Raw genomic sequence first — 65,404 nt, forward strand, 5'->3', positions numbered from 1 at the left:
CGTGGGACCTGCATGTCCAGTTTATACAGCAATAGTCAAGCAGTCTAGGCAAGAGCAGTTTCTTGCCCAAATGGCCAATCTTGCCATGTTGAAAGCAAACTCCATAACGAATTTCTTCTATGCCCATCTTCCTCTCAGATGCAATTGATGTGCCAGGAGCACTCATTTCTCATTGTCAAGAAAAACCCTAAACCATTTTAAATGCCATTTTCTGAAGGTCTTTGAAAGGTTTGAAGACTATCTATCTATCTCAAATATATCTCTGTATATCTAGAAAACCTAACTAACCTAACTATAAGTTCTGACTATTATAAGTAACTATCTATAGTCTGTATTTAATTATGCATTATATTTTAAAAGATCAGTATAAGCACAATACTTAATCAAGAGGAGAAATATACACATCACATAATTGACCTTGAATTTGTATCAAATGAAAAACCATACCAATACAAACTACTCATTTCCATACCATAATAAGTTACAATAAGACTGTGCACGTATCTAAGCTGGATGAGGCAATCAAGTAGGAGGAAAAAAAGCAGGCAGATCTCAGTGAGTTTGAGGTCATCCTGGTCTACCTACAGGAACAGCCTAAACAGCAACAGTAACAGCAAAATAAACACACAAAAAAACCTATGCTCTGACAGGTAGGCAGAGAGCAGGAATTCCCAACACGGTTACTACTGTCATTGATGGGACCCGCTGTGGGGTGGGGCGGGTGGCACTGAGCTCCCACGCTTCCTTAGGAGGTTCTGGCCTTGGAACTAGTGCTCCCTGGAGCACAACATCTGATTCTGTTTGCTGCTGTCAAGCTCCTGGAGATGTGCAGAAGGCGAGTGGGATTTTACCAGCTCCACCGTGAGAAGGAAACCCTAGTGGAGGACACAGAGCTATCTATCTCCAGGGACAGTTTGCATGATGGTGGGTGTCCCTGACTCTGGAGCTCTGGGAAAGGCAAGCTAGTGGGTGTCGTGTAGGCCAAGGTTTAAAATAGGATGATGAGTGTGGGAACCGTGACAAGTGACTTCAGGTGATGGGAGAGGTTCAGCGGGAAGGATAGAAGAGGACCCTTGTGTGAGTCAAGGGACTTGGAACCAGCCCCCAAGGCCTTGGAAGAAGAAGGAAGTGCCGCTGGGGCCAAGGCAAGGGTAGAAGGAGCAGGAAGCCCAGCCCGGCATCCATCCATTTCAGGAGGGGCTCAGGTTGCAAACTCCTTGAAGGGATGGGCTGTTAGTGAGGGCACAGCACGGGTGAGACAGGAGTTCTAACCATCTTCACACCCTACCCCACCCATCCTGGTACTAAAGTTTGGTCATCAGCCCAGGACTTCCTGAGGCAGGGTGGAGCAGGATGTAGATGGGCTTATGTAGGGCACATACATGAGAGGGTCCTCTCGCCCCGCCAGGTGGTGGCGCACACCTTTAATCCCAGCACTTGGGAGGCAGAGGCAGGCAGATCTCGGTGAGTTCAAGGTCAGCCTGGTCTACAGAGTTAGTTCCAGAACAGCCTCCAAAGCTGCACACAGGGCCCTGTCATCTTCTTCCGGAGCCACTTCAGACTAACGCCCATCCCTCTGGAGTTTCTGTACTGGTGAGGACGGCATGTTTATCTGCTTCTGTTGTCTTAGGGACTCGGCCTCCTCCCAAAGCCCTGTCCCTTACTGTAGGATGCTGGAGATGCATTGCCTTCTATGATGTTAATTTTTAGCTTCCATTCATGTTAAGAGACATTGTGTTTTCTGCTTTCACTGGCAAAACTGCCTTTAAAACAATTTCACTGTGCCAAGCTGTCTGAGGCCCTGTTCACCGATCTCTCCACAGGATGCCTCTGCCCGCCCAATGGCTGTTCTTACCTACAAGTCTAGGCCCAAGCAGTGTGAGGGCCAGGGAATGAAGACACAAAGGGTCGACAGGAAGGAAGATGGGAGAGCTCCTAGACCAGGAGTGGGACTGGGATTAGCAGGACAGCAGAGGCTTGCTGATCCAGGAGCTACAAACCATGGGACGCTGCTGCCCCTCAGTAACCAGGACTTTTTAAAGGCGTTCGGCCCAAGTCTCTGCTAGGACAATTCTTAGAGGACAGACCCAGTCCTGGGACCTGGGCACAGCTGGCCCCTCCAAGAGGTCATGAACTTTATCCTTCACACACCTGGTGAAGGTATGTGCCTGCACTTATGCCTCAGGGAGGGAGAGAGGGAGAGAGAAAGACTGACTTTAGGCTGATACAGATAAAGGGGACTGCCGGCTTGACCATGACCTCTCTGCCTGTAACTGCCTGTTCACCCCGACCTCTGGAGCCTCACCCGCCTGGGCCAGCCAGACCAGGGCACGACAGGAGCCACTGTGCCACCTCAGCGGAAAGTTATTCTCACTTGAGTCAGGTGATAGAGAGCTTGGATTGTAAAAACAGGATTCCTACGGGATTACAGCTGACCTTGCACATCTGTTATTAGTCAGCCTCACAGACGGATGCTTGCAGAGACAGCCTGTCTCTCATATAGTCTGTGTCCACTGAGCAAACAAGCTCAGAACGGGCAGACAACAGGACCACAAACAGCCCCCTGAAGCTGCATCAGCTCCCTCAGTCCCAAGCCCCTTACCACCTCTATAAAAGGTCCCAGCCAGCTTTCCCTTCTGCAGGACCTCCAACTGTGGGAGAGTGCCTGCCCTCACTGTTTGAAATTAGCATTGTCATGGGTTAAAGTCAGATCCTGTCTCTTTCGGCCTTTTTTCTCTCTATTCTGCACTCAGTATCGAACAAAAAGTCCCTGGAGGAGCCAGAACCTATCTCCTTGGGAAAAGACCATTTCTGGTGTTGTCTGGCTAAGAGCCAGGAGTCAGAGTTTCCAATCAGACCCGACTCCACCACCCCCACCACGCGAGCGCACACATACACACACACACACACACACACACACACACACACACACACACACTGCACACACACCACACACACAGACTGCACACACACACACACACACACACAGACACACACATATACACACACACAGACTGCACACTGCGCACACACACACATACACACACATACACACACAGACTGCACACTGCACACACACACCACACACAGACACACACACACACACACTGCACACACACCACACACACAGACTGCACACACACACACACACACTGCACACACACCACACACACAGACACAGACACATACATATACACACACACAGACTGCACACTGCGCACACACACACATACACACACATACACACACACAGACTGCACACTGCACACACACACCACACACAGACACACACACATACACACACAGACTGCACACTGCACACACACACACACACACACAGACACACACACACACACCTCTGAGTTGGAGAAACTGGTCCCTTCAGGGTGTGACAAGCTGCACATTTGCAGTAAGAGGCGAAGCTGTCCCAGGGGAAGGGTCTTTGGAGCTTCAAAAGACAGACAGATCTTTTGTGGTGACACATGTCTGTAATCCCAACACTTGGGAGGCTGAAGCAGGAGAATCAACATGAGTTTGAAGCCAGCCTGGTCTACATAGTGAAACCCTGTCTTCTATTTCAAAACTCACATAAAACCGAGATACATGGCTGTGTTGAGTTCAATTGCTACTAATAAATTCTCAACGCAGTGTACAAAAAACAAGTGACACTTGGTATTTTATTTTTTACTTTTATTTTTAAAACAATCTTATTTTGAGAGTCGGGCGTTGGTGGTGCACACCTTTAATCCCAGCACTCGGGAGGCAGAGGCAGGCAGATCTCTGTGAGTTCGAGGCCAGCCTGGTCTACAGAGTGAGTTCCAGGACAGCCTCCAAAAACAATATAGAGGAACCCTGTCTTGATAAAACAAAACAAAACAAAAAACAATATTATTTTATGTACCAATCCTAATTCCCTCTCCCTCCCATCCTGCCACTCCCCCTACCAGCACCCCCCATCAACTCCTCAGAGAGGATGAGGTCTCCCATGGGGGATCATCAAAGTCTGTGACATGATTTCGGTCAGGATCAAGGCTCCGCCCCCTCCGGTGTATCTAGAGAGTATTCCTCCATAGGGAAATAGGGAATGAGCTCCAAAAGCCCGTTCATGCACTAGGGATAAATACTGGTTCCACTGCCAGCAGCCCCATAAACTGCCCAAGCCCCCACCCCAACTGTCACCCACATCCAGGGGGCCTAGTTTGGCCTTATCCAGGCTCCTCATCTGTCAGTCCCACTTGCTCGGGTCAACTGTTTTTGACAACTTATGCTGGAGAAGATGTGGAGTAAGGGAAACACTCCTCCATTGCTGGTGGGGGTGTAAACTTGTACAGCCACTGTGGAAATCAATATGGCAGTTTCTCAGGAAACTGGGAGACACTTGGTGTTTTAAAAGCACTGTTTATAGCCTCAACCATATGTGACTCTCAGCACACGTGGTGGCAGCATTCAAAAACTGCATTTAATTGCTTAGAACCAAGTATGAAGTTATAAACATTGACACATTTCCTTATATTCTATCCATAACACCAGGGGCTTGACAATCATTACAGGGGTAAGAAAAATGAGGCTCAGTAAATTCAAGTTTCCCAGAATCACAGAGCTTGTAAGAGCAGGCACTCAAACCCTCAACAGAAGGGAGCTCTGGTGCCCAAACCAGTCTCTGATGTTCCCAAATGTCCTCTACAATGTGGGCCCCATGCAGTGTGAAGAAGAATCCCTCCTCCCTTCCTCTTTCCCTGTTGTTGCTGAAACAAGGTCTTTCTGTGTAGCTCTGGCTGTCCTGGACCAGGCTGGCATGGAACTTGCAGACCTCCTCCCAAGTTCTGGGATCAAGGGCGTGTGTCACCATGCCTAGGGGAAGGAGAAATTATAGTCACACCCTAGTTTCTGGCAGGAGCCTGGCAGATCCCCCAGGTATCAGTTCTTCGCACCCTTTTGCCCTGCAGGACCATTCTGGAACGACATCACTCAGAAGCACAGACCCAGATAAGCACATGCCCTGGTTTCAGTCCCAGAGGGATGGAACCCGGGGATCCACAGGCACTCTCCCCACGGAGCCACCTGGGTGAGTTCTGAGGCCTGTGGTTGGTCCGTGCAGACAGGGCAGCTGGGAAGGAGTCATGGGACTGCTGACAGGCACTTCCAGGAGTCCAGTGAACAAGTCCAGTGAACAGAGCAATGATCTTGTCTCATCTAGCCAGGAGTCTTTGGCCCGTAAGTGGGGTGGGCCGGAAGGCATGGCTCCTGTCGGCTGCCTTTGTCTTCCAGGGACAGTCACAAAAAGAAACTCGAGCTCTGGTTTCCTAAGGTGAGATTACTTACCAAGTTTGAGAGCCTTCATTTGTGCCCAACCCTTTCTCCTTGTACTTACTATTTCCTCTCATCTCTGACTTCCCTGATGCTTCCTCTCAGAGCTCAGAGACTGCCATGGCAGGGAGCAATGTTAACTCTGACAGGATTCAGGGATCCTGAACTTTGATAGACACTCCATGACAAAGCCTCTCAGAGCCCTGTCAGTGGGTGACAGCTGGAGGCCGGCTGCTTAAAAATGCAAAGAGATTGGTCTGGCTCAGGGAGGGGTGGTGGGCCTCACTGAGGCACAGTGAAGAACCTCGGGGTGCGGGCGGGGCTGGTGGGTAGGCTCTGGATTTCCATCCAGAGAGAGGCCATTTCTGGCTCTGCTGAGACCATGGACATATGACTTCGGTTCTTCAGGACCTCCTCCACACAGCAAAATGGATACGGCTGCAGTCCCTGGCAGGGTTAAAGACAACATATGAAAAACGCCTGTCTCTTGTTGACTGGTTCTGGGCGGAAGGAAAATTCCTCATTTCCCCACTGGAGGGCGGCGTGCTTCCTCTGCCTCTCAGTCACTGGCAATGGTCTCTTCTGCGAAGATAACGGAAATCAGGAAATGCGACTCCGAGGTGCAGACTGAAAATATAGTAGGCCTACCGTGGTTACGTCTATGCTGAACGCACACACTTTCCTTGTCATTGTCTCCGAAACAACACAGTATGGCAATTATTTACACTGTATTATGTATTATAAGCACCCAGAGATGATTTTCACATAAACGGAGAACATGCAGAACTTATATAGAAATGTTGAGTCATTTCATACAAAGTATTTGAATATCCGTGGACTTTGGGCTCTGCAGGAAATCCTGGCGCGTGCGTGCGTGCGTGCGTGCGTGTGTGTGTGTGTGTGTGTGTGTGTGTGTGTGTGTGTGTTATTCCTCAACCCCAGTTTCCCTTGGATCATTTCTGAAGAATTTGAGCCTTTTGGAGCCCTGATGAAATGCTATCAATTTAGTACCTTCAGTCAGCCATCTTTATAGAAGGGACACCGATGTCAGGCTGGACGAGGGTGGAGCTGGACTGTTTCTCGTCTTCTGACACCCCACTTCTCCGCACAGTCACACCCTCCTCTCAAGGGACCCCAGTAAGATCAGGCCGGTTTACACAGTGGGCTCTCCCACACTCACAGAGGCTCGAGATGTGACATCTGAGTTTAGGCAGCCAGGGGAAGACCCAGCGCAGGGACCGCAGGGAGGAGTTTTCAGTGCAGTTGCTTAGGTAAAATTCTAGGCCATGTTCAGAGAACTGACTGAGGATCCTGTGTGGGAAACAGGCTTCCAGACCACCTCCCATCCCACCCCACCCCACCCCTCACAGATCTGCTTAGGCCTCTCTGGGGGGAGATTTTGGGGTGTGTAATTGTTATTTATTCATTTTGCTTTTGTTGTTGCTGTTGCTTTTAGGGGACTGAATTTTTTTTTTAATTCCTGGCCGATCCTTGGTGGATTTTTAAGGTGTTATATGAAGATACAGTGAGGCAGCCAGATAATAGACTCCGAACAGTATAAACAGGTAGACATATAAAGGGGGTCTGGAGTTATCCTGGAGGAACCTGCTGGATCCTGGTCTAAGATAGGAAAAACACAGCTGGAGAGCCAGCTGGACTCTGCCCAGGTCAGCCTGCTCCTTGGAGGCATTCCCACCCCCACTCTCCTCTCAGAAAACCGGTCCCCAGCCTTGTCACCATGGCAGCTGGTCTCCTCTGCTCCAATTGGTTGCTGGGTCACATCATCAGTCCTGTGACTGACCCTGTGGTGGGAAATGGTTGCCATGGTTCCTTCAAGTATGCAAACAAGCAGCTGCCATTCTCCAGGCTCAAGAGACATGACCAGAGCCCAGCATAGCTAATGGAAAATCCTGCAAGAGTTGGAGAAGCCTGGGTTGTTTGTTTCTGGGCTGATTTGACTGTTACTGACACGTGTTCTATAGTTGATGGGAGGAGAGGGGAGCGACAGCCCTGCCTCTCCTGCACTGGGTGAAAATGCCTTGTTCTTGGCTCAGTGACTTAAAAGCACTTGCTGCTCTTCTAGAGGACCCAGGTTCTGTTCTCAGAATCTACAGAGTAGCTACCAACCATCTATAACTCAAGCTCCAGAAGATCTGATAACCTCTTCTGGCCTCTATACGTGCACAGACTTCCATGTAGGCAAAACACTGGTACACATAAAATAAAAATAAATCTTAAAAAAAGAAGCTTCCTTGTTTTTTCCCATTTTAGGACTTCTCTACTATGGCCCCTCATCCGACGAAGGCTGCAATGGGAGCCTCCTCCTCCCAGCCTCCGCTTTCCTGGTTTGTTAGTGTTGGTGTTGATTGTGTGTCCTCTCTGTTCCTCTGGTTTTGAGACAGAGACTCATATAGCCAAGGCTCGCCTTGAACTCTGTTCCTCCTGCTTCAGCCTCCCAAATGCTGGGGTTACAGGCGTCAGTCACCACGGGCGGCTGCAGCCTCTTTTCAAGCTAGCTCTTCCTCAGCTCACCCAGCAGGACTGGTTCCCACAGGCGCTCAGCAGTGACCCTTGACCGGCATGCCCCTCCCCCATGCCTTTATTTCACCTCCCTTTCCTCTCCCGCACCCAATCCTCCCTTAAAGGCTCCCTCTGGAGGCTGGGGAGGTGGCTCAGTGGATAAAGCTCTGTCATACAAGCATGACAGTGGGAGACCAGGTCCCCAGCACCAGCATAAATGCTGAATGGGATGGCTGTCTCCCTGTGTCAGTGCTCAGGAGATGGAGAGTGGATCCCCAGGGAAAGCTGGCCAGCAGGACTAGCCCAAAAGCACAGAACTCCAGGTTTAGCAAGAGACCCTGCCTCAGTCAATAAAGTGGAGGCTGACACCTAACCAGGAAAGGCCAGCGCAGGAATAGGAACTGCAGAGGGACACCTCCCATGAACACGGAAGTGCAGAAAGATCCTTTCAGGTGAACAACTTTCTGTTTCATCGCTTGGTCTCTATTTTTCCATTTCTGGTTTTATTGACTTGCGTTTTTAGCACTCATTTAAAATGGAGTATCTTTTAGTTACTCTGACAATTTCATATGCATAAGCAATGGACTTTGATCACATATACCCCAGCTCTCCCATCCCCTGGCACCCCACCTCTTCCTCCCTGTAAGCTTTCCTCTAATTGCTTCTTCTGATGACTTTTCCTATGTAATCACTTAATGCCACCAGCTTCACTCTGGGCACTCCCTTACCTGATCCCACAGTTCTGATGTGCTTTCATTGCTGTTCTGTTTAAAGGACTTCCTCTCTGAACCATTGATTGTTTAGAAGTTGTTTTTTTTTTTTTCAAATAGGTGTTTGGAGACTTCACTGCTATTGATTTTTCTTTGCAGTGTTATAGTCACAGAACATTTTGTACAGTTTGTTTTGTAATAGAGTATAAGAACAAAATTTCATTGTGCACTTGAAACGAGTATGCGCTCCCTCTTGTTGGGTGGACTGCTCTACAAATGCCAAATCAGAAACACTTCTTAGTGGCGTGACTCAGTTCCTCTGTGCCTTTTGTGTCTGCTACTTCCTCTTGGTTTCTGAGAGGAAAATGCTGCAGTCTCCAAATAGATGGTGATTGTCTACTTCTCTTCAGTACCGGTGGTTTTGTGTCACACATTTTGAGGCTCTGGTAGGAACAAGCGCACTAAGAGAGGATGTCTTCTTGATGAACTGATACTTTTTATTTTATTTTATGTGCATTGGTGTTTTGCCTGCATGTATGTCTATGTGAAGATGTCAGATCTTTGAGTTACTGACAGTTGTGAGCTGCCATGTGGGTGCAGGTTCTCCAGAAGAGTAGTCAGTGCTCTTAACCATTGAACCATCTCTCCAACCTCCTGATTCTCTTATTATTAAGCAATATTCTGAATATTGCTGAATGGGGATGAATGTCTCAGTTTTTTTGTATTGTATTAGATTATTTTTTCCTATTCACGTGTGGGTTTTTGTTTGTTTTTTTATTTTTCCAGACGGGGTTTCTCTGTAGCTTTGGAGCCTGTCCTAGAACTCACTGTGTAGACCAGGCTGGTCTCAGACTCATAGAGATCCACCGCCTCTGCCTCCTGAGTGCTGGAATTAAAGGCACGCGCCACCACTGCCCAGTTTGTTTTGCTTCTTGGAGATAGGTTTTCAAATGCTGGCATTACAGGCCTGCACCCCCACTCCCAGTTATGAGGTACTGGAAGTCAGAACAGGGCTTTGCTCATGCTAGGCAAGCCCTCTACCAACTGAGCTATACCAGCAGCTCCTCGTTTGTGTATCGATTGCTTCTCTCGTTGTTACAACCAAATAGCGACTTAAGGCAAAGGAGGGCGTATTTGGCTTATGATTTGAGTGTACGTACATTCCATCATGGCAGAGAAGGCATGGCAGCAGCATTCTGTGGCTGCTTGTACACATCTGGTGAGATCAGGAATCAGTGTGTAGACAAGGGGAGGGGCCAGGCTATAAAACCTCAATGTCTGCCCCCAGTGAGCCACTTTCGACAGTGAGGCTTCATTTCCTAATCTTTCTATAACCTTCTCAACAGTGGCACCAAGCCAGGTGTCATGGTGCATGTCTTTTATACCAGAACTTGGAAGTCAAGTGCAGGCAAATATATGTAAATTTGAGGTCGGCCTAGTCTACATTGTGAGCTCTAGACCAGCAAGAATAACATGTATGCCAAAATAGTACCATCACTGGTCACCAATTATTCTAACACATGAGCCTAGGAGCACATTTCATATTCAAATCACAGAAAGATACTTTTCTTATTATTATATGTGTATGAGCATTTGCCTACATGCATGCATGTATGTACATACGCATGTGTGTGAAATGCCTGCAGAAACCAGAAAAGGACACTAGGTCCCCTGGAACTGGAATTACAAGTGATTGTGAGCCACCATGTTGGAGCTGGGAGTCAAACCCTCATCCTCTGCAAGAGCAGCAAGTGCTTTTAACCACTGGGCCATCTCTCCAGCCACCGTTTCTCAGTTCTTAAATGGCCCTTGAGATGAATAGACAGAATAGCTAGTGGAGAGACAGAGTGTGGGAAATAAACCCAAAATGACCCGTAGAGGTCCTTGTAGGGAATAGGGAAGGACCTAGTTCTTATGCAAAGTGGACCTGGTCTCCCACTGTCATGCTTGTATGACAGAGCTTTATCCACTGAGCCACCTCCCCAGCCTCCAGAGGGAGCCTTGAAGGGAGGATTGGGTGCTGGAGAGGAAAGGGAAGTGAAATAAAGGCATGGAGGGGGAGGGGCATGCCAGTCAAGGGCCACTGCTGAGTGCCTGTGGGAACCAGTCCTGCTGGGACCTTAGGGGAAAGAACAGAATGCCATAAACGATTTCCAGATGATCTTAGCATCTTTAGAGAATGCACTGGTAAAGGCAAGAGTGGCAAGGGCAGATCTGTCAGAAGGCATTGTCTTGGCTTGAAGGTGACTACAGTGACTTGCAGTATCAGTGTGGTTGCTGCAGCTAAGCATCCTCAGCTCCAGGGGAGGGGATCCAGATCCTCCCGACTCCAAGGACATTGCTTCTGATTTCTGTTACCATGGCAGATATGCTGCTTCTGCCTGGATTGGTTGCTGGGGAGATATTAACAGCACCGAGTGACTGATTCCCACAATGATAACTGGTTGTCATGGTGCTAGGAAGTACGTTAATAAAAATCTGCCAGGTTCAAGTTTCTCATCTAGCTCTGCACAGAAAGCCAGGAAGGATGAGAGAGAGAGGGTCAGGGCATGAGAATCAAGGAAGACATGCTGAGTCACTGTGCCTCCAGACCTGCTGGGATCAATACTGCTATTAGCATCCTCTGTGGAGTGGGAGAGCAGAGGCCCAGCATGAATGCAGAAAATCCAAGTCTCATTTTTCTCCCACTTTAAAGCTTTTTTGAACTGTTTCCTCCTCTAAGACGTCTCTACCCTTATTACCCTCTACAAGTCAGTCATATGGTAACCTGCTACTAAATTTTTTTTAAAAAGGAGTTTTCATGAAAGCTTTATTTGGGCCTAAGAGGCAGAGAGCAGGCCCTAGCCAGAACCTCTGAAGTGAAATCCGTAAGATCAGTGCAGAAAGCCTGGGGGGCAGGACCGTCTGAGGAGAGGGCAAGGGAACAGTGCAGCTGCTTGGTACAGATGGAGACCAGGGTTCTCAGTGCTTCCTCCTTCTAGACATCGTTCCCACAAGAATCCAGGTCGAGGAAGGACCCATGCACCGTAGCCTGTTCTCACCTGCTGCCTGCAGTCACGTGTTACAACACTTTCTCTTTTCTCCTTGGAGAAGAAAGTTGACCCCTATGAGCTCCAGGTCCAGTAGGCTTCAGATCCTACCGGTCTAGGAACATTATTCTCAGCAGTTAAATACCGAAGCAAACAGAAAAAAGAAGTGCCTATGCTTATACACAGCTCTCTCTATTTATTTAGATAGAGACTTTCTCTAGGTTGCCCTGGCAGGCCCGGAACTTGCTATTGCTGACTAAGTTTGTCTCAGACTCACAGAGATCACCTACCTCTGCTTCCTGAGTTCTGTGATTAAAGGCGTGTGCCACCACACATGTCCTCTCTTTCCTTCTTTCTTTCTTTCTTTCTTTTTCTTTCAGGGGGTTCAAGACAGGGTTTCTCTATGTAGCCTTGGCTGTCCTGGAACTCACTCTGTAGAGTGGCTGGCCTCAAACTCACAGAGATCCACCTGCCTCCATCTCCCAGTGCTGGGATTAAAGGCATGTACCACCACTGCCCAGCTCACACACACCATTTAAAATTTTTTATTTAACTTTTTATTTTGTGTGCATTGGTGTCAGAGGTGTCAGATTCCCTGGAACTGGAGTTATAGACAGCGGCAGACTGCCATGTGGGTGCTGGGAATTGAACCCGGGTTCTCTAGAAGAGCAGTCAGTGCTCTTAATCTCTGAGCCATCTCTCCAGCCCCACACACATGTCATTCTATATTGAATCCTGGGAAAACTGGAGTCTTAAAAGGGAGAAGAGCACACCCACTAGTGTTCAGACTAACAGGCACCATTTTCCTGTGTGTTATGCCTCTCAAAACAGGCTCACAGTCATGTGCTCCTATGCCTAAAGTTGTTTTATCCTTAATTACATTTATTTATTTACTATGTGTGGGCACATGTGTGTATAGGTCAGAGGACAGTTTGCCAGAGGCAATTTTGTCCTTCCACCATGTGGGTAAGAGCATCTCCTCAGTTGTCCCTATTACTTATTTTACCTCAGAGAAGGAGGAAAGCCTTATGCATTTGGTAATTTTCAGGGACTTCCTGGAGTTTCTAAGTTGTTTATTCCTTGAATTTTAAGAAGCCCTTCTTTAAAAGTCTCTGAGTCTTGTGAACATGGTGGTACATGCCTTTAATTCCAGTACTCAGGAGGCAGAAGCAGGCAGAGCTCTGAGTTCTAGGCCAGCCCAGTCTACATAATGAGTTTCAAGACTCAGTCTCAAAAAAAATTTAAAAATTAAACAAACAAATAAAAAACCCAACAATTGAACTCTCTGAGTCTTAACAAGCTTCCTTTACTATTTCCTGAGTCTATAAGGTTTCCATCCAGGGTGGAACATACCAATTCATTGTTTCATAACACCCCTCAAGTTGCTTCTGTAAATCATTTAAAAATAAAATGTCCAGCACATAATCACTGATAGCAAGAAAAACGTTCAGGTCCTGGAATGGTAAAACAGCCTGTGCCAGATCATCCATTCCAGACAAACACAAAGAAAGCTGTGGGAAGGCTGGGATCCAAGCAGAAGGAAGAAGAAGGAATGGGGGCATAGCCTTGCAGAAGAAAAGCCCCACCAGGTGAGTTCCACATTCAACAGGCTTGTCCCCATCAAGACCCTTTACCATTTACTGCAGAGGGAAGCAGACTTGGGCAGGAAGGGATGATGTCACTGGTGGAAATTCTGAGTACTGGGGTGCCAAGGCAACCAGAAATTGAAGGAGAAATCTGGGGAATGTGTGATCGACCGAGAGAGAACCCAAAACCTGCACATAAATCCCCTCAGATTCTTAGCACATGGCCAGGGCGAAGGTTCCGAAAGGGAAAGTCAAATACCGGAACGAAGATTTCCACAGCTGCCGTGGTCCTAGAGGGGCAAAGCCTACAGTTCAGAACCCACAAAATTAGAGGGCCTACCTTTCACTGAATCCCAAAAGAACCTCAGCAGTAATTACTAAAGAAAGATAATGTAACCCAGAGAATCTGCAATGCACCAACCCAAAACATCCAGCCTACAACAAAACTCGTACTGCAGTTCAGAAACGAGGCCCGCTCGCTGTCCTATTAGTTATTGAAATAGATCTGTTTTAAAGAGTACCGTGGTTTGGATTAGGGTAACCGCAGTGGCTGTGGGAAAATGAGGATGGGCGTTTGTGTTTTGCGGGTTGAACCTGTATGGTTGCTAAAAGATTTTAAATGGATGGAGATAAAACGAGTGTCAAAGGCAATACACATTCATCACACTGAGTGCTCGCTCTTCCCTCGCAGTTCAGGCTTAACTATCACAACAAAACCCATCAAGTTGCTTCCGTTCCCACCCCCATTTTATAAGCAATCAGTTTCTCCCTCCTTGGGGACTGAGAATGGAGGCTAATCTCGAAAAGAGTGTAGAGGGTGAGGGCAGAAACTCCAAAAGGTCGAACGGAGAGAGGCCATAAGAAGGGGGGAGGGCCGATTTGGGTAGGCGGCTGCAGGGGCAGGGCCCGCTTGTGATTGGTCGAGTTGCAGAGGAGGGCTCTGCAGATCCTTAGTCACGTGGCTAGCGGGTGGAAAGTGCCATCCTGGCCCAGCCCCCTGGTTGTTGTTGCTACTTCCACTGCGACCTAGCCCGGGGAAGCGAGTGCTCCGATCCAAGGAAGATGCAGAGCTCGTTGAGGCCCGTGGGCTCCGGGGGGCTTCAGCTCCTGGTCTGCTTCCTTCTGCTTTACAGTCGTCCAGGAAGCTGCAGCGACATTCGTGCCCACGGTCAGGAGGAAACCCGGGGGGTGCGGGCAGGACCAGAGAGTAATTCTGAGAGCAGAGGACCTGGCCTTCAAGGCTGAAACAGTTTGGGATGACAGAGGAGAGAAATGCAGAGTCTCAGAGACAGGTGTAGTCCTGGGGCTTGTTGTACAGGGTCTAGACATAGAAGGAGCGGACCCAGGGAAAGGTTGGGGGTCCGGAAAGAGCGGGGAAGACAGATGAGCCAAGGGTGGCCGCGGAATACGCCAGACGCTTCTGAAGGGCCAGAAAAGAGATGGACAGGGCTTTGTATGGGAACGGGAGTGCTTATATTTGGGTACCTGGTCCGGGACCAAGGGAATAGGTGGGTGGGGCTGAGAGACAAATCAAGGTTCAGTCTTTGGCACTCAGGGTCCAGGGGCTGGGATCCGGTTTCAGGACATGGGGGTTGTGGAGTGGGGGGAGCTAGGTTGGGGTGAAGCAGGTTGGAGGGGAAGAAGACCATTCTCCTTCCTCCGACTCTGTTCTGCGTCATCCTGGATGAACCTAGCGCCCACTCACTTCGCTACAGTCAGGGACAGACTGCGCAGTCTCAGAATACCTGCGCAGACCCTGCATATAGTCCTAGTCTGACGTCCAGTCTCCCGGCGGGATTCTTGGGTTTGGAAGCCAATGCAGGGCATTCGCAAAGCACTGTGGGAGGATGCCTGGTGTCAGACGAAGGGAGGACTGAAGCGAGGTGGGGATGGGGTGGAGTGGAGGTGGGGTGTGAAGTACAGAAACCGAGGTGTCTCTTCCTTACCGCCCACGGTGACCGCTCCTGGCCCTCAGCACCACGGATAGCTCCAGCCATTCAATGGATTCTGGAGTAGCTCCACGCACCCAACCCACACCTCCAGCACCGCTGTCTCAGACAACACCGCCTCTCCTCCGAAAGCCCTCTTTTTCACCAGGGCGCTAGAAGTTCCACTTCTTTCTGGGGTCGGGAAATTGTACTGGGCATCCATCTGAGTGGAGTCAGGGGGAGGCTGAGTCAGAACTGAGAATTCAAGACCAGCCTGAGATGCAAAACAAGACTCTGTTTTTCTTTTTTCTCCCTCCCTCCCTCCCTCCCTCCCTCCCTCCCTCCCTCCCTCCCTTCCTCCCTCCCTCCCTCCCTCCCTCCCTCCCTTAGTTCCTTCTTTCCTCCCTTTCTTCTTCCCTTTCTTCCTTTTTAATTAGCTGGAGTGGGGTAGGGAAATTTTTCTGTAGCCCTATTCACTTATCTGGAACAAGAACCATGTATTTCTTCAACCCTGCCCTACTCTTACACAGTTGGGTAAACTGTGGGTTTTAGGAAAAAGAGCCCATCCTTCATATCTTTTTTTTTCCATCCTTCATATCTTACACACAAGAATACAGTCAGCCCTCCCTGCCCACACATTCTTCATCTTGGAATTCTGCATCCTTAATTCTACCAACTGTGGGTAGAAGGCAGGCTTTCCCCCATTGTCATTATTCTCTAAACAATGCATAAAACAACTATTTGCTTTATATATTAGCTTTCACAAATAATTGGAAGATCACTTAAAATATACAAGAAACCGGCAGGAGGACTCAGCAGGTAGACATTTGCCACCAAGACTGACAACCTGAGTTGACTCATTAGGGCCCACATGGAAGAAGGGGAGAGCTGACTTTGGAAGTCGTCCTCCGATCTCCAAACACGTGCTGTGACACATGCTTTTGTGTGTACATGTGTGTGTGTGTGTGTGTGAGTGCACACACACAAAATAAAATTGAAAATGAAGTGTACAGGAGGATATTTGTAAGTAACATACATGTAATAGACCATTTTGAATTAGGGTCTTGAAGATCTACAGATTTTGGTATAGAGGGTAGTCTGAGACCCAACCCCCTGAAGACACTGGTGGAAATGGTACTTTCTCTTTCTAAGAATTTCGGTTCTTTCCCCTAATCTCTCCACCTCGAGAGTTTTCCCTAAGGTGCATCTTACCCAGGCTCCACCTGCCCATCCGACTGCCCACCACAAGTGGGTAGCTCTCCAAGATTCTTTGCACCCGCTCCTTCACAGGGTGTTTCTCGCCTGTGTGCTTGGTTCTTGCCTAGATGTTGATACCAAGAGTGAATGAAAGCCAAGTGTGGCAGTGAAAGCCTTTAATTCCAGGACTCTGGAGGCAGAGGCAGATAGATCTCTATAGTTCCAGGCCAGCGTGGTCTATGTAGTGAGTTCCAGGACAGCCAGAGATATTTAATAAAGCCCTATTCCTTCCTTCCTTCCTTTTTTGTGTTTTTGAGACAGGGTTTCTCTGTGTAGCTTTGGAGCCTGTCTCAGAACTCACTCTGTAGACCACTCAAACTCACAGAGATTTACCTGCCTCTGCCTCCTGAGTGCAGGGATTAAAGGCATGTGCCACTACTGTCCAACAATAAAGTCCTATTTTAAAAAATAACAAAAAGTGAATGGAATTTAGGGGATGGTGATAATGAAGGAGAAAATGACAAAGGGACTCCAATATGGGAAAGGACCTGGCTTTGTGCTAGCAATGGGGAAAATGTAGCGGCAATGTAGCGGCTTCTCTTCAGCTGGGATTTGGAGGGATTCTTGGACCAAGGTATTTGCTGACAGCACTATTTTACCTTTAGATGGTCAGGGCCAAGTAGCATCAGAATACTTATGGCCATTCCAAGGATTTGCCGCTTCAGTCTTCCGGTACTTACAATTTCTACTCCGCCAGATTGTATCAGAAGGTAAGTAAAAGCCAGAGAACAGAGATGGGGGCCCAGTCAGATATGTGGGGAATACTGAGAGACTCCTGACCAGACTATTGCTTGCACGTCTCTTATCACCTTAGCATGGAAGGGAGCAAGAAAAGAGTGAGGTAGACTCTAGAAGAATAGGCTGTTAGCACTCAAACACCCTGAAAGGGGACAGCATACAAGTCTTTGGGACTAGTCTCAACATATAGCACTATCTGAATTTTTCTAGAGCCAGGATTCCTTAAGGGTTCAGCCAAGAGACCAGTGGCTCATGTCAACCTCTGAGTAGGAAGCAGGAAACTATGTAATACAGGAGAGACATAGGGGAGTCATTAGGGATGGGTGGCTGAAACTTTTATGGAGTTTCACATGTGGGCAAGTAGGATAGAAAATATGCCTTGAGTCCACATCACTATACCCAGTTCTTCAAAAAGTTACTAAACCAGCAACACATGTATCATCATCAGGGAATCTTCAAAAATACTAAATCCTAGGTCTGGAGAGGTGGCTCAGTGGGAAAAGGTTTGCCATCCAATTGTGACAACTGGAGTTTGAATCCCCGACACCCACATAGAAGCCAGGAGCAGTGAATGGCATGTGTCTGTAAAACCTGTACTGAGGGAGGGGACATAGAGACAGGGAGATCCCTGGAGCTTACCTGTCTATTCTAATAAATTCAATGAAAGACTATCTCAAAAGTAAAGTGGAAAACCAATGGGATGGCTCAGTGAGTCACTGGCTACCCAGCTGGATGAACCGAGTTCAAATCTCAGAACCCATGTAAAGGCGAAGGGACAGAACCAACACCATAATTTTTACTCTGATCTCCAACAGCCACATGCACCTCCAACACGCATGTGGACACACACACACATACACACACACACCACACATACACACACACACACCACACATAACATACACACACACACCACACATACACACACACACACACCACACATACACACACACTCACAATGATGATGATGATGTGGATAATGATAAAAATGGAATGAAAAGTCAAAGAAAAAACACAGTCTCAAAAACAAATAATGTGGGAAGTGATTGAGGAAGATACTGTGGTCTACACATGTCTGCATGCACACACACACACAGGCACATGCACAGACACACAAAGTAAAATACTAAATGCAATTCCTGAACCTCACCCCAACCTACTAAATCTGGATATGAAAAACAGCACTCTTGAACTAACAAGCCTTTCAAGATACTCAGGATGTGCCGGGCAATAGTGGCACATGCTTTTAATCCCAGCACTTGGGAGGCAGAGGCAAGTGGATCTCTATGAGTTCAAGGTCAACCTGGCCTACAGAGTGAGTTCCAGGACAGGCTCCAAACCAAAGCTACTGAGAAACAATATCTTAAGAAAAACTAACTAAATAAATAAATATACTCCGAATGCACACCAAAGTCTGCATAACTGCATTGGAGGATTTTGTTGTTGTTTGGTTTGGTTTGGCTTGGCTTTCCAGGTATGTGTTTCCATCGTCAGCTTCACTTAGTCCTACAGTGTCCACAAGTGAATTAGTAGATTCATTAGCTTTGATGTGCCAGGACTGTGCTCAGCAACCCTTCCACACATCACTTAACCTTCTCTATTAAATGTAATCTTATTTATACTGGAGAGAGTGGTCACTTTGGCCCCGGTGTCAATTCACCCCCTCCTTTCACCCGACAGACCTGTTCTGGACAGATGAACTAGCCCAAGAAGTACTGACCAAAAAGGTGGAGCATCTCAGCAGACTCCACCTCCACAATCCATGCCGGAAGGAAGGGAAGGCAGTTTCCCCCACTGCAACCACTGGGGTGAGGTATGGACCCCTATGTTTGGCCCCTACTATTTAGGATACTAGAACTGTGCGTAGGAGCTACCAGAAGTACTGTACTCCATTTCTAGGATCAGAGGGGAATAGTTCTATAATGATAATAATTGTATTTCAAAAGGGGAGGGGGTGGTATTGGCAAGCCTAAGTTCCACCTGTCATCCCTGTCTCTTCTAGGGATAAGCAAGAAGAGAAACATGGATTCTTATACCCCAAGGTGAGACCGTTTATCTCCCCCAGACTGTGAAGCCCTGGTTTGGAATTCCTTTGGCTTTCCCATTCAGATCATCTCATCCTTCCTGCCTCCTTCCTGGCTCCTTCCTGCCTCCTTCCTGCCTCTTTCCTTCTTTCTTCCTGCCTCTTTCCTTCCCCCTCCTGCCTCTTTCCTTCCTCATTCCTTCCTTCTTCCTGCCTCCTTCCTGACTCCTTCCTGCCTCTTTCCTGACTCCTTCCTGCTTTTCCTGACTCCTTCCTGCCTCCTTCCTGCCTCTTTCCTGACTCCTTCCTGGCTCCTTCCTGACTCCTGCCTTCTCTCCCCCATTAGAATCCAGCAGTCAAGGTGAGCAGGGACCGATGCTTTGTCACCAAAGTAGTTCCAAAGGCCCCCAAACAAGAAGCAAACCACCCCACCAAGGTGAGGGGCTCAGTTCTTCTAAGGATACTAGATTCATCAAGGGCATGTTCAAGGGGCGGGGGACAGGTATAAAAGAGAGATGAAACAAACTCTTGTACCCAAAGGACAGTCCTGCTTGCCTAAAGACTACTATCTGGGTAATCCAGATAAGAGAGTGGTGGGGCATGACACAGCTTCTGGGAGCTCTTAAGGAAGACAAGAACTGAAAGATCATGCATCAGGTTTGAGTTTAAAACAGGAATTGAAAACCAATGGGCTGTCAGTTTAGCTAAGAGGAGCTCTGCTTGTAGTGGAAGCATGGTACAGAGGCTTCAACATCATCTCTGCCTTGTTTTGCTATGGCAAGGTTCAGAGGCATCTCCTTGTTGTCTAGAATAGAAATCATCCATCTACTATCTTTACAGATGGAAATTTGGGACACAGGCTGGTAATAAAACTTTGTTAACCCACCATGCCATGTCCATGCAGACTAGACCCAGGCCTCCCAATTCCCAGCTTCCCCTGTATGATTCTTGTCTTCTCTCTAAAGCCTTGGGGTGGGTGTGTCCCAAACATCAGCTGTCTCCATATTAAAGAGTCTTGTTTAGGGCTAAGACACACATGATAAGAGTAACGGCCAGAAGACACAACGTCGGGGGTACTGCAACCACGAATGCCTGGAGGCAAGAATGCCATGGCCAGTGTGAGGAACAGAGTGTCCAGTGACAGCTAAAGTTGGAGACGGAAGTCCATGTAGGGGTTTACAGAGCACACTGCACATTTTATTCCAAGGACAGTGGGGAGTTCCTGGAATATTTTGAGGAAGGGAATGTGCTATTTAGTTTTTAAAAGGCCACCCTAGTTGTGAGGCATGGTGGTGCATACTGTAATCCTAGTATTCAGGAGGCTGGGATGGCAAGATTGTAAGTTTAAGGCTACAGAACAAAAACTCTGCCCTCTTTTTTTTTTTTTTAAAGTCACTACAATGATGTTGGGTAACGGGGATAGTAGAAAGAGCAAGAACAAAAATGGAGATGTGAGAGAAGGACCATTCTGGTCCGGGGAGGTGGAAAGAGCTTGGATCTGGGTAGTAGCAATGGAGCTGACAGTTGTCCCCTCCTGCTTGCCCCTATACACACCCTGCTTCTAGTCTGTGAGAAGTGGGTCCCAGCCCTTGATGCTTTCCAGGGAAACAGGCCCCCATCCCTGCAGCATGGCGCCTAGGGCTTCTAGACCTGGGTTAGTTGCTGGGGTAACAACATCCGAGCTAAATGGTGCCTGTGCTGTGATGCTTCCAGGGACAGGGACTAAGCATTGCCTTTCTTCCCCAGCCCCTCCCCCCATTATAATGGAAAATCACAGCAGGAGGAGGAGCTGTATGTGGGAGCCAGGGGCTTAGGCACTCAACTCTTGGGCTGAGTCACCATGGGGAAGGCTTACTCAAACCAAGTAGTTATGTATTTGAGGTAGAGGGGCATGTAGGGAGGCATGGTGTCTCTCCAGCCTGACTTCAATTCCCTTGTTTGTTTTCTTTTAGGGCTTCTTTGGGCCATTCCCCACTGTGGGTCTCAACCTTGTTGCCGACTGAGATCTCATTGTATAAGGTCCCCTTTCCCCAGGACCCCCCTCCTTGCCCTCAAAGGGGCAATTCTTGGATGACCCAAATATGGCTAATAAAAGTTGACTTTTATGCAAACACTTTCTATGAGTCTGTCTTGAGGCAGGGCACACGGGACACGAACTGACCAGAAGTACCCAAGGGAAAGAGGCAGGGTTGAAGAAGATACAGACCTGAATGCTTGGTTTCTGTCTTGTGTTCCTTCCTTTCTGAAGTAGAGAATGTGAGGGGTGACCACAGCTGTCACGGTAGCCTTTTCCACTGGCACCCTAGCCATGATGTGTGATCTGGTTGCCCAGCCTTTCATGTCATGTGGAAATAGAATCTATATTTGCCTCCCGTCAGTTATTTCCAATCATTTCTTCCTTGCACCCATCAAATCCATTGTTAACTCATTGCTGTTCTTCCAAACCTGCTCCTATGCCTTTCTTCTTGTTTGTTTAACCCTGAGAACCATTGTGCCAAGCTCCTGTGGCTCTTTGCATTTGGTTCCTCTGTGAATATACTTTAGAATCCCAGAAATCTTGAAGGGGCTGGGCGTTGGTGGCACACACCTTTAATCCCAGCACTCGGGAGGCAGAGGTAGGCGGATCTCTGTGAGTTCGAGACCAGCCTGGGCTACAAGAGCTAGTTCCAGGACAGCCTCCAAAGCCACAGGGAAACCCTGTTTCGAACCCCCCCTCTAAAGAGTAGTCAGGGACAGTATAGATTCATCCAAGTGTCTCAAGGAAGCAAACACAGTGGGCATCCCATCCCTTAGCTCCTGGACCACATCCTCATCCAACCACTGCGAGTGGATAGTTCCCATCTCTGCTAACATCTTCCCATCCCAAGCCCTGGAGTTCTCTGCTTCTCATCTGGGAATTCATAGAAGGTACCACTCTGTGCTTTAGACTGTCCTGAAGGACCTGGGATTTAATGTTCCCTCAAGTACAGAAGGATTTTAATGCAAACATATCTGATTCCTCCATCCTTATGGACAGTTCTGAAGAATATTCAAGCGGGGCTTTGGTGGCACATGCCTTTAATCCCAGCACTTGGGAGGCAGAGGCAGGTGGATCTCTGTGAATCCGAGGCCAGCCTGGTCTACAGAGCAAGTTCCAGGACAGCCTCCAAAACAATACAGAGAAACCCTGCCTAAAAAAACCCAAAAAATTAATATTCAATATTTAATATTCTTCAGAGGATACTCAGTGACTGTTAACCCAGCATCCACCAGCCCCCAGTGGTAACCTGTTCAACACCATGCTTCATACCACAGACCTTTTCTTTTCTTTTTGAGACAGAGTTTCTCTGTGTAGCCCTGGCTGTCCTGGAACTCTATCTATAGACCAGGCTGGCCTAGAACTCAGAGATCTTCTTGCCTCTGCCTCCAGAGTTCTGGGATTAAAGGTGTGCACCACCACCTCCCACTTGGGCTTTTCTTCTTTAATACGATTGAGTTTTCTAGTTCTAATTTGTTATTTCCAGGATTATCTCACACACAAACCACTGCACCCAATTTCTTGTCTCTTTTGAGTTGGCTCCCCACTCTACCATGTGCTATACACTCCTCTAGGCCTTGTTGAGCCAGCTGTGAATACAACAAAGTATTCACTGTTGGAGAGCTTGGTTATAGATAATTTTCTAGGGAAAATTCCAAGCAATTTATCTGGCCCACAGAGTAGCCAGAATCTTGCCAATCTCTACTCCCCTTTAATGTACCATCCTATTTGCTCTAGCAACTCAGCCCTAATTGTATCGAGCAAAATGTGCCCAGGACCTATGCTCCCAGATCCTTGCACATGCTGCTATGTTTACCTATGGGAGCCTCATCCTCAACACACCATCTCAACCATATCCTGAACATCAAAGTTGCCCTGTGTGGTCCATTCCCTGTCCCTTCTAATAGTTCCATTCCTAGGAAAAAGTGTCAGAGGTTAGAAAGAAAAACCGGTAGTGGAAGTTTGAAAAAAATGGAAACCTTTAAAGATTTATATATTTTTATGCATGTGACTGTTTGCCTGTATGTATGTATATGCATCATATGCGTGGCTGGTGCCTTTGGAGACCAGAAAAGGGTGTTGGATCTCCTGGAACTGAAGTTATGGATAGTTGCAAAGCACTGTGGGAGCCAGGAACCAAACCTGAGTCCTTTGCCATCTCTTCAACCTCACATAGGAACTCCCTTCCTTTCTTCCTTTTTGTGTGTTTTTGTTTTGTTTTTCAAGCAGGGTTTCTCTGTGTACCAATCCTGGCTGTCCTGGAACTCACTTTGTAGACCAGGCTGACCTCGAACTCACATGATCCACCTGCCTCTGCCTTCTGAGTACTGGTATTAAAGGCATGCGCTACCATGCCCTGCCCAGATAGAAGTTTTTAAAAGGAAGGTAGGCTTGGCTTTTGTTGCAGAGGACCAGGAATACAACTTGGATCACACCTGACAGACAGGAATCCCTTAGTTTCTGAAAGAGGAAAGGGCAGTGAAAATTGTATGAAACTGAGGTCTGGGTTAAGGCTCAGGAAGAGCAGGGACAGTTTCCAACTAAAATAGAATCCAAGAGAGTGAAGAGGATACCAATTAGAGAGATCTTAAAGATGAGTTCGGAGGCAGAGGCAGGCGGATCTCTGTGAGTTCGAGGCTGGGCTGGACCGACAGCCTCAAAAACAATATAGAGAAACCCTGTCTCGTAAAAAACAAACAAACAAACAAAAAACAGATGAGTTCATGGACCAGGCAACAGCTGTGGCTTGAATTCTGTCTCCTCCAAACTCATATTCAAATTCTAATCTCAAGAACCTCCAGACATGACCTTATTTGTAAATAAAGCTGTTGAGTTAAAATGAGGTCATCAAGGCCAGGCGGTGATGGTGCACGCCTTTAATCCCAGCACTCAGAAGGAGGCAGAGGCAGGCAGATCTCTGTAAGTTTGAGACCAGCCTGGTCTACAAGAGCTAGTTCCAGAATAGCCTCCAAAGCTACAGAGAAACCCTATCTCAAAAAAACAAACAAACAAACAAACAAAAAAAAAACAAAAAACGAAGTCATCAAAAGGAACTTTAGTCCAAAGTGGCTGCTATCCTTACAAAAAGGGAAGTTTGAAGACAGACACAGAGAAAAGATATTAACAGTCACTAACATGTGAAAATTGAAGCATATTAATAATAATGAGGAGGAAGAAGTAAACAGCTTATACTGACGAATGATTTCTACAAAAAAAGAGGGGAGGCAATAAATAAAATCAAACAATGGGTAAATAAGTGGGTACTTTATATTTTCTGCTGCTACAATTTTCACTTCATTGGTCTTCACCTGCTTTTCTGTCCCAGGGGAGTGTTGTGAATGAATAACTCTTCTTCTGGGTGCTCACTAGGTTAGCAGGATGGGAATTACCTGAAAGGAGGTTAAAGGGGAGTGATGGGGAGAGAGTAGGGTATTCACTTCCCCAGCCCCCACTTCCCTGTGAGGTGGCATTAGACCTCCTGCCTCCTTGGCACAAGGGCAATGGCAAACACATACAGGGCAAACACAGTCATTCAATTCATAATAACCCGAGATGACCCCCACTCTACCAACAGCTAGTGGTGCCTTGTTCAGCTTTAAGCCACAAGTGAAAGCAAAGAAATATGGTCAGTAAGAGAGTGATCATAGTCAGCTTTGAGAAAAGGGAATGCCTGGTGCTCAGTGAGTCTTCTGGGGTGCTGGAAATTCTTTACTTCTGCAGTTGGGTTGCCTGGACGGCCATGAGAACTTGAGAAATTTCCCTTTGTTTTGCATGTTTGTCTGTGATATTTAACAATTTATAAACTTTAGAAGGGGAAAAAATGGGGCAAGAGGAAAGGTGGCAGGGGTATTATAGAAGCCAACAGAAGAGTTCCACAAGTGTACCTCACTACATTACATAGTTTTACAAAAGGCTCAAAATTAAATGTTATAAAGAATACGAGGCACCACTCTAAAACTAAAAATAAACTGAAACAAAAACCCTAATTATATGTCAAATTGCCAACCATAATTACACAAACAGAAGAGTTGTTTGAAATAATCCCAGGACACAGTATTCTAATTACGTATGCTTGAAAGTTATATTTAAAGGCAAATGTAGGCCAGTGTGTATGATGGTGCTTTTAATCCAGCACTTGTGAGAGAGAGGCAGGTAGATCTCTATGAGTTCGAAGCCAACCTTGTCCACATAGAGAGTTCTATGCCAGCCATAGCAAGATCCTATCACAAAAACATGTGTTTATTGTCTTATTATTTTACGTGTATGAGTGTTTTGCCTGCCTGCATGCCTGGTGCCTGCAGAAGCCAGAAGAGGATTTCGGACCCTCTGGAACTGGAGGTACGGTACAGATGGTTATGAGAACCCCAGCCCTCTCCAAGTGCAGCCGGTGCTCTTAACCCCTGAACCATCTCTCCGGCCCTCACTGTTTTATTAGTAGGGTAATATTTGTACTATTCTATGTATATTGTTATGTGTGTATTGGATTAATCATACAAGTGGTTACATTAGTGTCACCAGGAACCCAAGTTTTCAGCATAAAAATAAAGAACTGCAAGTGTAGAAAGCTCAGTAAAAATCACCATTAAATGCCAGGTGGAGGGCTGGAGAGATGGCTCAGTGGTTAAGAGCCCTGGCTGCCCTTCCAAAATTCCTGAGTTGGATTCCCAGCACCCACATGGTGGCTCACAGCCATCTCTAATGGAATCTGATGCCCTCTTCTGTCATGCAGACATACATGCTAATAGGGCACTCATCCCATACATAAAATACATAAATAAATGAATCTGTAAATACTAGTTGGAGTGTGTGTGTGTGTGTGTGTGTGTGAGAGAGAGAGAGAGAGAGAGAGAGAGAGAGAGAGAGAGAGAGAGAGAGAGAGAGAGAGAGAGAGAGAGAGAGAGAGAGAATATTCTACGTCCAGTTTGGCATTGTATTGTATTTCAGGGTAATGGCTGAAAACTGATAAATGTCAAAAGAATGAGTAAATTAAAAAAATACATTTTGCAAACTGGGAAATGTTTCAGTCAGTAATCACTACTGGAGACTAGTGACATAGCTCAATGGTATAGACTTGCCTAGCACGTCAGATGTCCTGAGTTTCATTCCATGCATATACAAAGAGGAGGAGTAGGAAGAACATGAAGGTAGATGAAAAAGTTGATGGTTGATGGGAACTAAATGTTCCCATGGTGCCAACATATGCCATGGATTTCATGGCCATGCTCACCGTATTGGGAAAGGTGTGGCTGGCTTTGCTTTAGACCAGTTATCAGTTTTAACACCTTATGCAGTAGTATAGCCAGGCATTGTACGTCGCCTGGAGTGACGCAATTGAAGGTATTCTGTTTACATGGCAAAAAAAATACAGTCTAAATAACACTTCAGATATAATTTCCGCTTTACAGAAGGAAATAGAGAGAATGTATGTGATATGTATAACAACTCAGGAAAATCCACTTTAAGACAAATCCAAGATGAGGAGTTCAAAGGAAAAAAATGGCCTGCTTTCTCTTTCACATGACAACGTGAAAAATGGAGGAAGGATGATGATTAGATATCAATGGTAAATTAAAAAGAATTCAGAACATAAGTATATTTGGCCAGCACTCAGGAGTCAGAGACAGGTTGATTTCTGAGTTTGAGGCCAGACTGGTCTACAGAGTGAGTCCCAGGACAGCCAGGGCTGCACACACAAACCCTGTCCTGGGAAAGAAAAACAAAAAGAAAGAATATAATTAAATGCAATAGTGATCCTTGATTGACTCCTATTTGAACAAAACAGCTGAAAAGACAAGTTGGAAACAATTTGAGATATTTGAATATGAATTGAGCTCTAAATGACATTATTGTAGGAAAGTGTCCTTATTTCCTAGAGATGCATGTTGAAATATTTATAAGAGTAATTTCATAATGTGTATCATTTCTATTTAAATATTAAACAGGAGCAAACACACCCTACATGTCAACAACTGTGAAGTCTAGATAAGTGTTTTTGTCTTTTTAATTCATTTCTAAACCATTTTGTCTTTTTAATTCATTTTCTAAAAAAAACTTTGTGTATGTATGTGAGAGAGACAGAGACAGAGATGAGACAGAGAGACAGAGAGAGAGATGAGGGGAGCACTCATGTAGAGGTCAGAAGGCAATGTCATAGAGTTAGTTTTCTCCTTCTATCTTCATATGGATTTAAAGGATCAAGCTCAGGTCATCAGGTTTGAATAGTGAATGTCTTTGCCTACTGAACCATCTCACCAGATCCATATTGCTTTAAAAAGCAAGACAAACAAAACAATAACTAGAAGGCAAGAGAGCAATGTAATCAAATTGGGATTTTAAGAATATCACTCTGTAGCTTACTAGATAAATAGAGTGGTATCAAAAAGCCGTGGAGGAAATCACTGTGATAGGCTTGAGGAAACGACCCAACCAGAGCAGTTAAGGTGACGTGGTTCCATGCGATGTGTACCTAATGGTAGAAACCATGAGACTGTGGGAAGCTTGAGATGGGAAAGGACAGCCAAAGCCAGTAACAGATGTCAGGGCTTACAGGGGTGCAGCTGGAGAGCCAGCATAGCTGCTGATATTCTGGAACACAGTAGGATAATAAGTGGCAACAATGAATTGACTATTTCAAATCAGCTGATAGAGAAGATTCTGAGTGTTCCCAACACAAATTGTAAATGTTTGAGGTAACAGTTAAGCCAGGCATGTGGATCTGATCATTACACATTGCACATTGCATATATGCATGTAAATGTACTGCAATGTCACACACTGTATGTATGTGTACAATTGCTATATATCAGCTAAAAGAACAAATACTAGAGAAAGAAAAATTCAAAAGGCAGATGAGTAGATTGCAAGAGGAAAAGAAGGTAATGCATAGGAGTGTTTGTGACGTGCCAGTTTAGGTCTTGTCCAGGGGTGAATTGATGCATAGATTCTCACTATCACCTGTGGGGCAGGTGCTTTTGCCCCTCTGCTTTACCAAACAAGGTAAAGCAACTAGCTCAAGGCTATGCAGGCACACATGCCCAACCATCCCTGATCTTCCGGATGACACCAGTAGCTGGAATGGCGACGCGTTCCGGGTTCCTATTCTGGTTTCTTACGCGTCTTCTCTCAGGGTGTATACTCGCTGGCCCACGTATCTTTCCTGTTCCCCACAGAACTTGAGTCCTTTTCACCAACCCTGAGCCAGGGAGACAGTGGTGGTGGACCTGAAAAATACAGGTCAGGAGTGGGTGGACCCAGTGGGAATTCTAGTGAAGAACCTACTACATGGTGGAGGAGGCATAGGTTGAGTAGGTCCCCGGTTAAGAGGGGGTTCTTACGCCAGTATGACGCAAATAGGCATAAGAGCCGGGGGTGGAGATGTCGTCACTGCACGCCTGCTGTTGGCCAAGTCGCCTCAAGAGGGGCATGCAGACCCCGCCTTGGAGGTGGGTGGGGAGCGGCAGGCTCCGCCTAGGCTCCTCGGCCGACTCCCGCCAGCGTCCCTTAGACTGGCTGGGGAGCGAGCGCACGGAGCCGGGAAGGATGCGGCGCCCGCGGCGGCCCGGAGGTCCCGGGGGCTCCGGGGGCCTCCGGCTGTTGGTCTGCCTGCTGCTGCTGAGCGGCCGCCCCGGGGGCTGCAGCGCCATCAGTGCCCACGGTCAGGAGGAAACTTGATTGGGGAGGAGCAAGGGCCGGGAGCAAAACTCGGTGTGTGTGTGGGGAGGGGAGCGCGTCGCAAAAGCAAGAAGCTCAGGTAGACTAATATCGCGAGCCGGGGGACGGTTGCGGTGAGGAAGATGAGAGGAGATGAAGGGAGATGAAGATGAGGGCGGCTGCGAGGAAAGGGGCGTAGGCCGGGAGGTGGAGCTGGGATACGCAAGAGGGACCTGGGAGAAGTGGGCTCCAGGGAAGATAAGGTTCCGGAGGAGGAAAGGGGGTGCGCGCGAGTCCAAGGATGGAGAGGGACTAAGGACCGTGGGAGAAGCCAGAGACGTCGAGGTGGAGACCCGAAACCAAGAATCGGAAGCCGGGAAGGAGGAAGGAAGGTGGAAGAGACGACCACCCGGCGGCAGTAGCCCGGCCTCAGTCACCCGGCTCCCGCTACCCTGGAGGACTGGCTAGAGACAGAGAGCAGGGCTTATCTCTCAAGTCTAAAGGGCCGATTTGCTGCCTATTTAGGAAGGGGACACATGGGGGAGGGAGCGGAAGAGGACGAAAAGGGGAGGGTCTTCTCCTTGTCCCCCTCCCCACAGTCAGGCCTGCTGCTGACTCACATCTAAGCGGACAGAGTCAGCGCTGACTCACGGGCCCCGTGGTGGGGGTGGGAAGGTGGCGCGCGGGGGAAGGGGCGCAGCCTCTCCATCTGGCGCCCTCTTTCCCCATCCTGACTTGGAGGCCAGGCTACAGTACTTCCTGTGAGGCCGAGAGTTAACGAGATAGGGGGGAGGGATGAGGTCCTGTGGCGACTCCTGGTCCTGCCACTCGCCCCTCAATAAACGTCTCCCCTCCCTATGTGCCCTTGGCTCCCGGCTTCAGCACCACGGACAGCACCAGCGACTCAAGGCGGCCACAGAATCAAACACCTGCACCCCCCTTCTTCCCTTTCACGCGGGGGAGTTGTGCTGGAGTTTCCGCCTCTTCCGAGTTCCAGGTCACGAGAATTAGGATGAGAGATTTGGGAAACTACAGTTTCCTTTTGAATTTGGCCTCAAATTCTCCCACAATGCTACGTGATAAGCAAATTGAGCCTTTTAAAGACTGAAACCATGATCTTTAAAATCCAAAGCCAGACCCGACACCTCCTCATGAGTGTCTAAGTCTTGGGGCTGGAAAGACAGCTCAGTCAGGAGAGTGCTTGTCATACAAGTATGAGGACCTGAGTTCAGATCTTCAGCATCCATGTAAAAAGCCATGCAGCATGACTGATGTCTAACCCCAGTGCTGGAAAAGTGGAGACAGACAAATCCCTGAATGTTCAGGGTGAACTCTAAGTTCAGTGAGAGATCTGGTTTTAAAAATACAAAGTGGACAACAAGTGTGGAAGATACCCAACATTGACTTCTGGCCTCCATACACATGCACACATACATGAACATATATAAATTTGTATGCATATATATGTCAGAGAGAGAGAATTCTAGGCCTTTTCCCTGCTGTCCTCCCAACTTAAAACCTCCTTTTGAATGAAATAATGGGCCATATCTGCTTCCCCAATTTCCCAGCCATCTAACCTGTGTCTGTGTTCTGAGCATCTATCCGCTCTTCTACAGGCTGTCTGTTTGATCGAAGGCTCTGCTCACACCTGGAAGTCTGCATTCAGGGTAAGTAGGGCCCTGGCCTAGGATTCAAAAGACAAAGATGGGGAGGGGGAGCCCAGATGTGAGGAAGGCAGAGGTGCAGCCCTCTAATGCCAGAGAAGGTGGAGAGAGCATCGTCTACCTGCAGCCTCTTACAAAACCCATGACAACACTTTTGTGCTTTTAGATGGCTTGTTTGGACAGTGCCAGGCAGGAGTCGGACAGGCACGGCCCCTTTTGCAAGTTACCTCCCCGGTTCTCCAGCGCTTACAAAGTGTGCTCCGGCAACTCATGTCCCAAGGTGAGGTCTGACCCTACTGGAACACAGAGAATAGAACTTGGTTGGTGGGGAAGTAAGGGGCCACTTCATCCAATGACTTCTCTTCATGCAACTCAATAAGTATATCCACTTATGAAGCCCCACCCTCTTAGATCTTGCTGGATAAGGGAACAAAACAAGGTTAATGATAGGACTCTAGAGATGGGCTATTCACATATAAATTATCTAGAGTTACACACAGGAGGCCTGCATCTGAAGTTCCTAGAAATTATTTTTAGGTTTATTAGGATTTTGTTTGTTTGTTTTGAGACAAGCTCTCTCTGTGTAGCCCAGGCTAGCCTGGAATTCATGTTGATCCTTCTGCCCTAGCCTTATAACTACAGGACTATAGGAACGCTCCACTGCATTCATCTTAAGACAAGTATGTCTTAAATAGTTTGCTGCAACACGGGCAGTGGTGGTGCACACCTTTAACCCTAGCACTTGGGAGGCAGAGGCAGGTAGATCTCTGAGTCTGAGGCCAGCCTGGTCTACAAAGTGAGTTTCAGGACAGTCAGGACTGTTACACAGAGAAACCCTTTCTCGGGGAGAACAAAAAGGAGTTTGTTGCAATAAAATACAGTGACAGATGCAATAGGACACAGGTGATATAATATGGCTTTAAGATGGGAGAAATAACATCATATTTTTGTGCTAAAAAGAATAATTCATTGGAAAGGAAAATGATGGAAATAGGAGAGAAACTCATGGAGAATGTTCTTAAGCAAGAAAGAGAGGCTGAAATCTAGTGGTCACTTGGAGGAGTTGGTTGTAATAGGAACACAGACAGTTCTAATGCATGGAATAGATGTTTGCATGTACCAGGATATGAGTCATTAGTAACCCAGATTATAAATCCAGAGCAGGATCTGGGCATGGTAGTACACAACTGTGATCCCGGCCCTTAGGAAGGGTGGGGGGAGCTGAGACAGAAGGATCACCATGAGTTCCAGACCAGCCTCTGCTACATAGTAAGACCCTGACTCTAAGTAAATAAACCCATAGAAGGAAGAACGGAGGAGAGTGAGGTGTGATCCCTCTAGAATGAGTGACAAATCTTTTCTGAGAGCAGAGCTTCATGGGTAAAGAGTCAGTTGGAACATGTGCCTCAGGATAAGGGGATGCTGACAGGAGGACATGATGAGACTCACAGCGGAGATGGTTTACATGTTTGAAATAGGTATACAGAGCATTTCAGTTTCCTGACAATACTTTATTTGCACAGCAGCCTGCAAAGATGTATATTATTCCCACTCTACAAAAGACTCAGGCTTAGAATGAAGAAGTGCAATGATGACAGTAGCGATAGCATTTGTTAAGAGTTCTGCGTATGGCTGGGCCTTGGTGGCGCACGCATTTAATCCCAGCACTCAGGAGGTAGAGGCAGGAGGATCTCTGTGAGTTCGACACCAGCCTGGTCTATAGAGTGAGTGCCAGGACAGGCTCCAAAGCAATACAGAGAAACCCTGTCTCGAAAAAATCAAAAACTAAAAAAGTTCTTTGAGTTTATTTTCCATGATGTGTTATTTTATTATCACAACAGTCTTAGGAGATACATATCCCCACACGAGAGAACTGAGGGACAAAGAGATTGAGGTGAGGGAGTGGAAGCTTAACAACTTGCCCAAGGCCCCCAGTTCTTCAGGAACAGAACTGAATTCCAGCCCAGGCAGTTTGATTCCAAAAGTCGTACCCGAGGGTAGAGCTGGGGAGGCAGCTCAGCTCACCCACTGTGTCTCCAACGGAGCATCCCCTGCCGGCAAGCCCGCTCACCGCAGGGAATGGGCATACTCCTGACCGCCACCCTGGGACTGGGCCCCCAGTCCCATGCACCTTTGCCCTGTCCCTTCTCCTGACAGGACTGTCCTGGCATGATGACCTCACCCAGCATGTGATCTCCCAGGAGATGGAGCGCATTCCCAGGCTTCGTCCCCCAGAGCCCCATCCAAGGGACAGGTAGGCAGCCTTTCTCCACAGCCTTAGACTGTTGGGGCCGGTGACCTGAAACCTTCCTTATAGGCAGAGGGTGGAGGTGCCAAGGTCAACAGATGAGGGCACAGGTAAAACAGCATTGAGAATGGTCTCCCTGACATGTTGACATGGCTCAGTAGGGGTTGAGTTTATCCTAGAGATCCAGCAAAACGGGACAATAAATAGATACTTTTTTTTATAAAAAATGCTGATATTTGACATTTTGAAAGAAGTATTAAAGTAGTTGTTAAAGACAAACTACAGGGGCTGGGGAGATAACTCAGAGGTTAAGAGCACTGCTGCTCTTCCAGCGGTCACGAGTTCAATTCCCAGCAACCACATGGTGGCTTACAGCCATCTATAATGAGATCTGGTGCCCTCTTCTGGCCTGCAGGTGTACATGCAGGCAGAACACTATACATAATAGACAAACAAATAAACAAACTAGAATTTTCATGGACCTAAGTTGTTTCATTACTGTATGGAAATGTGTATGGCAGTACTGTCCTTCTGTCGTCAGAGCCTGTAACATGGTGTTTCTCAACCTTCCTAATGCTGTGACCCTTTAATAGAGTTCCTCATGTTGCAGTGTCCTCCAATCAAGACGATGTTTTCATTGTTACTTCATAACTGTAATGCTGCTACTCTTATGAATCATAATGTAAACATCTGTGTTTTCCAATGGTCTTAGGCGACCCCTAAACCCAGAGGTGGAAAATCTCTGCTCTAAAAGCAAATTCTCAGACAAAAGAAGAATTGTGGGCTTTAGATGATGATACCTGAACCATCAAGGCAACAGTGGTGGGGCCAGGGCAGTCTTAGTTGTCTGAACATGTACTCAGAGAGCCGGCGTGGGGCACACAGGGACAACCATGCGGAAGCATGGACAGTCACAGTCCATCCCATGTGTGTATGTATGCCCATATGCCTTCCCCTGCTCCCAATCGCCCTTTCGTCACCCCCGTGAGCTTCCTTAGCCTGTGCAGCTGTGTTTCAAAGACACACAGCTGGGGATGCAGCTCAGAGCTAGAGTGCTTGTCTTGCACACACAAGGTCCTAGGCTTGATCCCTAGTCAAACAGACACACACACACACACACACACACACACACACACACACACACACACCTGTTCTTTTATTTTCCCCAAAGACAGAGACATGTTTACCAATCCAGAGGGTCTACTATCACCTCCATGCCCCCTACATTTCTTAAGAGGACAAGGATGTTCTAAACTGCAGACTCAGTCCAACCTCAACCTTGTAAACTCGCCACATCCTTGTCCTATACAAACATACAAATCTCTCTCTCTCTCTCTCTCTCTCTCTCTCTCTCTCTCTCTCTCTCTCTCTCTCTCTCTCTCTCTCTCTCTCTCTCTCTCTCTCCCCCTCTCCCTCCCTCTCTCATTCTCCCCCACTCCTTATCTCTCTCCTTTCCTCCCCAGGTCTAGTTTGGCACCTAGGAGACCAGGCCCTGCTGGCGAGCTGCTTTCCCAGGGCAATCCTACTGGCTCTTCTCCTGCTGCCCAGGGGCTCCCTCGGCCTCCAGGGAGTGGGACCGGAGCTGGGGTGGGCTCCCCACTGTCCTCTCTGCAGGCTGAGCTGTTGCCCCCTCTCTTGGAGCATCTTCTAATGCCCCCACAGCCCCCCCACCCTGCTCTGACTTATGAGCCTGCATTGCTACAGCCTTACCTGTTCCACCAGGTGAGCCCTTGACTCTGGTCATGCCTCAACCCCAGTACCCCACCCTAACTTCTGTTCTCAGCCACATCTCTGATCTCCCACAGTTTGGATCCCGAGATGGCTCACGGAGTTCAGAGAGCTCCCCAGGGGTGGTTGGTGTTGGCCACCTGCCCAAGGCTGAAGCTCCTGCCCTCTTCAGCAGAACTGCCTCCAAGGCCATTTTGGGGGCTCACTCTGGCCACTCGTTCGGGGACCTCCCAGGTCCCTCACCTGCTCAGCTTTTCCAGGACTCAGGGCTGCTCTACATGGCTCAAGAGTTGCCTGTGCCTGGCAGGGCCAGGGTACCAAGGCTGCCAGAGCAGGGGGACAGCAGCCGGGCAGAGGACTCCTCAGAGGGCTATGAGGAGGAAATACTAGGGGGTCATGGGGAGAAGGCCCCTTACCAAACACTACAACCAGGTAAGAGGTTCCTCGGCACCCACCTCTGTCTATGGGGCTCCTTCCTGACTGTCTTTGAAGATGTTCGTTTATTTGTTTGTTTATTCAGTTGTATTTTTTTATCTTATTTATTTTTAAGAGGAGGTCTTGTTATTATCCCAGGCTACCCTTGCACTCATTTTAGCTCAGGCTGGACTCAAGCCTGCTGCAATCCTTTTGCGTCAGTCTCCTGAGAGCTGAGATTACAGGCACGAGTCACCACACTTGGCATTCTGCCTTTCGTCCACACATTTAGCTGTTTATTGACAAGCTGATGTATACAGGCACTAACTTCAATGTAGGGGCAGTAGGGTATGCACCTGACATACATTAAGTATGTTCAAGATCTAGAAATAGGAGGGCATCAGTGTCCTAGCATTTTAAAAATTCTTAAATGTCCTTGACCCCCCCCCCCACCTATCTGCAGCCCATCAATTTATCCTACCATCTGCCCTAAGCTCTATGTCTGGCTCCCAGCAGATACAAGTCTGCAGAGATTGGCTGCTGTCCTGGCAGGCTATGGAGTAGAGCTGCGTCAGCTGACCCCGGAACAGCTTTCTACCCTCCTGACCCTGCTGCAGTTACTGCCCAAGGGCACAGGAAGAAATCTTGGTGAGTGTCCAGGCAGGGAGGGCAGCAACCCCCTGCTCCATGAGGCTTATTGTCCTGGAAGGTCACAAAGGGAGAATTTTTGGGTTTGATTTTTCTTGAGATGGGGTCTTGCTGTAGCACACGCTGACCTAAGAATTCACCATCCAGCCAGATGTTGGTGGCGCATGTCTTTAATCCCAGCACTCGGGAGGCAGAGGCAGGCGGATCTCTGTGAGTTTGAGGTCACCCTGGTCTACAGAGTGAGTTCCAGGACAGCCTCCAAAACAATACAGAGAAACCCTGTCTCGAAAAACAACAACAACAACAACAAAAACCGGACAACGTAAAAGAACTCATGATCCTAGCTGGGCCAGGTGATGCACACCTTTGATCCTAGCACTTGGGAGACAGAGGCAAGCAGATCTCTGGGTTCGAGACCAGCCTGGTCCACAGAGCGCTTTAGGAGAGCCAGGGCTGCACAAACTCTGTTAAAAAAAGTTGAAAAACAAACAACAAAAAGAACTCGTGAGCCTTCTACCTGTGCCTCTGGAGTGTAGAGGCTACAGGCATGGTCCAGCATGCCTGGATGAAGAGAGATCTTATGAAGATAGAATTATTACCAGAATAATAAATCCAGAGCAGGAGCAAGAGGGCAAGGTGGTAAACTGTAGCATTAGACTAGGAAAAGACTAGAGTATGGGAAGCTCAAGGGGACAGGGAGAGGAAGAGTGGGAGCAGGGAGAGGCATCTGTGACTATTGGCAGGACCGGGTCTCACAGATGGGACAGAGCTCTAGTCCTTTCTCACCGTGGCCCTGATCCTCTTTCCCAAGACTCTTGCTTTTCCTGTCTCTATAGGAGGGGCTGTAAATGTCGGAGCTGATGTCAAGAAAGTGAGTTCCCAGGACCTTCCTTGGCTGAATCCTAGGGGTCATGGCTCAGAATCTATCCTCTGCTCCTTCATTTTCCATCCCAGAGACTTCAAATCATAACCTGTGGCTTTCACTTCAAGTTGACATGACTAAAAGCCAGAATTATTTTATCTGCTTGTTTGTTTATATTTTGTGTGAATACTCTGTATGTATACCTGCATGCCAGAAGAGGACATCAGATCCTATCACAGACGGTTGTGAGCCATCTTGTGGTTGCTGGGAATTGAACTCAGAACCTCTGGAAGAGCAAGCAGCTAGTGCTCTTAACCACTGAGCCCCCTTTCCAGCCCAAAGCCAGAATTCTTAATTCACTCCTTTTTTTTTTTTAACCACACTCCTTTCAGACTCTGATGGTTCCTGCAGCAGGGACTTTGGTGGAGGCTCCATCCTGCTGTATGTAGCTGGATGGTTTCCGCTTCTCTGTCTTAAATGCTGCAGTCTAACATGTTGCCATTGAACGAAAGCCTAAAAGCCATGCCTTTCTGTTCATCGTTCCAAATGATCAGGCTCAACCCCGCCGCCATTCCAGCCCCACCCTGTGAATTTACAGACCACACTTCACTCATTCATCATCCTTTTAGTCACTCATTCGTCCATTTGATTCCCGTTCCCTGGATATGCTCTCTCTGTCCATTGTGTGGGATTGGAGGGTGGGGGTAGAAAGCTAACCAGTTCCTAAATTCCACTGTAAAGCGTTTAGAGCCCAGAGTGCGGTCCTTCCTCACCCAACCCCAGAGGTCACACCTGCATCCTGTCTCGTAACAGACGGCAGAAGAAGAAATGCAGAAAGGGGGCGCAGCAGACCCTCGGCCCCCCACACCCTCGCTCCCCGGACACCCCACTGCCAGTCCCCCCTCCAACGGCGTCCAGCAGGTGCTGAGTCCCGGCATCCCCGAGCCTCCCCAAACAGCCAGGCCTCCTGGAGTCTCATCTGTTCTACTGGAGAAGAAAAGCCCCCTGAGCCAGAGCCCGTCCACAGTGGCGGGACAGCCTTCAGCTCGACAGTCAGCCGAGGAGTATGGCTACATAGTCACTGACCAGAAGTAAGTGTTGCAGCCTGAGCAAGCCTTGCTGTCCCGGAGGGGTTGGGCAGACCTCTCTGGCAGGAAACAAACAGCAAGAATCCAACGGGCTCTCTCTCTTAAAAAAAAAAAAAAGCATCGAGTCAGTGGGTGGTCCCTCTGGAGGTGGCCCCATTTCAGGGAAGTATCTGAGAACCCCCACTCTGCTCCCTCTGCCTGCTCCCCTCCTGCAGACCCTTGAGTTTGGTGGCTGGAGTAAAGCTGTTGGAGCTTCTGGCTGAACACGTGCACATGTCCTCAGGCAGCTTCATCAACATCAGGTGGGACAGCACAGGGGTCTAGAAAGCAGCCTGAGTGAGGTGGTGCTGAAGGCACCAGGGAGGAAGGGAAGACAGCTCTGCTGCCGACTTGTCAAGCACAACAGCCACATGCGACCCCGCTGCGAGCTCCACCCTGAATCCCACACTCATGGGAATCCCTGATCCCCAGGGCTGGACTCTCAGGTGGGTAATGTAGTAACACACCTCCTATTTGGCAGTGTGGTGGGACCAGCTGTCACCTTCCGAATCCGGCACAACGAACAGAACCTGTCTTTGGCAGATGTGGCCCAGCAAGCTGGTAAATACCATCCTATCCTTAGGCCTAGGCTGAATCTAACCCCCGAGCCCTGATCCCCAGGCTTGTGATGATGCTCCCTTAAAATATTGCCAGCCCGAGTGGAGCTGGAAAGAGCCTGACCTGCACCCTTCCTGCAGGGCTGGTGAAGTCTGAACTGGAAGCACAGACAAGACTCCAGATTTTGCAGACAGGGGTGGGGCAGGTAAGCACTAACTGTGGACCCCAGAGGCCTGACTCTGCACACAAGAGAGGAGGCGAAACACTGGAGAACTTAAAGGACTGAAAGGTCATTTGGCTCTCCAGCCTCCTTTCCCAAGCAGTCCCTCTCTGTGCAGTTCTCATTTTGACCAGGAGATGGCACAGTGGCTCTTTCCTGAAGGACCACTCTTGATGGCTAGCCCATCATTTTCATACTGACATCTCCTTTTCTGCTAAAATGGAAATCCTTCTGGTGGGATCGCCCAAAGTCTCTGGCACTTGAGCTGGTCCAGTGTGGATTGGGAAGGAGGCTGCATGCACTTCTGCTTGTTACTTCCATACCCCTGCCTTCACAGCTTTGTCCCTAGAGGTGGCCTGAGGAGCCAGGGCCAGGTGTCCCCTGCCACCTGCCCCTGATTCTGGCTTTGTTCCTACAGAGGGAGGAAGCAGCTGCAGTCCTTCCCCGACAAGCCCATGGCATATCTCCCATGCGCTCAGTGCTGCTTACCGTGGTGGCCCTGGCAGGTGTCACTGGGCTGCTAGTGGCTCTGGCAGTGGCCCTGTGTGTGCGCCATCATTCGCGACAGCGGGATAAGGAGCGCCTGGCAGCACTGGGGCCCGAGGGGGCCCATGGTGACACTACTTTTGAATACCAGGTGTGCAGGTTCATGGAGGGAAGGAAGTGTGGGGGCTTGAGAGCCTCGGTCTTGTATGGAGTGGGGTGGGGACAGAATGGGAAGGGGTGCTGTGATGCACTTTTAGAATGAATAATTCCCAGGGCTATGATTCTGCGGTTCCACTTTGATATCTGAGGTTGTCGTAATCACCAACCAAGCACAAAAATCAAAGGCCAAAGACAGATCTCACTCATCTCACCTGTCAGAGACAAGCTAAAGCTTCAGATTTGAATCAGAAGCCTTGTCTGTTTGTTTTGAGCACTGGGAACTGAGCCCTGGGCCACATGCATGCTGCGCAAGCGCTCTATCTACAGCTGAGTTGCAGCCCCGGTGCCTTGTTAAAGGAACCCTGGCCTTACCCGGTCCTCCCTTTGCAGGACCTGTGTCGCCAGCACATGGCCACAAAGTCCCTGTTTAACCGGGCAGAGGGTCAGCCAGAGCCTTCTAGGGTGAGCAGTGTGTCCTCCCAGTTCAGTGACGCGGCCCAGGCTAGTCCCAGTTCCCACAGCAGCACGCCATCCTGGTGCGAGGAGCCTGCCCAGGCCAACATGGACATCTCCACGGGACACATGATTCTGGTCAGGAAAGGGCCCACGACCAAAGTGGGGAGGGGACAAATGGTAGGAGAGACAGGATGGGCAGTGTGGACCAGAGCCAGGCTGTGGTCCCCTACAGAGGAGGGGCAGTGTGGGCCAGAGCCAGGCTGTGGTCCCCTACAGAGGAGGGGCAGTGTGGGCCAGAGCCAGGCTGTGGTCCCCTACAAAGGATGGGCAGTGTGGGCCAGAACCAGGCTGTGTTACCTTATAGAGGATGAGCAGTGTGGGCCAGAGTCAGGCTGTGGTCCCCCACAGAGGAGGGGCAGTGTGGGCCAGAGTCAGGCTGTGGTCCCCCACAGAGGAGGGGCAGTGTGGGCCAGAGCCAGGCTGTGTTACCTTATAGAGGAGGGGCAGTGTGGGCCAGAACCAGGCTGTGTTACCTTATAGAGGATGAGCAGTGTGGACCAGAGCCAGGCTGTGGTCCCCTACAGAGGAGGGGCAGTGTGGGCCAGAGCCAGGCTGTGGTCCCCTACAGAGGAGGGGCAGTGTGGGCCAGAGCCAGGCTGTGGTCCCCTACAGAGGAGGGGCAGTGTGGGCCAGAGCCAGGCTGTGGTCCCCTACAAAGGATGGGCAGTGTGGGCCAGAACCAGGCTGTGTTACCTTATAGAGGATGAGCAGTGTGGGCCAGAGTCAGGCTGTGGTCCCCCACAGAGGAGGGGCAGTGTGGGCCAGAGCCAGGCTGTGTTACCTTATAGAGGAGGGGCAGTGTGGGCCAGAGCCAGGCTGTGGTCCCCCACAGAGGAGGGGCAGTGTGGGCCAGAGCCAGGCTGTGGTCCCCTACAGAGGAGGGGCAGTGTGGGCCAGAGCCAGGCTGTGTTACCTTATAGAGGAGGGGCAGTGTGGGCCAGAGCCAGGCTGTGGTCCCCCACAGAGGAGGGGCCGTGTGGGCCAGAGCCAGGCTGTGGTCCCCTGCAGGCATACATGGAGGATCATCTCCGGAACCGGGACCGGTTGGCCAAGGAGTGGCAGGCCCTGTGTGCCTATCAAGCAGAACCAAACACCTGCGCCACCGCTCAGGGCGAGGGCAACATCAAGAAGAATCGCCATCCTGACTTCCTACCTTGTAAGTGAGCCTTGGGCTAGCCTGGCTCCAGCCTCTGTCAGGAGCGATTCGAGGCTGTGGGAAAACGGTGGGGCTCCGGGTTCAGGCTGAGTGGCAGAGCCTGGTGCCAGAAGGCCATGTGGGGGTTCTGTGCAGATGACCATGCCCGCATCAAGCTGAAAGTGGAGAGCAGCCCTTCACGGAGCGATTACATCAATGCAAGCCCCATCGTAAGTGGCTCCGACTTCCACCCTCCCCTTGCCCTATTTGTATTGCCCCTTTACTCCATCCCCTGTAACCATTTCTCACACCAGCCAAGCTCTGAAATTGTAGAGCCTGTGTCTTCGCAGTAAAATATAGGATTCTTGCAGGGTGGTGGTGGCACACACCTTTAATCCCAGCACTCAGGAGGCAGAAACAGGCGAACCTCTGTGAGTCTGAGGCCAGCCTGGTCTACTAAGTGACTACAGAGTGACTACCAAAACTACAGAGAAACCCTGTCTTGGAAAAAAAAAATATATATATGCCGGGCAGTGGTGGCTTATGCCTTTAGTCTCAGCACTTGGGAGGCAGAGGCCGACAGATCTCTGTGAGTTCGAGGCCAGTCTGGTCTACAAGAGCTAGTTCCAGAACAGGCTCCAAAGCTACACAGGGAAACCCTGTCTTGAAAAAAACAAAACAAACAAAAAAAGAAAGAAAAGAGAAAAAAACACACATATATATGATTCTCAGCCCCCAGGCCACTCTTGACCCACCCTCCCTCCAAGCTGGCCCTTCCCATTCTGGCTCATGACATATCCTCCATACCTTCAGATCGAGCACGACCCTCGGATGCCGGCCTACATAGCCACACAGGGACCGCTGTCCCACACCATCTCGGACTTCTGGCAGGTGCATTCTCAGGGGGGGGGGGATTTTCTAGAGACCCTTGGGACAACCAGGGCCAGAGAAGCTGTAGGGCCACTTACCTGGGTCTCTGTCCTTAGATGGTGTGGGAGAGTGGCTGCACTGTCATCGTCATGCTGACCCCATTGGTGGAAGACGGTGTCAAACAGTGTGACCGATACTGGCCCGATGAAGGATCCTCCCTCTACCATGTCTATGAGGTCAGCAGGACCCCACCCACAGTAAGGGACGAGACGAGAGTGGGGAAGGTGCATGGCGGTCTAGTATTTATACACAAATGTGTGTGTGTGTATGCGCATCTATACACACACATAGTAAACATGAGCATCGTGTGTTCTGTCTACCATCAAAAGGCATTTAAAGGGACTTTGATAAAACTCAGAGCCATGAGTATGTAAGACAGGAAGAGAAATATCCAAAGGCTGAAATTGAGACTGCCTTTAACGATCTGAGTGTTTGGGAGGCGGAAGGGTGGGTTGGGAGAGGAGTGTATGCTGTGCTCAGCTCAGATCGGTTGGGTGCATGACAGGTGAACCTGGTCTCGGAGCACATCTGGTGCGAGGACTTCCTGGTGCGGAGCTTCTACCTTAAGAACGTGCAGACCCAGGAGACGCGCACGCTCACTCAGTTCCACTTCCTCAGCTGGCCGGCAGAGGGCACTCCGGCCTCCACCCGACCGCTGCTGGACTTTCGCAGGTGAGCAGGCTGCAAGCTGCTTCCTGGGACTCCAGCCTTGCCCTTGACCTCCGACCAATCCACCAGCCTTTCACTCCCAAACTAGTACTGACAGTCTGCCTATGCCACCCTAGCCTGGCGTCCTTCTCACACTCACTTTCTCGCAGAGCCTCTCCACCATCTGGCTCCTCTGCGGGCTTCCCGGGAGACTGGGTTCCCCTCTCCTCTCCTGCGGGGTCCTGCTTTGATTCCTCCCTCTTGTCTCCTACTTTGCCCTTCGGACCCTCAACCCTGGGCTCACTTGCTCTTTCTCTCCTGTCCAGCCTCCCTCCATCCTCTTTCCTCCCGTCTTTTTTTTTTTTTTTTTTGGCCTGTTTTTTTTTTTCTCTTTTCCTTTCTTCCTTTCCGGTCACTCTTCCTTCCATCGTTTCTCCCTCTGCACCTCTCCCTTCTGCCTCTCCCTCCCTGCCTCACCGCTGCCAGGTGTGTGTGTGTGTGTGTGTGTGTGTGTGTGTGTGTGTGTGTGTGTGTGTGTGTGTTATCTCTGCTGATATTCTTACTTTAGTTGAACATTCACAAAAGTGGTCATTAGCAGGTATGACAGAGAGAGACAGAAGAAACAGGCAGGCGGGTCTGAGAAGGGACTATGCTGAAGGGTATTTGGAAAACTGGTACCAGAATTTAGAAAGAAACCAAGATTATCCTGCAGGAAGTTCGTGGGACAGGGGGGGGGAGGGGGGGGGGAGTTGAGACAGCCCCTACCAGAAGGACTTAACCTGTTTTAACACCAAGAGGTTAGGCATTCAGCATTCATTCTCCACACATAGGTGGCCGGGAAGCCTCTCTTCAGGGACAGAGGCCCCACTGAACTAACACCTGTCCTGTCTTGTGCCAAGCTGGCCTGGGTCCTCAGTGCCAGGCAGCGGGGCACAGCTGAGGTAGGGACCTTGGTAGTTTCTGAACTCCATGCCAACAGTGATTTCTGGCTGAGTCCCTGCAGCCTGGGGCACACCTTGAAAGTGAAGTCGTAGTATGAAGTTATTTCCTTGTTTCCCCTCACATTTAAAACCCCCTTGTCAGGTGAGCCGGCACACAGCTCTAAGCCCAGTTGTGCAGGAGGCTGAGATAGGAGGTCTGCAAGTTCAAGCGCAGTCCAGGCAGCTTAGGGAAATCTTGTCTCATGAATGGAAGAACGAACGAAAAAGGACTAAGGATGTAACTCAGTGGTTGAGAACTTCCAGAGCACACACACACACACACACACACACACACACACATTCACACACACTCACACACACATTCACACACACACTCACACACTCACACACACTCACACACACTCAAACACACATTCACACACACTCACACACACATTCACACACATTCACACACACACATTCACACACACACACCAAAAACAAAAAACAAACAAACAAACAAAAAGTCCTGGATTCATTCATTATCACTGAATAGTAACAATAAGTTTTTAAAATAAAAGTTTTGATTGGGTTCAGCGATAGACCATGAGTAAGGCCTTAGTCTGATGCCAGACAAAAACAAAAACAAAAATATACCAGCAAAATACCCAACACAGCCGCTGTAGGGTCATTGCATAGATCTTTTTAAGGCCACACAGGTAAGCTAAACAATCCCTGGGGCTTACACCAGAATTACATAAATTCAACTGGCATGTGACAGTTAGAACAAACTAACTGTTGTTAGTGAATGAATACATTTTGGTGACCCAACATCAGAGATAGCATGGACTACAAACCTGAGTGGAAAGGGAATGGCTTTTGTGGCCGTGGAGTAGCAGAGCTGACCTGAAAATTCCCAGAAAGCCTTGGATTACTCCATCGTTACTACCTATTACTGATGGAGTGTACCTGAGCTGTGCAAATTCTTTATATAGGCTGCCTTGTAGCATTTTGTAAGTTCTCTATGTAGATTATCTCGTAGCACTTTTTTAAAAAGATTTATTTATTTAATAGGTATACAGTTATGCCTGCATGTATATCTGCAAGCCAGAAGAGGGCACCAGATCTCATTACAGATGGTTGTGAGCCCCCATGTGGTTGCTGGGAATTGAACTCAGGACCCTGGGAGAGCAGCCAGTGCTCTTAACCTCTGAGCCATCTCTCCAACTCTCTTGTGGCATTTTGTAAGTTCTTTATGTAGGTTATCTCCTGGCGTTTTGTAAGAATCCTAAAAAAGCCGGGTGGTGGTGGCGCACGCCTTTAATCCCAGCACTCGGGAGGCAGAGGCAGGCGGATCTCTGTGAGTTCGAGGCCAGGCTGGACCGACAGCCTCCAAAACAATACAGAGAAACCCTGTCTCGTAAAACCAAAAAAAAAAAAAAAAAAGGATCCTAAAAAAAAATGGTTCCATTATCTATCATCTCCCATTTTATAGTATGAAAACTGAAAAGTTAAATCCGTTATTCCAGGTTCACAACTTGGGCACATGGCTTCCAGGTGACAATCAAACCCGGTGCCATCCTCACCAGCCCTGACTCCTTTCTGCAGCTCACTTCCTGCTCCGTGCTTGCCACAAGGCAGGAGAGGGGGAAAGGCAGCATGGGAGCACACTGAGGTGTGATCAGCGCTGTTTGCTTCTTTCTGATTGGTTGCTACTCACCCGCTTCTCGTTGCAGGAAGGTGAACAAGTGCTACCGAGGCCGATCCTGCCCCATCATAGTGCACTGCAGGTGGGCGGGGACCGCCACACAGAGGCCCCGGGCGGGGTCTTCCTGGTTCTCTCCTTCTCTCTGGTCCTTTCCCTTGTGCACAAACCATCTGTCTTTAATGCACATCCTGTCTTTAATGAGTTAAAAATAGACACACACATACATGTGCATGCGCACGTACACACACACACACACACACACACACACACACAGAAGAATGTCAGCCCACCACACTGGAAATGCTTACTCTTTGGCCCTTTCTATGGAGAGCTGGCTGAACAAAAGCCAGGCCCCAGGCTGGAGAGGGCCATTCCCATTCTGTCCTGCTGCCTCCCCTGAAAACTGAGCCGTGGCTATACTTTCCAGTTGTCCACACGCCAGTACTCACAGGCTGCCACTCAACACCTGTTTTCTCAGCCATGGCTTACTGATGCTCTTCCCAGGCCAACTCCAAGAATCAGCCAATGTCCTCACCCCAGCCCCCATGTCTGCTCCCTTCCTGCCTTGTCAGGGCTAAGCCTGTGTGTCACCAACTCCTATTTTCAGTGATGGTGCAGGGAGGACAGGCACCTACATCCTTATTGACATGGTACTGAACCGCATGGCAAAAGGTAAGGTCTTCTGTTCCCACGGGACCCACAGCCCTGGTCCCTCATGGTTCCCCAGGACCCAGTGGGCTCGCTCTCACACCCGCTGGGGAACACATGCTCACATCTCCAAGATTTCCAAAGATGCCCAGGCTTTATGGTGCTTGTCTCCCCCGGACATCCCCTGAAGCATCTCCTACTCCACCCTATCCCCAGGGGTGAAGGAGATTGACATTGCTGCCACCCTGGAGCATGTCCGTGACCAGCGGCCGGGCCTTGTCCGCTCTAAGGTGACAATGCCTCCCTGCCTATCCCTAGTCACTTCCCTTCCCACGCGTTCTCTTCACGACCACCAAGAAGAAACCAATAGCAGTCTGCCCCTCCTGAACTCCCCAAGAGACCTCCCCTTCCTCCAAATGCCCAGCACCCTCCACAGCTGCAGTGCCCCCTCAGGCAGAGGCAGAGGCAGAGAGGCGAGGTTTCCACTGCCCCTCCTGAACTCCCCAAGAGACCTCCCCTTCCTCCAAATGCCCAGCACCCTCCACAGCTGCAGTGTCCCCTTAGGCAGAGGCAGAGGCTAGGTTTCCACTGATCCTTCTGCCACTGATCTTGCACAGGACCAGTTTGAGTTTGCGCTGACAGCCGTGGCGGAGGAGGTGAATGCCATCCTCAAGGCCCTGCCCCAGTGAGCCCCCTGGGCACCTCAGTGGGCATCCTGGCCTCTACTCCTTCTGCTGTATGAGCACCTGTGCACCCCACTCTTCAGCCCTTACCCACCTGCCATCCTGGCCCGTCTTGGGCATGGCAGCCCTTCCCAGCCCAGTGTGGAAGGAAGTGGGGGAGAGAAGGGGCTGATCCATCCAGCCTCTTTCATGCAAGAACCTAGGCAGCCCATGGGAAACAGACAGCAGGCAGGGGGAGGAGTGGACACCAGAAGCACGTGTGCCCAAGCCCCATCCTACCTGAGTCTCTGTCTCCCTCTCCCCATGATTCTGGGTGTCCCCAGCCAGTCTGCATACCCCTGACTCCCACCAGCCTGCTGTGTATAGACAGAGCAGGATGAGAGGCCCCAGCCCCCCCAGCCCCCCCAGCCCTGCTACCACTGGCCTGCCACCTTGACCCTGCTCAGCTTTCTCCCTCTAGCACAAGAGAACATTTCTAGAAAAATCTACTTTTGTATCAGTGTGAATAAAGTTAGTGTGTTGTCTGTGTAGCTGCAACATGGACACCTTTGCAGTTCTGTTAAGCTTCCAGGCTCCAGCTGTAGCTTGAGTCTCAGCTGGCCTGGCCTGTCTCCCTGGAGACACCGAAAGCAGAGAGCCACAGGTGACCCTGGCTGCAGAGGCTCCGTGACTGTCCTTGGTTTGAGAAGTGCCTAATGGCGTGACTTCTAGGTGCCTAGCAGGTTCCTGCATGCATTCGTTTAGCTTCATAAAACCCTGACCAATGATGCCTCACATACAAAGAGTGCAGCATGGCCCTAGCTCAGGCTGTGAACCTTGAAGTGGTGGAGTCAGGGTCCAAATCCGGGCAGTGGGCCTTCATAGAGCCTTTCCTCCCAGTTCTTAGGATGCTGCATGCCCTTCAGCCTCAGCAATGACGTTTTGTCACCCAGGACTGTTTAGGGCTGTGGGGACCATTTACCCACTGCCTGCCACATTCCAGGTGATAGATATCACAGCCAACTCTGCCACCGCAGTGCTGGGGCAGGACCAGCCGGGGGACACTGCTTCCCTTTCATCTATCCTCCTCTTAGCCCATTACCCTTAGGGTGACTTATGCCCCTCCCCCAGGAATGCTCATCTGTATGTCATAAGTGACCTCAGACAGTGAGCTCAGACACAGAAAGATGAGCTGAGCTGAGCTGAGCTGAGCTGAGCTGAGCCGAGGGCTGGGGCCACTCCCTCCTGCTAGAGTTCCAATGAAAACACAGTGAATTCTGAGTGCTGGGGGTGAGAAGCCCCATCCCACCGTCTGTCCCCTGCTGAGGCTCAGCTGTGATGTCCTGCAAGGCAAAGGCTCCAAGTAGGCAAGGCCTCATTCTGCAAGTCCCAGCAGATGCTCAGGATGGGGCTTGGAATTCCACCTTCAGGATAGGCTGCTGCTTTAGCTTGGAGAAATTGGTCAGGCCCCTTTGACCTCCCCCACACACACACCAAAGGTGAAGCCGATGGTGATTTCTGGGGTGAGGGAGCCAGGGCCACATCCTCTTGTAGAACAGCCAAGGTGCTGGGCCTGTGCCTGGAGACAGTAAGTGGGGAGGGGCTCCTGGTTCCTTCTTCCCTGGGCCTGGGCGCTGGGTAGGATGGTGTCCACATGCTCCTGGCTCTCACCCCCTGGAGAGGTTTAGTCTAGAGCACTTGGGTACTGCTTAAAATCATCAGGTGTCCTCAGTGGTGGTGGTTCACACCTTTAATCCCGGCACTCAGGAGGCAAAGGCAGATGGATCCCTGTGTTTTTTTGGAGCTACACAGAGAAACTCTGTCTTGAAAACACACACACACACACACACACACACACACACACACACACACACACACACACGGTGTCTCCATTTGTTTTTTGTGAGTTCCTATGTTTCCAATAAAGTCTTAACTTAGTTTGGGCCTAGCTGTACTGCAGAGAACTGGGAACTAGGTCCTCTTACAAGAGGAAACTTCAGGGTAAAGCTAGTTGGGGGCCCTGGAAGTAAGGAAGCATTTCTTGATATCCCACAACACCCTTGGGGAGGACAACCTGTTTGAGGCTTGTGCCTCCAGCTATTTGGATTAGGGAAGGTGTAAGGCCCAAGTGTCATCTCGTTGTCCCAGAAGGTCCCTCTTAGGCCATCTTGGAAAGGAGGCACACAGGGCACTAAGTTCTCAAAACTCAACTTTATTGGCTTCCATTTTCCCTGAGTCTGAGCTCAGTTCATCTGGCTTTGGTGGGTCTCAGAGACTCAACGTTACAGAAGCTGTCCACAGCCTGCCCCACCAACCACCCCCCACTGGCCTTGGACTCCCCAGCGGACAGGTGGCTCATGGAGGATGAATGATGATAGAGAGAATGGGCAGCAAGGTCAGAGGCCAAAGAAAGCCATTCAAGCAATATGTCCAACACTCCCTCTGCATGCCAATCTTCGCCATACACACTCCAGCCAAGGCAGCCTTCTCTCCAACGTTCTGCCAGCCCACAGCCATCAGTCTTCCAGGACAATGCCATACCCACTCCATCCACTGCCCACTAGCTTAAGACTTGGGACCCCAGGCTGCCCAAGGGAAATGACCTCTCAGATACTACAGGACTTGGATGTGCTCACTCCAACCTGGGTCTAGCAAGAAGTATTAGAGGAACTAAGGTTCTGGTCTTTTCTCCTTCATCCACAATTCTCACCACCCCTGCCACGGACAAATGAAAGGCAAGATATCCCCATTCAGAGAGTGACACACTGGTCAGGTTTGGAACTACATATCCCAGAAGCCCAGCTTTATAACCGAGCACCACTTCCCCTGGGATAAGAGCTATCAGAAATGAGGCCAGGGTGCATTGCACTCTGGGATTTGTAATCTGCGAGAGCGCTAAGCATCCAGGAGAGAGAGTTCAGAGGCTAAGACTATGGGTGCCTCCCACTCAGTCCCCACCCACCACCCAGGCCCCAGCCCTACACTCAGCTTAAGTGAGGGAGAGGGATGTAGTATTCCCTCCTAGCACATTGGGGAGGGCGCTGTCCCGTTGGAACTGCAGCAACTCTGGATCCAGGATATCCAGCTCAGAACACATCTGGGGAGAGAGCAGGGGTGGGTGACAGGAGAAAGGGTCAGCTGCAAGCAGATGGAGGGTGGAGCAAGCATGCACAGCCGAGGCCAAGCCCTGTGCCAGCCCCTGAGCTCTGATGCCTGAGGGACAAGCAGTACAGATACAGTGCCCCCCAGCCTCCCACTGGGTCCCCCTGGCCCTGGCCCACCTCTCCAAGGATAGCCAGCCTCACCTCTGCCTCGTCCTATGGTCAGGGCAGGCTGAGGCAGCAAGGAGGAGGGAAGAGGAGTTGGTTCTGGTTGAGACTCGGGAGGGCCGAGAGGCTTCAGCCCCACCTAGCTAGCCTCCCCAGAAGATCTCATGGCCCCACTGGCCCCAGCATCTTCCTGGGCACACTGAGGCTTCAAAGAGAAGGAGGAGGGAGTCCTAGCCAAGCAGCAGCAAAGGCAAGTGATGCAGTCACAGAGAGTTGCAGAGAGCAGAGCAGGAGGAGAGCAGCACCAGAGGGGAGACAGAGACGATGACAACAGGTGAGAACTCATTTCTCCACAGAAACCAGGAGGCCCGCAGCTGGGCAAGGACATCAGAGGCTCCACTCAGCCTGCGATGCTCCCCAGGGGAGCTGCCAACTTGAGCTCAGAGCATGGCAGGTCAAGTCCTCCTTCCTTGACAACATCAGCAACATAGACGGCAGAAGAAGACAGGCACAAAAGTCCCACTAATGTCCCTCAGCAATGCCTGATCCAACTGGTGCCTCTGGGCTCCACAGGCCCTTCCGTGGCCCCGACGCCCCTACTCCTGGGCTTTACCTAGGGACTTATCAGCCCTGGACAGAGCACAATAAATCCCCAGCTCATGCTATAGGATGATGGGCCTGGAAGGGAAACTTGTGGAGGGACAGAATTTGGGATCCTGCAACTCAGGCCACAGTCCATTCTGTACTTCCCACAGTGAGCTGGACTCTGAGTCAGGACCTTAATCGGGTCAAGCTCGGCCTGGCTTTCAGAGAATGAGGCAGCGAGAAGCCTTCTCCTCTGAAGATGGGCTGGACTTGGTCGGCTCGCCCCTCACCCCCTGACGAGTGCCTCCCATATCAAGGTCTTGGTGCTGGGCCTTGGACCGCCCCTGCCATCGCTGCTGTGCCCCCCGCCCACCTGCTGGCTTCTGCCCAGCTGCTTCCATCTCTGACAGGCTGTAGGCCATGGCAAGCTGCAGGTCCTCATCCTCAGAAAGGTCGCTGTCAGGGGCACGGGAGACAGGGGTCGGCTGGACCTGTGTGCTCCCCAACCTGGAGGTGACTGAAGGTTGCTGCTCACGACGGCTCAGCTCCAAGCCTAGTGCCAGGTCATCTGGGACACCTGCGAGAGTCACAGCCACCATCATGTTCCAAACCCAAGCTAAAACATCATGACAGACCACCTAACACAGCAATGACCCTGCCCGTTCACGGCCTCTCTCTGGAACTGACGCATATGCATTAGGCATCCCAGGTTGTAGCTATGTCATCTCAAGCACAGTATAAGGCCTCCCTGCACCTCCCTCGTCTATGACACGGGAATGAGAGATTGTCTACACAAGCAAACTGTTCCAATGACTAAATGTGGTAAACCCATGTAAAGTACTTGTCATAGTGCTCAGTGCTGGCAGGTAAGTAGCTAGCCACAGCAAGTCCTTGGGGAAGAGCTCCACCTTAATCCTGAGTCCTGAGTTTGATCCTGGACTAGCACTGTGGCCTAGCATGTATATGTGCAAGGCTCCAGTGTCTGTGTCCAACACACACACACACACACACACACACACACACACACACACACACACACACCTAATTTTGATTCCTGGCTTAATTTATCCCTTTTATATGGTAGACGGTAGTTTTGAGCTAGAAGCTACATGCTTCGGCTCAGGCTCCTCCAATTAAAGCTGGATAAATATGATCTGCACTGCTTTACTCCTGTCTTATGCTACGAATGCAGGACTGAGGAGACAGCTCAGTGTGTAAAGTGCCTGCGATGCGAGCATGAGGACCCCAGCATCCGAGGAAAAAGGGGGGTGTGGCAGTGCACACCTGTAATTCCAGGGCTGGAAGAGCGGGGGTACAAGGGTCCCTGAGGCTTGCTGGCCAGCCAGTTAAGCAAAATCAGTGAGCTCCAAGTTCAGGGAGAGACTCTGCCTCAAAACGAAGGGAGGGAAAAGAGAACATGAGTGGGGAGGAGGACACGGCAGGTAGGACTGGGAGGAGCTGGAGGGTAACGGTGGGTGGGGCATGAGCATCATCGAAATTCATTGTATGCAGGTGTGAAATTCTCAAAATATATTGTATGCAGGTGTGAAATTCTCAAAATATATTGTATGCAGGTGTGAAATTCTCAAAATACATTGTATGCAGGTGTGAAATTCTCAAAATACATTGTATGCAGGTGTGAAATTCTCAAAATACATTGTATGCAGGTGTGAAATTCTCAAAATATATTGTATGCAGGTGTGAAATTCTCAAAATACATTGTATGCAGGTGTGAAATTCTCAAAATATATTGTATGCAGGTGTGAAATTCTCAAAACACATTGTATGCAGGTGTGAAATTCTCAAAAGAGTGAATAGAAAATGGGACTGCAGTTAAGAGCAGGCACTGCTCCCCCACAGGACCAAAGCTCAACCTCCAGCATCCGTATCAGGAGGCTCGAGATTTCCTGAGACTCCATCTCCAAGGGGACTTGGAGATGCCTTGGACCTGTGAGCAACTGCACAGACACAGACACATATGCACACACAGCTACACATAATCAAAAAGAAATCTTAAAATAAATATATGTTTATCTTAAAATAAGTATATATAATTGTAATTTTAAAAAACACAATAGAGGCCAGACAGTGGTGTTGTAGCAAGCCTTTAATCCCAGCACTCAGGAGGAAGAGACAGATGGCTCTCTGTGAGTTCGAGGTCAGCCTGATCTACAGAGCAAGTTCCAGGATAGCAAGGGAAACCGTGTCTCAAAAAAACCAAAACCAAGACAACAACAACAAAAACACAATAGAAGACAACAGACACTGACCTTTGGCGTCCACAGGTACAGTCATGGTACATGCAGTACCTCTCTCTCTCCCTCTCTCTCTCTCTCTCTCTCTCACACACACACACACACTCGCACGTGCACGCATGCAGAGGACAGAAAAAGAGGGACAGAGACAGAGAAAGAAAGCACCCCTGTACCCCACAGTGGCCTTGTATATGTGCACGTCCTTTAAACACTGAGGCTCTCACTCAGTGGTAGAGTTTGCCCAACATGCCTAAGGCTCTGGGTTCAATGCCCAGTGTCACTCACACGGAGAAGCCTCACAAATGTAAGGCATCCCACTAATGATGACGCTAATTAGACAGCCATCTGAGACTCTTCTCCCACTGGCCTTCCGCCAAGGGAGGTAGGAGACACACGGGTCTAAGGCTTCCTGCCAGAAGCCCACTCACTCACCACTGATTGAGACTGACTTCAGCTGCCCCACTCACTCACCATTGATTGAGACTGACTTCAGCTGCCCGTCCTCTTCCACTTCTACCCGCTCCTGCCCATTCTCCATGATCCTGTGGAAGACAGCACACTTCAGTCAATGAACAGAGACTGGTCCGGTCTCTGACAGTTGCTGTGGTCAGGGCAGACTCCATGCTCACACAGCACTTGCTGGGACACCTCATCCCCAGACCGCCCGCCTGTAGGGGCCCAGAAGGAGTGCTCACCTGCGCGTGGTGATGCGGTGTCCTTGGACAAAGGTAGTAGACGTAGAGACAGAACGAAAGGCACCAGCCCCGGGGCTGAAGGAGAAAGACGACGAGGAGAAATCTGTTGGGACAAAGGAGGCAGAGGGGAGGCTATGAGAGGGCAGCTCCTGGCTACCGACCACCAACACTGAAAGCCAGGAGTCTTGGGGGCCCGCACTAAGATCTGCCCCGCCTAGCAAAACCAAAGCCAATTCCAGGGCCTCCAGGACTCACGATTTGCAAAAATGGAAAGGGACAGTGCTTACCAGACTGGCCAGGAAAAGAGGAAGAGAAGGTGAAGAAAGGGCCAGAGTGTCGGGAACCCCGGTTCTGAAGCTCCGAGAAGGGGCCCAAGTCATCTGCAAGAAGGAGATTAGAAGCTGGTGAGGAAATAGCCTCCAAAACCATGTGTGTGCCTGACGCTTTAAAGTCTAGAAATCAAGATGATGAACAAACACGACACTTCTGATTTTTCCTGGTTTGGGTTGTCCAAATTTACAAACTTTTAGAACTTTTTTTTTGAAAAAGGATCTCAGTTGCTCAGACTAACCTCAAATTTAATAGATAGATAAGGATGACTTTGAATCCCTGAACATGGGCCTCCACCTCCCAAGTGAAAAGGGTGTTGTTTTTGTTGTTGTTTGGGTTTTTTTCTTTGTTTATTTGGTTGGTTGATTGTTTGTTTTGAGACAGAGTCTCACTGGGTAACCCTGGCTGGCCTGGAAACTGCTATACAGACTAGACTAGCCTCTAACTCACAGAGTGCCTCTGCCTCCCGAGTTCAGGGTTAAATGTGTGCCCCACCACGTCTGGCTCTCAAGCGCTGAGTTTTTTTTTGTTTGTTTGTTTTTGGTTTTACGAGACAGGGTTTCTCTGTATTGCTTTGGAGGCTATCGGTCTAGCCCGGCCTTGAACTCACAGAGATCCGCCTGCCTCTGCCTCCCGAATGCTGGGATTAAAGGCGTGCACCACCACTGCCCGGCAAGTGCTGAGTTTTTTTACAGGCACGTGTAACCATGCTGTTGACGGAGTCTCCTAATCACCAGTTTACTTTCTGTTGTGTTTTGTTTTGTGATGCTGAGGACTGAAACCAGTGCCTTGCTGGTGCTAGACAGGCGTCTACCACTGAGCCCCTCCCTGGTCACCCAGGAATGCCATTTACTATGTGAGTCTAAGCTAACTAATGTGTTTTCTCATCTGCAAATGCGAATTAAAGTTACTCCCCTCTCAGGATTTACACGAGGTTAGGGGATGCGGGGTTCTTGGCATATATTATTCATGAAAAAAAAAACGGTGTCTGTTGTTATGTGTAATGCTGCTCCTGCTGTCACATGACGCTGGGAGTCTTGTTCCCCCAGTGGCTGTTGTGGAAGTTTAACAATGTGTTCTTGTTGTCATTTAATAAGGCCAGTCTGGAAAGTGTCACGTGAGTCCTGGAGTGTGTGAGGTTCTGTCCTAGCTTTTGCTGGACTCCCACCTACATAGCCTCAAATCGTCTGTCTGTGAAATTGCAATTCCCTCTCAGACTATAGCCTGAGAGATTCTGAAAGGATAGACAGCAGGCAGGAAGAGGGAGCTGAACTATGCTGTGTACATACCAAAGAGCTCTGAAAAAGGGTCCCCACTCCCGAAGAACTCCCGGAAGACTTCCTCAGGGCTGCGGAAGGTGAATGTGAAGCCAGGTCCCATACCACCAGTCTCTGGTTGAGAGGGAGCAGTTCCTGGAAGAGCCGGGATGAGGAGGGGCTTAGAGAATGGCCCTGAGCCAGGGCCCCCAGACATGGCCAGGAGCCTTAGAAAGAGCATGTTCTGCAGGAGCCTTAGAAAGAGCATGTTCTGCAGGAGTTTGCCTGCCCCTCCCTCCTTCCCCACTTTCATCCCGGTACCCCACTACTCCACCTACCTGCCCCCGTCAGCCCTTCCCGGCCATAGCGGTCATAGATCTCTCGTTTGTGCTCTGGAAGAAGAAACCTGGTCATTCCTCCCTTTAGAGTAGTTATCTCCCCTCCCAGGCTAGGACAAGCTTCAGAAAATGCAACTTGGGGGATGGCAGGGTGCCTGGACGCATGATCATAACAACTGCCACATCTATAAAACAGACACACTAACAGCACCTACTTCTCGGCCATCAGAGAGAACCAAACAAGCAACTCACAAAAACTGCCTAGCTTAGTGCCCAACACTGGATAAATATAAGCTAGGGGCTAAGGAAGACTTGGTGGTAGAGACCCCGCCTAACAGGAACAAAACCCCGGGCCTCACACCGAGCTCTGTAACCAGGCTGTCTTCACACTCTTGGCTATCATCTCCCCTCAGCCTGCTAAGTGCTGAGATTACAGGTGTGGGCCACCACCCACAGCTCACATATATATAAAGACACTGTTCATGGAGCCCAGACTGCTCTTGAATTTGGGAGATAGCCAAGAAAGACCTTGAACTTTTGATCCTTCTGCTTCTACCTACCATTGCTAGGATTACAGGCGTGCACCATCATGCCTAGTTTATTTGGGGTCAAATCCAGGGCCTGTGTATGTTACCAAAGCACACTCTATGAACAAAGCTACTCCTCAGCCCACTGTTGCCTGTCCACTTACTGAGACAGGATATATATATATATATATATATATATATATATCTTTGAACTCAAGATCCTCCTGCCTTACCAAAGTACTGGAATTATCATCACTTATAACCATGTCTGGTCAGAATATTTTCTGAATGGAGGAATGACAGACCTGGCTGGGATTGCAGCTTAATGATAGAATGATTGCCTATCGTGTACAATGCTCCAGATACAATCAGCATCACAGAAAAGAAAAAAATCTGTCAGACCTGGATTCATATTCTAGATGAAGAAATGGGCAAGTTATTTCACCTCTCTCGGCCTCGGTTCACCTGCCTGTAAAATGGGGGTGATACGCCTGCTTGGCAGGAAAGCTGTGCCCTTCCCTGGTCAGGACCCATCCTGCTTCCCAGACCCTGGGAGACCGTCAGAACTTGCCATGTAGGAGGAGGCACTTAAACACTATCTTTGAGATAAGCATGGAGGAAACGGGTGACGGAGGCTTGGCTTTGGGAAGGGGTGTGAGATGGGCATGATGGGAAACAGGACCCCATGCCTTACTGTCAGATAGTACTTCATAGGCCTCTGCCACCTCCTTAAATTTTCTCTCAGCAAACTCCTTATTATCTGGGTTCTTGTCTGGGTGCCACTGCAGAGCCTTCTTTCGGTACCTGCAGGAAGTGAGAGAAGCTGGGGGGTCAGGGACCTGCTGTGGGCTCTTCCCACCCACCCGCTGCGCTTAGTCCACCACCCTTTCACTGCTCCAATCCAAGACTGCAGCCATGTTTTCAGGGCTCTCTCTCTCTCCCTGCCCTGTGCCAGGGGTATGAGCGGAGAGTAAGGGTGCCAGAAGAACGCCCCCACCCTGAGGCCTCTCTCGGGGCTCATCGGACAGAGCAATCTACAGCCGCAGAGAGCCTGGGGACACTGGCCTACCTCGTAGAGCCCGGAGCATTTTAGTACTGCAACCTGGGCAAGCCCACAGGTAGGAGAGCTGGAGGAGAGGGGAATCGGGCGGGAGTGTGTAGCGGGCCCCGGAGAAGGACAGCACTTCTTCCCTCGCTGGACTTGGTCCTTGTACTCCCAAGGGTCCCCTTCCTCCCTCCAGGCAACCCTCGAAGGGGCCCTGGCGCTGGGGGGCGGGGAGGGGCAGGGGCAGGGAACAAGGGTCCGAGGCTTTCTGCAGCACAGCCGAGGCACTTACGCCTTCTTGATGTCATCAGCAGACGCACTCCGTGGTACGTCTAGAATCTCGTAGTAGGATGCCATGGCAACTCAGCCGTCAGGCGGCCCTCCTCTGGGCTGCGGAGAGAAGGGGGTCAGGCCAAGCGGGACACCGTGGCTCCCTGCGGCCGCAGCCCCGGACGGGCTGGAGGCGCAGCGAGGTGGAACCCGCGCCTGCAGCCGGTGACTAGGCTCCTTCACAGCCTTATCCAGTGCCGCAGGCCGGTGCCCAGCGTTATCTCGCCGCAGGCCGAGAGAACCCTACCCGAACCCCCTAACTCCAGCAGCCCCCAACCTGACCCAGCCGGGGCCGCACCTCCTCTGCCGGGAGTCCCGCCCCTGCCCCCGCGGGGGAACTGCCTGGCACCCGCGGCCCGGCTCGCGGATGCTGCGTACGACGCGCCAGGCTGGGTTGTGTGCGCAAGCATGCGTCAGCACCGCGGAAGCTACTAGAGACCTAGAGAAGGCCGGCTCGGCCGGTCACACTGGGTGGGGGAGGTGGGGCGCGGGAGGGGGCGCTGCAGGGGCTGCTGGGAAATGGGGGCGGAGCCGTCTATTTTAGTTTCGCACCCAGGCGACGTCATTCCCAGGTGGGACTTGGGAGGCTGAAGTCTGATTCTTCTTTCCAGTCCTGACGCACTCCCTCAAACACAGGCTGAGAGGCCATCTGCAACCTAGGTGCGAGCCCCTTGTCCCTCTGTCGCTGTCCTCTAAACACGCTTTATTGGTCCTTAAGTACGCCACCTAGACCATCACTTCCAAGGACTCACCGAGTCTCCCCTAGGTTTACCTCCTCCCCTGCTTCATAGTCTACCTCCAGCCCTAAGTCTTCAAAAGAGGCTGCCCTAGCTCTCCTGAGTAGGTCAGACCTGCTTTTTATAGCGTCTCCAGGCATTTCCTTCTCCACGCTTTTCAGAGCTACAAATTAACATTTGATGATCATCCACCTCCCCCATTAGGATGTAAATTCCCTGGGGTAAGAATTGTGTCCTCCTTGTCGCCCCCGCCACCCCCTACCCCCCCCCCCCGCCTTTAGTCTTTAGTCAGAGTTGAAAACTACCAGTTGGATGGCTAAATAATACTTGGAAGAATCTTACTAACAGTTTGATACGTAGAGGTGAGGTAGAAGAGCCTGGTAAAAGGAAATTCCTAGAGTCAAGATTCCTCTTCCACGGCTGATCCTGAATAGATCTATTCTACCTGAAATGATTCCTGGATTCAGACCTCATGAAAGGGGGAAACGTTCAGAACTGGCCAATTCCTGAGCATTAGTGGAGTATTCTATTTAATGGTACCAGAATGTACTAAGAATCTGGGGTTATGAGCATAGCTCACGGGTAGAGTACTTACCTAGCAACCATCAGGCCTTACTTAGCCTCAATTCCCAGCACTGAAAGAGAGATAAGGAGCCGGGCGGTGGTGGCACATGCCTTGAGGCAGAGGCAGGCGGATCTCTGTGAGTTCGAGACCGGGCTGGACCGACAGCCTCCAAAACAATACAGAGAAATCCTGTCTCGTAAAACCAAAAAACAAGGCCGGGCGTTGGTGGCGCATGCCTTTAATCCCAGCACTTGGGAGGCAGAGGCAGGTGGATCTCTGTGAGTTCAAGGCCAGCCTGGTCTACTGAGCGAGTTCCAGAACAGCCTCCAAAGCCACAGAGAAACCCTGTCTTGAAAAAAAAACAAACAAAAAACCAAAAAAAAAAAAAAACAAAAAGCAAAAAAAAAAAAAAAAAAAACAAAGAGAGAGAGAGAGAGATAAGGGGGCACAGATTGTGACCTAGTCCCTGCTAAGACAGAAGCCTGTCAACAGAGTCCACTGGGAAACTCTGAGAGCGGGGCTGCGGGTTGCAATAGGTTGCTTCTGTATGACTCCTTAAATATAGGTAGCACCTGCTTCTTTGAAAGTTTTCATCTGATGCATGGTTTATAGAAGGTGTCATTAGCACAGTGCTTTCTGGTGTCGCACTTGACCTAAGCAGTAAGAGTTGTATGAGCCCATTCAGTGTTTCAGGATGGATGACTTGGGGACATCTCATCAAAGCAACATCTTGAGCAGGGCATGAGAGAAGGCAACAATCACTTGTCTGGTTTTCCTGCCTGCCCATCTTCTGAACTACCTACCTACTTTTGGAGAATTCCCATCTATGTCTAAGGAAGTTTCATTGTTTTGGCCCTAATAAGAGATGCAGCGTCTACCACAGAACCTTGAGGCTCTCACACACTTCCTGCTCTGAGGGTGCATGTTCAAGCCATGAGGTCGGCCATGGAGGTGCCACTAGTAAGTGGGACTTCAAATCTGGAGCAAGGCAAGAAGGTGAAGGTGGCTAAGAATTTATTTCTGTGTGGTGCAGGTTACCATGGGGCTTGCAGCGCCCTCTTGCGCCTGGAGGAGGAAGTGTCGGTTTCCACGATGAGGGCAAATGGTCACTGCAGAGAAGGGAGGGCACCAAGTTGCCAGACCTCCTTCAGTGATGCTGATTACTGAGCCTTCACACTGACTGAATCAATGTGAACTCTATACGTTGCTAATTTGAGGGTGATTTGGGAGAGGGAAATGGTTGGCTTAGTATAGACTTTTTAAAAATTTGTTTTATTTTGTTGTTTAATTTACTTGAATTAGCCCTTGCTGTTTTTTAATAGGAGCCCCAATTGACCCAGTGATCAAGGGCTCATATTTGATTTAAACAAATCAACAGTAAGTACATTATTCCAAAATTTTCCAATTTTCTATTTTCTTCTCTCATGTCAACAGACTTGGCTAGCACCTACCTACCAGGAATGCGAAATTAACAATAGAAAAGCCAGGGTCAGTGAGATGGCTCAGTGGCGAGATGAGTCAGGGGTAAAGGTACTTGATTTGCCACGAAGCCCGATGACCTGAATTCAATCCCTGGGCCCTCTATCTCCACTGGTGTGCCAACACACAGAGACACATGCACACAATACACTATTTTCAGTGTTAAAGACTAGAAAACCTGGGTGTGGTGGATTGCACCTGTAGTCTCAGCCCCTTGGGAGGCTGGGGAAGGAGGACTGACTCAAATTCAAGACAAGCCTAGAATAATGAGTTGCAGACCAGCCTGGACTGCACATCGAGACCTTGTTTAAAAACCAACCAAACAAACAAGAAATAACAACAACAAAAAGAGTAAGAGTGCAAGAAGGGTAATTAGAAGCCCAGAGTCTGAGACCGAAGAAGGTCAGCCTGGGCTATGTACCAAATAGGAAAACAGAAAGATTTATAATTAGAATTTGTACTCAAGGAGATTAGATTTTTGACAAGATATAGATAAATGAAAACCAAAAGAAAATTATGGGTCATTCCTAGAAGAAGCAGATAAAGGCTTAACTTTTCTTTGTTCACAAAGAAAGTCAAAGAATTTGTAAGACAAACTTTTTGTTTGTTTGGGTTTTGGTTTGTTTTTCAAGATATGATTTCTCTGTGTAGCCCTGGTTGTCCTGGAATTAGTTGTGTAGACCAGACTAATCTCAGAGATCTGACTGCCTTGGCCTCCCGAGTGCTGGGATTAAAGGTATGTATCACCACAATCCGGCACAAACTTCTTTTTAAAAATTTAGTACTGGGGGTGCTGGAGAGATGACCCAGCAGTTAAAAGCACTGGCTGCTCTTCCACATGCAGGCTAAAACACCAATGCACATAAAATACAAATAATCTTAAACAGAATTTAATACTGGGGTTAAACCTGGGAAAGCACACCCGCTGGGTGGGTGTACCACACCTCTAGCACGCAGTGTAATTTTTTTTTTTTTTTTTTGGTTTTACGAGACAGGGTTTCTCTGTATTGTTTTGGAGGCTGTCGGTCCAGTCTGGCCTCGAACTCACAGAGATCCACCTGCCTCTGCCTCCCGAGTGCTGGGATTAAAGGCATGCACCACCACCACCCAGACTCAGTGTAATTTTTATAAATCATTTTCTGGGGGGAAGGTAGGGGGTGAGAGGATTGTCAAAATAGGGTCTAGGATGGAGTTGTGTGAGGAGATTTCTGAGTGCTTGTGAGGAAACAAGAAACCAAGGCAAGGGTCTTGTGACCTCAGTTTCTTCAAACTACAGAACTTTTCGTGCCCTTCCCAAGTGTAGTGGATAGGAGTGAGTTTGCTTCAGATAATCTTTACAACTGGCTATGGTTATTTGTTTATATATCTCCATGGAAAAATATGTTTTTGTAAAATTCGGCTTGTCGACCACAAGTGGCTTTTCCTTGTGGTTGTACACTTTACTCACGTGACTCCTCTTAACCCTCAGTATAAATCGTCTGATGCTCTGAATAAAAAGTTGGCTATTGAATGAGATTTTAGTCTGTGTCATTTTCAACTCCATTCTCCCAGGTCTCACCCCCTCTAGAGTAGTAAGCGGGGTGGGAAATGTTGAGACAGGATCTCTTATAGCTGAGGCTGGCCTCAAACTTATATAACTGAGGCAGGCCTTGGACTCTGATCCTTCTGCCTCCATCTCCAAAGGGTTGGGTTTCCAGGTGTGAGCTTAGAACCCATTGTAATTTTTAAAATTGATAAAGGTCGCAAGACAGCTCACAGACCAGGAAGTCTGGCTTTTAATTCATGAAAAGATCTTCAGTCCCATTATAATGAAAGAGTTATAAACAAAAGCTGCAAGAAAGCACTTTGCTTTTTGAATGATTGGCAATGTTCTCAAAGCTTAACACACTGAAGGCAAGTCTGTGGGTAGTCAGGCATTTGTAGTGGGAGGGCCAGCCGATAAGTGGGATTTGTCTAAAGACAGTAACATAGGACACAAAAAATTAAAAGTGTAGCGTTTGATGTAATAAAGCCAATTCTACAAACTTGTGGTTATACATATATGCAAATAAATATATCCAAGGGTTAATGCAGTCTTCTCTCTCTCTCTCTCTCTCTCTCTCTCTCTCTCTCTCTCTCTCTCTCTCTCTCTCTCTCTCTCTCTCTCTGAGACAGGGTTTCTCTGTGTAGCCTATCCTGGAACTTGTAGACCAGGCTGGCCTTGAACTCAGAGATCCACCTGCCTCTGCCTCCCAAGTGTTCATCGCCACCACCTGGCTTGATGTATTCTTCTTTAATTCCATAAGATTAGAAACAACCAAAGCATCTATTACTGGCCAACTTGTTAAGAATATGCTGGAATATTATCACCAACAAAAATGAGGTATTGTTAAGTGAAGTTTTGTTAAATGACGTATTGTTAAATGTTAATACAGACCATCTTCTGTACTGACTGCTAAGTAGAAAAATTAGGTACAAAGTTAGAGTAAATATATATGCACATGTTAGATGCACGTAGGTGTCTAGAAGAAGACAACAGGGCTGGGAATGTAACTTCCTGGTAGAGCATTTGCTTAGCACGCCCATGACCTTAAAGCTCATCCCCAGAACTACAAAAGTTTAAAATAAACAATGGGGCCAGGTTCATGGTAGAGCACACCTTTAAGCTCAGCACTCAGGTCTACAAAGCAAGTTCCAGGACAATCAGAACAACTTAGAGAGTCCCTGTCTTAAAAAACAAAAGGTGGATAAACCGTGGAAATGATTTAAACAATCAGGAGGGGCTGGAGAGCTGTGCAGTTCAGAGCTCTCACTGCTCTTACAGGCAACATGGTGTGGCCCTCAGCCTCCACATCAGGTGGCAGCCAACTCCAGCCCCAGATCTGATGCCCTCTTCTGACCTCTGTGGACACCTGTACTCACATGCACACAGACAGACAGACAGACAGACAGACAGACAGACAGACAGCCACACACACACACACACACACACACACAAATAAATGTTACTTTTTAAATAAGTCTTTTTTTGTTTTTCAAGACAGGGTTTCTCTTGTAGCCCTGACTGTCCTGGAACTTGCTTTGTAGACCAGGTTGGCCTCAAACTCAGAGATCTGCCTGCCTCTGCCTCCCAAGTACTGGGTATAAAGGCATGCATCCCCATGCCAGGCTTTAAAAAATAAATCTTAAAGAAGCAAGCAAAAATTCAGGTGTGGTGGCACATGTCTGTAATCCCAGCACCTAAGGGAAGCAGAGTATGGTGAACTAAAGGCCAAAGTAGATTACATAGCAAGAGCCTGTCTTAGAGGGAAAAAAAATAAAGGTAAACAATGTTAGATATGGTAGCTGCCAAGAGGAGATTTATTATTGCAGTTCATAAGAATTGTTTGTTCCTTTTGAATTCTGAAGCATGTGAACATGAACATTCAAATACACACAAAAAGTTAAAGCTAGTTAGGGAATTAGGGCAACGACAAGAAGCCACATAAGTATAATCATAAATCCACAGACTTAGGCTAGCATCACTCTGAGCGCCAAATGAATCACAGGGACAGATAGAAGACAGGGCCCAGGGAAATCCATGAAGGGAAAACTCCCAGGTTCTACATGACTGTGACCTAAGCTGGCAGACATGGCAACAGCGACACCAAGAAGATCAAACAGAGGTGGCATTTCAAAAGGAGATGACAAGAAATGCAGCTTTGGAGACAGACAAACTCCTGACACAGCAGAGATGAGGTCCAAGGCTGGGAACCTGTCACATGAGTCTACCTGCAAGAGGTAATTGTACCCTGGCTTTAGAAGTATGAAGGATGAAAGCGTTGCCTTGCTCTGAGGGAGTCCCCAGGAGCCAGGCTGGGTGGTGCTCACAGCTACCCCAGAGGGTCTGGGCTGCTCCCTTCCCATATCCACACCCCATCCAACCCAGACCTGTCAGTGCACGCCAATGCGGGCATGGAGATATGTATACTAGCTAGGAGGTATAGCTAGAAGGAGATAGCCTCAGAGACACCCAGAGTGGGCTGGCTAGTACTCCCAACACTGTGCCTATCTGGGCACTCAGCCAACCCAAAGATGACCCTTTCCTCTTAGTCCTCTCCACTGGTCTCTCCTAGTCCCTCACCACACCTCCATGAGGTACTGTGAGACTCTTCCAAAGGACAGCCGCAGCCCAAAGACTGTCCCCAAAGAAGCCTGTGTCCTGGTTCAGGCCTTGCCTCATCTGGTGCCTTGATGCGCTCCATCCCATAGTCAGGCAGAGGAGTTGTCAAGCATCAGTCCCTCCCTGCCCTCAAGGTGCCTGAGTCACTGTCTAGGCATTGGGCAGCTGGCAGGCCAGAAGAGGTGGTGTCTGGCACCACCATAGACAAGAGGGTTGAAAGCCAGAGCACCAGCTTCTGTTCAGGCTTGCCTGGTTTGAATCCTGATCCCTCCATTTACTAGGGAGGTAACCGTGGACAAGACACGCAGCTTCTTGAAGCCCAAAACACTCCCTTCAACAAATACGGACTAATATAGCAGGCAAACTCCGGGATGCCAATAATAAAGTGGTGAACAGACCTTATCTCCACGGGACTTGCAGTAGGTACAATGACTACACCCATTTGCAGTAGGCATAATGACTACATCCATTTTAGGTTTAAATAAGATAATATAAGGTATCTTGAGGATGCTCATGAACAGTTGGAGTTTGTCTAGTGTGCTGGTTGATTTTTATTGTCAACTTGACACTATGTAGAGTCACCTGGTGTACTGGCTAGATTTTTATTGTCAACCTGACATAAGCTAGAGTCATCAGAGAGGAGGGAGCCTCAATTAGGAAAAAGTCTCCATAAGATCAGGCTGTAAGCAAACCTGTAGGGCATCTTCTTAATTAGTGATTAATGAGGGAGGTCCCAGTCCATTGTGAGCGGGGCCATTCCTGGGCTGATGGTTCTGGATTCTATAATAAAGCAGGCTGAGCAAGGCATTAGGAGCATGCCAGTAAGCAGTTCCTGCCTCCAGGTTCCTGTTTGAATGACCGTCTTGGCTTCCTACAATGTGGAAGTGTAAGTCAAATAATCCTTTCCCCCACAACTTGCTTTTTGGTCATGCTGTTTCATCTCAGCAATAGAAACTCTTAACTAGGACAGCTGGGAAGAGGGAACTTCTGTTGAGGAATTTCCCAGATCATATTGGCCTGTGGCCACATCTTCAAGAGACTGTCATGATTGATGGCTGAGGTAGAAGTGTCCATCCCAGTGTGGGTGGCACCATCCCCAGGCTGGTAGATCTGGGATGTCCAAAATAAGTTAGCTGAGCATGAGCCAGAGAGCAGCATCTTCCATGTTTCTGCTCCAAAGTTCTCGCACAATGATGCATCGTGACCTGGAAGTGTAAAATGAAATAAAGCCTTTCCTCCCCAAGTTGTTTTTGGTCATGCTGTAGTAATATTTGATGAGTTGCATCTAAGATATTGTTATTATCTTGCCTGGGCATGCTTTATACCAGCACTTCTCAACCTGTGGCTCACAACCCCCTTTGGGAGTCACATATCAGATATCCTGCATATCAGATATTTAAAGTACAATTCATAACAGTAGCAAAATTATAGTTATGAAGTCACAATTAAATAATTTTATGGCTGGGGGGTCACCATAACAAGAGGAACTGTATTAAAGGGTCATAGCATTAGGAAGGTTGAGAACCACTGTTTTATACTGATATGAAAAGGGATGTCTGGGCAGTGGTGGCGCACACCTTTAATCCCAGCACTTGGGAGGCAGAGGCAGGCAGATCTTTGTGAGTTCTAGGCCAGCCTGGTCTACAAAGCTACATAGAGAAACCCTGTCTTGAAAATCAAAAAAGGAGAGGAAAGGAGAGAAAAGGGAAGGAAAGGGAAGGGAAGGGAAGGGAAGGGAAGGGAAGGGAAGGAAAGGAAAGGAAAGGAAAGGAAAGGAAAGGAAAGGAAAGGAAAGGAAAGGAAAGG

At 49.1% G+C, this 65,404-nt stretch overlaps 3 protein-coding genes across 10 annotated transcripts; 2 read left to right on the forward strand and 1 right to left on the reverse strand.

Annotated features, from left to right (window-relative positions):
* Nucleotides 1-14,132: 14,132 nt before the first annotated feature.
* On the forward strand, nucleotides 14,133-21,209 carry Resp18 (regulated endocrine specific protein 18). Its single transcript, XM_040753263.1, has 6 exons — nucleotides 14,133-14,320; nucleotides 16,943-17,047; nucleotides 18,756-18,888; nucleotides 19,078-19,117; nucleotides 19,445-19,534; nucleotides 21,051-21,209. The coding sequence occupies exons 1-6, from the start codon at nucleotides 14,215-14,217 to the stop codon at nucleotides 21,099-21,101; spliced, it is 525 nt and encodes a 174-aa protein (XP_040609197.1). The 5' UTR covers nucleotides 14,133-14,214; the 3' UTR covers nucleotides 21,102-21,209.
* A 7,389-nt stretch (nucleotides 21,210-28,598) lies between these two features.
* On the forward strand, nucleotides 28,599-46,604 carry Ptprn (protein tyrosine phosphatase receptor type N). Of its 5 annotated transcripts, none has more exons than XM_040753266.1 (23): nucleotides 28,599-28,769; nucleotides 30,382-30,432; nucleotides 30,596-30,709; nucleotides 32,587-32,683; nucleotides 34,141-34,399; nucleotides 34,483-34,837; nucleotides 35,333-35,467; nucleotides 36,304-36,338; nucleotides 37,143-37,420; nucleotides 37,633-37,719; nucleotides 37,938-38,017; nucleotides 38,155-38,219; nucleotides 38,653-38,871; nucleotides 39,270-39,470; nucleotides 40,404-40,551; nucleotides 40,687-40,760; nucleotides 41,344-41,421; nucleotides 41,517-41,636; nucleotides 41,966-42,132; nucleotides 44,765-44,818; nucleotides 45,344-45,408; nucleotides 45,601-45,674; nucleotides 46,002-46,604. In XM_040753266.1, exons 1-23 carry the CDS (start codon nucleotides 28,655-28,657, stop codon nucleotides 46,071-46,073), a joined length of 2,943 nt encoding a protein of 980 aa, XP_040609200.1. In that variant the 5' UTR covers nucleotides 28,599-28,654; the 3' UTR covers nucleotides 46,074-46,604. The 5 variants fall into 5 exon arrangements, with proteins under 5 accessions (XP_040609200.1, XP_040609201.1, XP_040609202.1 ...); XM_040753267.1 differs by having other exon boundaries at nucleotides 35,336-35,467; XM_040753268.1 differs by lacking the exon at nucleotides 28,599-28,769 and adding an exon at nucleotides 28,929-29,157.
* A 1,638-nt stretch (nucleotides 46,605-48,242) lies between these two features.
* On the reverse strand, nucleotides 48,243-57,158 carry Dnajb2 (DnaJ heat shock protein family (Hsp40) member B2). 4 transcript variants are annotated; one of them, XM_040753270.1, is made up of 11 exons: nucleotides 56,975-57,155; nucleotides 56,639-56,736; nucleotides 55,996-56,105; nucleotides 54,775-54,828; nucleotides 54,470-54,592; nucleotides 53,138-53,230; nucleotides 52,851-52,953; nucleotides 52,627-52,697; nucleotides 50,274-50,477; nucleotides 49,352-49,379; nucleotides 48,243-49,143 (listed from the first exon to the last, which is right to left on the reverse strand). In XM_040753270.1, the coding sequence occupies exons 2-11, from the start codon at nucleotides 56,701-56,703 to the stop codon at nucleotides 49,068-49,070; spliced, it is 927 nt and encodes a 308-aa protein (XP_040609204.1). In that variant the 5' UTR covers nucleotides 56,704-56,736; nucleotides 56,975-57,155; the 3' UTR covers nucleotides 48,243-49,067. The 4 variants fall into 4 exon arrangements, with proteins under 4 accessions (XP_040609204.1, XP_040609206.1, XP_040609203.1 ...); XM_040753272.1 differs by lacking the exon at nucleotides 49,352-49,379 and having other exon boundaries at nucleotides 56,975-57,153; XM_040753269.1 differs by having other exon boundaries at nucleotides 48,243-50,477.
* Nucleotides 57,159-65,404: the final 8,246 nt, after the last annotated feature.

The sequence above is a fragment of the Mesocricetus auratus genome, unplaced genomic scaffold (assembly GCF_017639785.1).
Source record: "Mesocricetus auratus isolate SY011 unplaced genomic scaffold, BCM_Maur_2.0 Super-Scaffold_100010, whole genome shotgun sequence".
NCBI lineage: Eukaryota > Metazoa > Chordata > Mammalia > Rodentia > Cricetidae > Mesocricetus > Mesocricetus auratus.

Coding starts and splice junctions, on each gene's coding strand:
- Dnajb2 (XM_040753269.1), bottom strand. CDS start 56,703: ATGGCATCCTACTACGAGATTCTAGACGTACCACGGAGTGCGTCTGCT. Junction 54,593..54,774: donor GGAAGGGCTGACGGGGGCAG/GTAGGTGGAGTA, acceptor CGGCTCTTCCAG/GAACTGCTCCCTCTCAACCA. Junction 52,954..53,137: donor CTCTTTTCCTGGCCAGTCTG/GTAAGCACTGTC, acceptor TTGTCCCAACAG/ATTTCTCCTCGTCGTCTTTC.
- Ptprn (XM_040753264.1), top strand. CDS start 29,561: ATGAGGTCCTGTGGCGACTCCTGGTCCTGCCACTCGCCCCTCAATAAA. Junction 37,421..37,632: donor TACATAGTCACTGACCAGAA/GTAAGTGTTGCA, acceptor CCCCTCCTGCAG/ACCCTTGAGTTTGGTGGCTG. Junction 44,819..45,343: donor CCCATCATAGTGCACTGCAG/GTGGGCGGGGAC, acceptor TCCTATTTTCAG/TGATGGTGCAGGGAGGACAG.
- Resp18 (XM_040753263.1), top strand. CDS start 14,215: ATGCAGAGCTCGTTGAGGCCCGTGGGCTCCGGGGGGCTTCAGCTCCTG. Junction 19,118..19,444: donor ATGGATTCTTATACCCCAAG/GTGAGACCGTTT, acceptor CTCCCCCATTAG/AATCCAGCAGTCAAGGTGAG. Junction 19,535..21,050: donor AAGCAAACCACCCCACCAAG/GTGAGGGGCTCA, acceptor GTTTTCTTTTAG/GGCTTCTTTGGGCCATTCCC.